The 72,089-nt window shown below is 38.5% G+C and overlaps 1 pseudogene; it reads right to left on the minus strand.

Annotated features, from left to right (window-relative positions):
* Nucleotides 1–41,287: 41,287 nt before the first annotated feature.
* LOC114284171 (COBRA-like protein 6) lies at nucleotides 41,288–49,493 on the minus strand (annotated as a pseudogene).
* Between the last annotated feature and the right edge of the window lie 22,596 nt (nucleotides 49,494–72,089).

Consider the following 72,089-nt stretch of genomic DNA (forward strand, 5'->3'; position numbering starts at 1 on the left):
TAAATTCTCACAATTACAAATTTTAAGAAACCACTTAGGAACTCAAAATTTGAATTTAGAATTAAATTGAATTCCCACCATAATTTTTTATTGAAAAAATTCAAATGAACTTAATCTAAAAAATTAAAGTTAAATCCGAAAACGACGTCAACTTCTCATTCACTCATAAATGGTTTTGACGTTCCGTCTTCACTGTGTGACTTGCCACGCGGCAAGGAACACATCACCTCTTCGGACCCACCCCAAAAGACGTTTGAGGCCCACTCAAAATTGAGCTAAAAAATATGCCTATATAAAACCATTTTCCAACAATCCCTCACATGAATGGAATTAGACGGAGAGAAAATGCAACAACATGATCTAATTACAGAGAGTACAAAAATTGAAAATATTCTGCAAAGGATAGGTAGCTTTTGGCTTTGAACCTTCCCTTGTGAGATACTATCGGATTTACTAACTAACCAGTGAACATGATGTCTTGAACTGTTCAGCCGTTTGTGTAAACCAAGACAATAGAACTCACACAGTATATTCCTAGACACAGTTTAGTTCTCACTATTGTGTTCATTTTGGCCCTGAACAACCTGGTCTGTCATGAGTGCTCTAAAGACTTGTAGCCCTTCACAAATTTTATAGAACCGGCCCAGTTCACACTCACATAGGTGATTCTTATGAAAAGTATCCTGCCATGCTCCACTAGGTTTACCTAGATATAAGAATCATTAAAAGTATTACTTAACCTAAATCGCTGCAGACATTACTTATTTCATTATAGAAATGGGTAGGAGTTGGACTCCACAGTGATCCTTCTGAGTCAATCACAACTCGGTTGTCCCTTAGAACCTAGATCTTGGGATCTCCAGTCAACTAGGTTGGGTTGCCGTTGTGGTAACTCTTATTTCATAGGCTTAAGTCCCATTCCCCTCGATGAATTTTCAACTAACTCTCTTGCTAACCCTTTGGTTAGTGGATTCGCTATGTTGTCTTTAGACTTAACATATTCTATAGAAATAATTCCATTAGAGAGTAGTTGTCTGACGGTATTATGTCGACGACGAATGTGTCGAGACTTACCGTTATACATATGACTCTGTGCTCTACCTATTGTTGATTGACTATCGCAATGTATGCATATAGCAGGCACCGGTTTTGGCCAAATTAGAATATCTTCAAGGAAATGGCGAAGCCATTCTACCTCTTCCCCAGCTTTGTCTAAAGCTATGAATTCAGATTCCATAGTAGACCTAGCAATACAAGTCTGTTTGGAAGATTTCCAAGATACAGCCGCCCCACCAAGAGTAAAGACATACCTACTGGTGGACTTCGAGTCTCTTGTATCCGATATCCAATTTGCATCACAGTATCCTTCAAGTACTGCTGGATATCTAGTATAATTCAGCCCAATGTTACGAGTAAATCGGAGATATCTTAGAATCCTTATAATTGCTTTCCAGTGTTCTACTCCCGGATTACTCGTATATCTACTTAATTTACTTACTGCATAAGCTATATCTGGGCGGGTGCAGTTCATCAAGTACATTAAGCTTCCAATAATTTGGGCATACTCTAATTGAGAAATACTTTCCTGTACATTTTTAGAAAGATACAAATTAACATCTACAGGAGTTCTAGCAAGATGATCATCATCTTTGCTGAATTTGTCAAGTATTTTCTCAATGTAATGAGATTGTGACAAAGTATATCTTTCTGATGTTTTGGTAATTTTCATACCAAGAATTACATCAGCAATGCCCATGTCCTTCATGTCAAAATGTTTATTCAACATTTTCTTGGTAGTTTTAATCATGTCATTATTACTACCAATGATGAGCATATCATCTACATAAAGACATACAATGACATAACCTTTATCTGTGTTTTTAATATAAACACATTTGTCACACTCATTAATTTTAAATCCATTTGACATCATTGCCTTGTCAAATTTCTCATGCCATTGCTTTGGCGCTTGTTTTAAACCATATAATGATTTAACCAATTTACACACTTTCTTTTCTTTCCCTGGAACAGAAAACCCTTCTGGTTGTTCCATGTAAATTTCTTTATTTAACTCACCATTTAAGAAAGCGGTTTTAACATTCATTTGATGAATTTCTAGATTGTATAGAGATGCAATGGCAATTAGCATTCTAATGGATGTGATTCTAGTAACCAGTGAGTATGTGTCAAAGTAATCTAAACCTTCTTTCTGTCTAAAACCTTTGACTACAAGTCTTGCCTTGTATTTGTCAATTGATCCATCCGCTTTTAATTTTCTTTTGAAAATCCACTTGTACCCAAGAGGTTTACAACCTGGTGGCAAGTCCACTAATTCCCAAGTGTGATTTTGCAAGATGGATTCAACTTCACTATTGATAGCTTCTTTCCATAAAGGAGTTTTAGGACTGGACATAGCCTCCTTAAAAGTTAAAAGCTCATTTTCTAATAAATATGTTAGAAAATCTGGACCAAAAGATTTTGAAGTTCTAGCACGTTTACTACGCCTAGGTTCCTCTTCCTCATTTTGATCTAACTCTTGCTCTTGATCATGTTCTTGATCATTACTAGTAATAGCATCAAAAGATCTCTTATTATTACTAGTCTCTTGTCCAGTCTTATTTGGAAATACATGTTCAAAGAATGATGCATTTCGAGACTCAATAATAGTATTTACATGCATTTCGGAATGTTCTGATTTATGAATCAAAAACCGATATGCACTACTATTCTTGGCATAACCAATGAAAATGCAATCAATGGTCTTAGGACCTATTTTAGTCTTTTTAGGACTAGGAATAGCCACTTTAGCCAAACACCCCCACACTTTTAAGTATTTGTAAGATGGTACTCTTCCATGCCACAATTCATAAGGTGTTTGATTTATTTTCTTTCGGGGTACTTTATTTAAAATATAATTAGCAGAAAGTATTGTTTCCCCCCACAAGTTCTGAGGTAATCCAGAACTAATTAACATGGAATTCATCATTTCTTTTAAAGTCATATTTTTCCTTTCAGCAATTCCATTTTGCTGAGGTGAGTAAGGAGCGGTGGTTTGATGAATAATTCCATGTTCTTTACAAAATTCACCAAAAGATGATTCATATTCACCACCTCTATCACTTCTAAGTTTCTTGATTTTCTTACCAAGTTGATTTTCAACTTCATTCTTATATTGAATGAAAGTTTCCAAAGCTTCATCCTTGGTTCGAATTAAATAAACATAACTATATCTAGTATAGTCATCTATAAAACTGATAAAATACTTTTTCCCACCTCTAGTTTGAATTGATTTAAAATCACAAATGTCACTATGAATTAATTCAAGTGGTTCCGTACTTCTTTCAATTGAATGAAAATGAGTTTTAGATAATTTTGCCTCAACGCAAATTTCACATTTATGATTTGAATCAATGTTAAATTTAGGTAAACATTCCATATTAATTAATCTACGCAAAGATCCATAATTAACATGTCCTAGTCTACCATGCCATAAATTTGAAGACTCAAGCAAGTAAGAAGAAGATGTAGTATTATTAATAACTGAGGGTACAAAGGTCATTACATTTAACTTGAAAAGGCCATCAGACATGTAACATTTTCCTACATATATCTCATTCTTAGTAAATACAAATTTATCACTCTCAAATACTAGCCTAAATCCATTCTTACTCAACAAAGATCCGGAAACAAAATTCTTGCGAATGTCCGGTACATGTAACACATTGTTGAGAGTGAGTTCCTTTCCAGATGTCATCTTGAGTATAATCTTTCCTTGTCCTTCAACTTTGGAAGTTGAGGAGTTGCCCATAAACAGTTGTTCACCATTGTCCACTATAGAATAAGATGTGAACATCTTTTTGTCGGCACAAATATGGCGAGTAGCACTAGTGTCCACCCACCATTCTTTAGGATTTTCGACAAGATTTGCCTCGGAAACAACTGCAGAAAGATTTATGACATCTACACCATTGGAAATTATATCCATTTCGGTTATATCGGCTTTAGTAACCTTCTTACTTGTTCTTCTTTTGCCTTTGCAAAATTCAGTTCTTGAGAACTTCTCTGGTTTTCCACCATGATTCACCGGCACAGTCCCAACATAAGGAAAGGTTGGCGTAATGGCAAACACCATACCAGTACTGGTTTGAACATTAGATTGACCAGTTTTAGTAGCCATCAATTCTAATTTATAAAACAAAATTATAATTAGAATTTACACTACACAGAAAATTAAACCAAATGCACAGAATTAAATTCTGTAAAAATAAAAGAAACAAGAATGTAACTTTTTTTTTCCAATTAATTTGAAAATAAAATAAAATTTTATTTAAACAAATTAATTTCACACAGAAAATAAAAGAAATAAAAACTATAACTTTTATTTTTCAATTAATTTCGAAATAAAATAAAATTTTATTTAACCAAAATAATTCCACACAAAAAATAAAATTCTGTAAAATAAAAGAAATAAGAATATAACTTTTATTTTTCAATTAATTTGGAAATAAAATAAAATTTTATTTAACCAAATTAATTCCACACAAAAAATTAAATTCTGTAAAATAAAAGAAATAAAAACTATAACTTTTATTTTTCAATTAATTTGGAAATAAAATAAAATTTTATTTAACCAAATTAATTCCACACAAGAAAATTTATTTCAGTAACACTTCAATAATTAAAATACTGAAACAGAATTTTAATTAATGAAAACTCACAAAATAATTTCTAAAACCCAAAATTAATTTCTGAAAAAATTCTACAAAAATATATTCTGAATTGTTAATGACACCAGTATCGTACTACTAGTTGTTGTCAAAGAAAAGAAACAGTATATTACTACTATCTGTCAAATAACATATAATCACTACTTGTTTTTCCAACCAGAATATTATTTTGTAAATCCACAGAAAATAACTTTCTTCTGAAATTATTTACGAAGAATGAAAAAAGAAAACAAACGAAAAATTCTGTAAACAGAATAATTCGAGTCTGTCTTAAGATTGTTGGAACAATCTTCTGTGTAAATAAAATAACTTGAAATAAATTCAAACAAAATAAATAAATAATATACCAGATTTATTTTGTCGAACCAAATAAAAATTACAAGACCAAGTCGAGTGTGTGACATTCTGTCCTTAAGACAGATTCGCCCCGCTACGGTTCTTACGGTTGAGTGGCGTCTATCTCCCAGGATACAATGATCTTCACAAATTGTAGTAGTACTCCAAACAATTTGTTCGGCGAACTAGAACCTTGTGTTCTTACTCTCTAAATTTTATTCTAAAACTAAAATGAAGAAAAAATGCACACAATAAAATCTGGACAGCAATAAGACAGTTTCAGACTGAATTTTCGGGGATTAAGACTGCAGAAAACATGGCAGTATATATAGGCAAAATCACACATCCCGAATAGGCGCTATAAGGCTAAACAGGTGCAATAAGTGTAACGGATACTATTTTGAAAATTTCAAACAGATTCATAGTAGTTTAAGAAAACCGAATCTGACCGTTAGCAACTTTTGGAATCAGCTTTACCACACGAATTTGGAAAAACAACCCTTGGTTTGACCAAGTCAAATAAACTTAACAAAAACAAAGAAACAAAAGGTACTTATTATGTAAACTATTTGAAATATATATAAAATTATATAAATCAAATTAAATAGTTTAATAAATAAATAAAAAGAGGTACGAATTTTAGGAAACCACTTAGGAACCTAAAATTTGAATTTAGAATTAAATTAAATTCTCACAATTACAAATTTTAAGAAACCACTTAGGAACTCAAAATTTGAATTTAGAATTAAATTGAATTCCCACCATAATTTTTTATTGAAAAAATTCAAATGAATTTAATCTAAAAAATTAAAGTTAAATCCGAAAACGACGTTAACTTCCCATTCACTCATAAATGGTTTTGACGTTCCGTCTTCACTGTGTGACTTGCCACGCGGCAAGGAACACATCACCTCTTCGGACCCACCCCAAAAGGCGTTTGGGCCCACTCAAAATTGAGCTAAAAAATATGCCTATATAAAGCCATTTTCCAACCGACAATACTAAGTAAACTTTGTGCATAGAAGTGATAAACCTAGTGTTATAGATGAGGGATAATTTGTTCTTAAATTTCCATGTCTTACTATGTCTTGATGCATTCAAACAGTACAATCATGAGAGAATTTCCAAATATGAAAATTTTGAGACGTGATTTTATACTATTGAGAGTGTATTAGGACAGAGGAATAGAGAATCTTATATCGTGTCGTAAAAGTAATTATCTTATTTTTTTCCGAAATACCATGTTCGCTACATGTCTACCCAATAACAAGCGTTTATGTGCTTAGATGGTTCAAAAAATAATTTTAAAATGTGATATTCTAAGCCCATGTGATGATCTCTAGTGTCATAGTGAAGTGCAGTAATATTACAAATCCAAAAATTTTACTTAGAAAATTATTCAAAAATATCAATATGTAATTCAAATTTAATCTACACATAGATTTCACAATATACATATTCAATCTCCACCACGAGCATGGGAAGAATGCTAGCACAGCACGCTATTGTAAGGGTCCATTGGGCCTTGTCCTAAGCCTATGTCGTTGATCCAAACCATTAATATTGTAAGTTTCGTCAAACATATCATCCATAAAAAAAAAAAAAAAAAAAACATTCAAGTTAATCTAACATGTATAGCTCTATGATTAAGTTCTAATTGTTTTAAAATATATCATCAAAATTATTCTAACCATTTATTTTTTAAAAAACAAATGTGCTCTCATTTTGAAGTTACAAATATCTAATTAATTTAATTTTTTATTTATTTATGAATGATCTACTCGACGAATTCTACAATATAAATGATTCGGATTAATGACATAAACTCGAGACAAGAGACTTTAAAGGCACACCACGCTCCCCAATCCCCTCCACCACACACTTTAATTATTGACACAAATCTGAGATTAAATTCTGAATTTCTTAATTTAATCTAGTGTGGTGTGACACAGAATTTGAAATGGTCAATGTTAAAAACTAGTGCAAAGAAAACTCTAAAAAAAAAAAAAAAAAAAAAAAAAAATCTCTCTTTCTCTAAGATGGGGATCAAACCTAAGCTGGCCCAACAAGTCCACAAGAATACAAATGATGTGAAAATTTAGAAAATGAGGACGAAAAATTATTCATTTTCTTAATTTGTCTTCCCTAATTTCACTTATAATGATGTGAAATTAAATGGCTAAAAGCATGAAACCACTTTATAGAGGTCTTAGCTGTATCATTAAAAATAAAATTGAAAAGCTGCACAATTAGAGGATGTAATGGGACTGAATATGGAGTCACACTATGTGGAAAATTTTGCAAAGAGCCTCTTTTGTTGAATGGTAATGAAATGGGTGTCAAGACGTGAACTGATGAGACATAAAATACAAAACATAGGGTTGAATTAGGAAACGGCTATTATGGTCTTGTTCGAGAGATTTTAAATTGAAAAATTTGATGTACTTAGGGATTAGAAGTTAGTTTTTTTTTTTTAAAAAAAATAAAATTAAATATCTAATTTTTTTAAATTTAAAAAATATTTTGACATCGTAAGTTATAAGTGAAAATTGTAATAAATACTTTGTTATAAATTATTTACAAAAAAATTATAAATAGCTTCAATAATTTGTATCAAATAGGGCTTATATTTTTTTTAATTCTTTAATGATTCAACTATGGTTTTTATAGAGAGAGAAGTTTTGATGCTTGTGAGGTTAAGGTTCCAAAAAATTTATATAAAATTCTAAAATTTTCCACGGAATTAAGGAGAAAATATCTTGTTCTATTTTAGTTTTTTTTTGGAAAAACGAAAATGATACCAATTGTCCTAAGTTTTGAAAAAGAAAATCCAATTTAGGCAGCCATAGAAAATCCAAGGAGAAAATGCTAACCCATCCATCATCTTGGGAACTGCTATGGCCCAAGCCCAATTTTACTTCACTCAAGTTTGTTTAGCAATCAAACAACCCAATATGGGAAAATTAGCAGCAGATCCTATGGACCAAACTTGTTTACTAGTAAGTTTTAAGTTATTTTTTTCTTTTTAAATGCATTTGAGATTTTGGAGACGTATATTTTGTGTTTGTGAAATAATCATTTGGTACGGGTAAGTGTACTGAGAAATTTATCAAACTGATAACTTTTGTTTTTGAGTTTTGATTTATTTTAATTTGTTGTGTTATTCTAGTAAAATATGATGTAGAAAAAGTAAATGATTAAATTATATTTTTAAAGATATTTTTGTAATGATAAATTTATCATTGAAAAATTAAACGGGAGTTGTTGAATAGTCTCATCAAACATTGCTTAAGAAGATCCATTGTTGGATTCAGAAACTTTAGTATGAGCCCAAACTTTAACCCAGAAGAATCCTCAACATAAGGGGAAAAACACAGCTCATTTACTGATTGATGAAAAAATTTATCATTAATGTTGATAAAATTTATCATTAATCTGTAAATATTTTTCCAAATCTACATTGACATGTACGTTCCCCTAATATAAAAGCCAGGAAACCAAGTAGAAAGTGTTACTTATTAACAGGTTGACAACAGAAAAAATTATATTTTAATGAATTTCTTACCAAATTTTTAGTTATTATACACAGGTTATGGGAAGTTTTCAGTTCTTTTGTTGCACTATTATTGGTGTTTTATTTATTTTGAGCTAAGTTTAGATGACATTAATTAAATTTAAAAAAAAAATTTATTACTAATAATAAGATTCTTATGTATTGGTATTATTATGAGGCGTCATATATTTACTGTGTTAGAAATTGGGCGCCCATGTGGCATGACCCTTAGAACCTTTTGAACCTCATCCAAATGGGTTTTGAATTTAAATTCAAACCTATTTGGATGAGCCACTCAGGATTAGGGCTGAGCAAGGAATCCGTGAAATCCGTAATCCGATCCAGTCTAGTCCAATCCGATAGGTTTGGATTGATTTTTTGAATCCGCGGTTCAGTTCCGGATTGAAGAATTAAAAATCCGTAATCCACGGATTGGTTCTGGATTGAACCCCACGGTTTTGGATTGGAACCGATCCGGACCGTATACAAATAGTCTATATTTTTATTATACATCCTCCCCCATAGTATCTTCTCTTATTCTATATAAAATCTAAACTCAAACCTAAAACCGTATAATATCTTCTTTTATTATTTTTGTTTGTTAGTTTTTAGTTTTAATTTGTAATGGTCTAAATACTTATGGTGAAACCAATTTTCTTATGATTATTTAAATTCTAGAATAGTATGTCGCTATTATAGAAAAACATGCCGCCATTATGGAACTAATATAGCGCTATGTTTATATTTTTATGAAATTAAAGTGTTATATATATATATATTTTTTTGTTATTTAATTATGTGAATCCGTGGTCCTAAACCGATCCAATCCGTATTTAAATGGATTGGTTCGGATTGGTTCCATGATTTAAACGGATTGGATTGGTTCCAATTTTTCAGAAACCGTAAATAATGGATTGGTCCTAGTTTTACCCTAATCCGGTCCAATCCGGACCATGCTCACCCCTACTCAGGATATATATCTATCATATCATGATATGGATAGATGATATAGATATAAGATATTATCTCATTTAACCAATGGATAAATGAGATAAATATAATATATATCTGATATATGGTTATGGGTAACCAAGAGAGAAACAACGTATGTTTTGTTTCTACCCATGATACTGACTCTCTCCAAAAAATAATGATCAAAGTCATTTTGCACTGTGGTTTGTGTGGGTGATATTCACCATTGTAATATCACCCCACTGCTGGGATTGATTGATTGAGTATGGAAGCACGTGATTTATCCACGAGGTTTTAGATCAAACGAGGTATGATCTAAACACTTTATTCCGCTGCATGTTTTGTGTTTTGATTTACATTGGTATCAGAGCCATTAATGGATATTTTCGTGCTTTCTTTTATCATATGTATATTTATAAAAGATAGTGAGATGCAAAATATTTCATTTTTATGATCATTAATGTCATTTTTAAGAGCATAAATGATTTTATTTTGGAAAAAGGAGTCCGAAAGTACAAAAATCGGACCAGTCAGTACCCTGTAAGGCGGCGCGTGGCATTCACGCGCCACCACGCCCCAGCCACGCGCGTCCACGCGCTGTCACGCGCCCCGCACGCGCTGTCACGCGCCATCACGCGCGCGTCGGCGGCGCTGTCCACGCACGCGCGCCGTCCGCGCCCGCACGCGCGCCGCGTGCTGGAGCCGAGCGCCGAGCGCCGAGCCGCGGCTGAGCCGCGCGACGAGCCGCTCCTTGAGCCGAGTTGCGCTGAGCCGCGAGCCGAGCCGAGCCGTTTTTCCCGCCTGGCTTGGCTCTAAGGCTCTGTTTGTTTGTTTTTTAATTCTGAATTGCGTTAATTGGCCATAATTTATTCGTTATAGCTTTGTTTTAAGCATGGTTGGTACCCTTAGACTCAGAATTAATTTTTCTACATTCTGTAAAATTTTGAAAATTTTCAGAAAATATAAATTATTTTTCCTGTGTTAATAATTCATGTTTTATGCTTTAAACTACTTCTGGTATTGCATAAATAATTTTCTGGGACTGAAATATTTATTGTAGACTTCTGAAAGGTTTTATTATTTACTGGTAATATTGTCTCATTTTATCAGTTTCTGGATTTTTTTATTTCTAATTTTATGTGTATTTATTAGTCATTTAAAATTCCAGAATATTTCAGAAAAATTTCAGAATATTTCAGAACAATGTACATTTTAATTATGGCATAATCTGAATATTGTTTCTGTTTACTAGTTTCTGGATTTTTTATTTCTAATTTTATGTGTGTTTAATTAGTTATTTAAAATTCCAGAAAATACCAGAAAATTCCAGAAAATTTCAGGATGATGTACTTTCTGTTATGGCATAATTTAAATATTTAATACAGCATATTTTTTTTTGGATTTATAATATGTTGTAATTAGAAGAGCATGATTATTTATTTATTTATTAGAATTCCATTATTAAATAAATATAGCATGAGTTATTTGTAGATTTACATTAAAATGCTATTGTATGGAATTTATCATGCTTTGTATATGCCATAGTCAGTGGGAGGTTATTCGGTTGAGAGAAATCTTTGTAGATTAACTCCCGAAAACCAATATTTTGCGCATAAATTAAACTAAATTTTGGATAATTGTCACTTGTGGCGCAAGAGATGATTACGAGCATAGCAGATTTTCGATCTTGCGACTTGTGTAATATTGTCACTATTTAATTTAGATTTTTGCGGCAAAATTATATTATGCTAATCAAATTAATCCCAATGCGAATTTCTCTCTAAATTGATTTAGCTTATGGAAGTTAATTTGGTTGACCTAAACTTAGTAGAGATGTTCAAATGTGAACAAACTAATCCCATTCTTTAGATGAGAAAAAGTCTTGGAGACTTTAGGTCAAACCTTAATTGAGCCAAAGTAAGGAAACATGACTCAAAGTCGCCATGTTTTTGTTGCCTTGTTTGGCACAATAAAAACTAATGTGTGCGCTATAGTTAGCGGCACGCTACATAGTTTTGGTTGGCGAGTTTTGGAGTTATGAAATTAGTAAGCCCTCAATAGATCTGTATATGATCTTGACTAATGAGCTGCGCGGATTGACTTTGTAATTTGACTTGTAAATAATGTTACATCATTGGATGAAGTAACATTCAAGAGTCACGTCATCCAAGAAATGCGAGCTTAAATAAATTAGTCATTAAGTGTAAGACGAGTAGCCAGTACGAGCAGTGTTTTGCTCTCTACCCAATTATTGGGAGTGGATTGAGCGAAATTTCATGCACTATAATAGTGTGCGTTGAAATATCACGTGAAGTTAAAAGATTAGCGCTTAGAAGCTGCAAAATCTATTAACACTGAGTGAAAAGATTAGCGCTTAGTGGCTGCAAAATCTATTAGCATTGCCAACTTGTCTAAGTGTGGACACTTACTGTTTCCACACTTGAGTGTGAAACATGGATGAGGTGCTTCTTTGTGTGATTCCTTTACTAGGCTAACGTTTTGAATAACATTTACCACTAAGCGCAAACGTTGCAGCATAGTAATGAAAAGGTTAAGGCTGACAAGGTTGTTATGACTCTAAGAATTTAACGCATTGCTTGTAAGAGCATTGTGTTGAATTAGACTCTTTAGCCTAATTCACGCTTAAGTTACTTCAGGAGCTGTCATAGTTGATAGCTTATTCTCTCCTTCTTGTGGATAGTAGAATTAATTGCAAGTAACTATGAAGCGAGAAATAGAGATGGCAAGAGGAGTATCGTCATCTTTCAACTAGATGTATTAAAGTGTATGGAGAATAAAATTGACTTGAAGGTGCAGGGGATTAGCACTTACTAGTTAAATTTGCGACTTAGGCGCAGTTGATATCTCCATGACATCCTTTTTATGATCTAGTGAATATGACTTAGTCGTGAGTCATTACCTAGTTGGGCCTAAACCTTTAAAACTTGTCTTCGAGAACTCACACATTAAGATGATTGGAATTAGTTTATGACATTGGTCATGAACCAGTGGCTTATTATACTTAATCACATTAATGAGATGATGACACGATGGTTTGAGTAGGCCTTCTCGGGCCCACTCGCTTATGACATCCTGCTCTCATGTGAATGTGTAACTTTGTTCGCAATGGGTGCGCACAAGTAAGTAGGAAAGCCGCAGAAGGTCATTTGTTTTGGCGCATTTAGTCCACTATGATATTTTGTGACTAGATATGTGTGAGGGTACAATAGCTAAGCCTCAATCTCGACACATTTATAGATTACGATACGCATCTGAGTCAAGACTATTTGATCTCCCATAAGTCAAAAGTTTTGAGATGATTTTTTGACATTGCACATATGAGGTCGAGATCAAATAGATAAGAGTTTTTTGCTTTTAGTTTTGACCAAGGTGGCGAGTATCTATTTGAGTTATTTTTTCAGAAAAACTCTGTGAAGAGAGATGGATGCTTAGAACATTGATTATTCCTAGTACTCAACAACACACTGGTGTAGTAGAGATAAGGAATTAAATATTGTTAATGTTAGGTAGATAATGGCGCAAAATGTTTCCCAATTGGGAATTGCACTAGTTTGTTGCCTATATCCCTAACTAAGTGCCCTCCATATCAGTTTTTACACTCCATTTTGAGTAATGGGTTAGCAGAGAGCCATCTATGGGCGATCTGTAACCATTAAGCAGCTTATCTTTATTCTACTTCTCATAAGATTGCGAAGTTAAGACCTAGGGTTCTATAGCGCATTATTGTATGCTGTCTTGTAAACACAAAGGGTCGTGTGGCGCATTATTGTATGCGGTCATGCAAACCCTCCGGGTCATGTGCATATAGGTAAGCAGCTTTGTGGTAGTGTAACTAAGTCACATAAAGTTTTATTAGTAAAGGTGACGTGAATAGAGTTTTCGGAACTCTATAAGATGGAAAATTCCAAGCATAGCGCTCTATGTAGCCTAGCTGAGAATGGAAAGAAATTTCCAATATCCTAGGGACAGTGGGAGCGATGTGTCTACTAATGGATTACTCCATTAGAGCAGAATACTCTACATTCTTAGTTGCGTGGTAGCAAATGTGAAAATTTTCCACGTCATCACTGGGTGATTGAGAGGGAAACATTCATGATTGCTCCGCAAGATGATAAAGAGCCTAGGATAATGCCAAAGGCTCTAGTCTCCTGTTTTTAGAAAGTGGATCAATGTTGCGCAGTTTAAGACAAAGTCTTTGAGGATTAACCATTTTTTATAATTTGGTTGACTTTCCATTATGACGCAAAACTGTTATAAAGTTATGCGTAATTTGGATAGTCATTTTTGAGGCATAAGGCTCGCTAGATACCGAATGGTCGCACCATTGAGGAAAGTGTAGACCATGAGAAGACTTCCTCCTGGGGAGTGAGGTTATTTTGACTTAGGCTATAATTGACATAAGTTCGGAACATTGATTTGTGGACATTGTGACCCGATTTCTCATTAGAGAATTGGATAAGTAGATCCGTAGGGATTTACCTTCTGCTTTTATGGTGAAAAGTTAGGAGCGCAAAAAGGTTGCTAGTTCCAATAAATCTTTTACAGCCTAAAGCAGTTATCCAAACAGTGGTTCTTAGATTTCGTCAAGCCATGATAGGGCAACGATGATCGATGAAGACCACTGAGGCATGATCAATGGTCCAAAAGAAGTTTTTCCTTACTTAGTCATTATGAGCCAGGAATTTATAAGGTTGTCGCCACCTAGGGTGGGCAGTCCTCCATTTTAGATATGATGGACATGGGTGATGTAATTCATATGCTCGGATGTACGATCCTTAGGGATTGTTTTAGGAAAATTCTCGGTTTGTCTTCGATGACTTACATAAGGAATATCCTAGAACGATTCTAGATGCAAAATTGCAAACCCATTGACTTACCTATCGGTAAAAGCCAGAGCCTTAGCTATTGAGTGAATCCTCAGATTGTCTTTGGGAGAAACAGATGACCTATATTCCTTGATTTTTTCTTTGTTGTGGGAGCCTAAAGTACGCTATGTGGGCGTATTCGGCATGATAAGTTTTATCTTTGATAAATGGTTAACTGAGTTGTTTAGACATTGACCTTGCTCATTAGACTGTGGATAAAATGCTTTATTAGAAGCATATTAATTTGCTCCTTGTAAAATTCAATGCGCTAGTTGGGCGCATCTGCGCTAGTTGGGCGCATTAAGAATGAACGCAAATTGGTCACCAAAAATATCTTTAGAGAGGTTATTGCGCAAGAGGTAGTGATCTTAAATCATTTCATGTGAGGCGCACATGGTGGATTCCGTTGTATATACTTATCGCAAGAGGTGCTGATAAGGCTTATGTTTGGAATCTATAATTGCGCAAGCTGTGGTCAATTTTTTTTAAATCGATCACTTATTTTGAGATGATGGGATGTTGACACTATTATGGTTTGTGTCATAATGATTAGCAAATGATGATGTCAGCAGGCAAGATTGGCTCACTCACACGAGCAATCGCCCTTGGCGCTTGGGAGCGAGCAAGGATGAGACTGGTGGTTTATTTTTATTCGGAGCCAAGAGAGGCTTAAATCATCCACTATGTATGTCGCCTTGGTTATAACCAAGATGAGGTCGTGTTAAGGACCAAACATGGATGTTAGTACCCACTTTCCATGTTGTGCCTGTTATGATTAGCCAGATTCGAGATCTCATTTGGCGCCTAGAAGGCGAGCAAATAGAGAATTCGGGTTAGGCGCTAGAAAACGACTAGACTAATATCTGTACGGTGTATCGAGTATGACGTCACTCTTTATGGAAGAGTTACTCCACCGTAACATATATTCATACTATATGTGCTTAGCGACCGAGTAATGAGGTGAGAGAATGGATCCCTGCTTCCTCACCGTGTGAGTCTTACGAGTCATTATTGATATGACTTTCATTTATGTACCCTTTTGTGACTTTTGACTATGTCATAAGGTAAGGGGTTGATGTTCTGCTACTTTGGTATGTTGCCTGCGGTCATGCATGATTCGGCCTTAAGGGACATCACTGGGAAAGCGGTCAATCCTAAACTAAATGGCATGAGTGCAAAGGGAAGATCATCTAGTATTACACCACTGTTGTATATTCACTGCCGGCAACTCACATCGCTCTGTATGAGAGGCGAATTGAGTGTGAATATATTGCAAGAATTGAGAGGGTCAAACATGCTCTTTTTGAGGGATTAGAGATGTTTTTTGGACCGGTGTAATTAGATGGGTCTGGGGTATATGAGACACTATTTCTATTCTTTTTGGGTTGATGTCTCTATGCTGGCTCATTTTGAGTTTCTAGTATAGAGCTCCCACATGCAGGTGTTCTCAGCAGTCGCACGGTGCAGTGGCTAGTATGAGATTGTTTATTTTTTGGGGAGATTGAGATTGAGACGTGGTAGTGTCATGCCAACTCATGTCCGAGTGGGAGATGTTAGAAATTGGGCGCCCATGTGGCATGACCCTTAGAACCTTTTGAACCTCATCCAAATGGGTTTTGAATTTAAATTCAAACCTATTTGGATGAGCCACTCAGGATATATATCTATCATATCATGATATGGATAGATGATATAGATATCAGATATTATCTCATTTAACCAATGGATAAATGAGATAAATATAATATATATCTGATATATGGTTATGGGTAACCAAGAGAGAAACAACGTATGTTTTGTTTCTACCCATGCTACTGACTCTCTCCCAAAAATAACGATCAAAGTCATTTTGCACTGTGGTTTGCGTGGGTGATATTCACCATTGTAATATCACCCCACTGCTGGGATTGATTGATTGAGTATGGAAGCACGTGATTTATCCACGAGGTTTTAGATCAAACGAGGTATGATCTAAACACTTTATTCCGCTGCATGTTTTGTGTTTTGATTTACATACTGTATAGAGGTTGTGGTATATATTGTAATTGTCAGTTAAGGTTTTTAAGAGTGTTATAGAAGGGAGAATGTATTTAGAGCCTAGTAGTTCTTGAATATAGTGGACTGTTCCCCTTCTAGTAGTAAGAACTTTTCAAGCTAGTTGATAGTTGTTCCCTGGTTGCACCACAAAACGGATTATAAATTACTAAATCACATGTAGAGTTTTTTGGAAGAGAAATGCTGAAAAACGTGTAATGATGCAAGAGCTCTTTTCCACTTATATGCTCCCAAGAAAAAGGGTATGTTGGGTTTTTGGCCCCTATATTGCGTACGTGTTCCAAATCTTTTGTGTTAGTAAGTACTACTATACTATTAAATACATTTGGTAGTTCGATGCACGATGTCTGCTATTCTTAAAAAATGATTGGTGTAATCTGAAATGGTTAAGAGATGATTAATTTGATATAAGAGTTGTTGTATGGTAAATCTGAAATGCTATTATGCAGGCAATTTGCTCAACGTTCATGGGTCCGGCAGCTTCAATACATTGCTGAGTTGGAAAAGAATGTGCATGCTTTACAGGCAAGTATTATAAACTATGAAATTTTGAGCTCGAATTTTCGTGGATAGGTTAGACTGTGATGATACAGCATGTTTCAGATGGAACAGGTCGGATTTGATCCACGCTTCTCAAACCGGTGCCCGAGGTATCAAGCCCACAGAGAGACCTGCACAAGAGTTCAACGGGGAATAGGGAGTCCCCCAGCGAACCCTCCGACGAGCAAGTTAGAAAGAGAGATGGAATGTAGAGAGAGATTAGTGATAGAAAAGCTTAACCCTTTCCTTATCTTCGATGCCTGCTTATATCATCTGCTAATCATTTCGTTGTTCCTTCCGACCTGTCACCTTGGCCGAAAGTCTATGCTCTAACTTACTTTGTTCATGGTGAGGCCGTTCTGTCCCGACGGGGAAGGGTCATCGTAATAAATGCTGCAGGAAAACTCATTAATGACTGAAGTGTGGTGCAATAACTTTGCAGGATCTTTGTTTGCTGATATGGGTGATTCTCTACTTGCCAAGTATTTAGATGTCATTGGTGTTTGGTGTAATGCTGGGTTTCACGAGTGTTGGCCTTTAGTATTTGAATCATAGATTGGACCTTAGGTGGTGGGCCATATCCTTTATGGGCTTACCCATGTCAGTAGTCCCCTATTCCCAATTGCAGCTTTAGTCCAACGAAGGGAATAATGAAGAAAACGAGGGTTGTGAGAGACCGTCGGCGAGGGGTGACCGAGCGGAGGAACCGATCGTGAGGAGGGCCGACTGCGAAGGGTGATCGAGTGAAGGGACCGACCGTAAGGAGGGCCAACCGCGAAGGGTGACCGAGTGGAGAGACCGACCGTGAGGAGGGCCAACCGCGAAGGGTGACCGAGTGGAGGGACTAACCGTGAGGAGGGCCGACCGCAAAGGGTGACCGAGTGGAGGGAGAAGTGGCGGTGCGCGGGGCTCGAGGAGTGGCAAGGCACGTGGTGATTTGAAGTGGAAAAGACAGGGTAGGGGAAGGGGGCAGTGGATCGTGGTCGTACACGTGGCGGAATCCCGTAATGGGGAAGGTTAGGCGTTGAGCAAGAAACGAAGGGATAAGTCAATATAGAGTGTTTGAAAAGGCGGTTTTGAAAAATTTTTGAAAATTTTCAAACTGGCAAAATTTGACCTTGACCCTTGGAATAGAGGCAAGCCTTGGGCGTTTGGTTTTATCTGTTTTACTTATCTTTGTTCAAAAAACCAGCACGTCCCAAAAATAAACTCGTTTGTTTCCAGTGATACACCTCTGCAACATTTTGTGAACTTTCTTGTGCCCGCGTCCGAAGCCATTCGCCGACACACAAGAGAAATGGCCCAAGAGGAAGTAGTAACCGCAAGGCTTGATTCGTTAGGCAACGACGATGCGGTGGAGTTGGGGGAACAGTACCGTGCAGAGCGAAGGGATGGGGGGTAGTTAGTCAGGCAGTGCGGGCTCGTCCTATGACGATGATTGCGGCCGCGAAACCTATTAGTCAAGTGGGGCTGAACGACTGGCACAAGAAAGCCGATAAATCGACATGTATGGCAGAGGAGTTGGAGGAGATGCACGAGAGGTATCAGATTCCCGCGAAGATAGAGTTAAAATTGCCGACGTCGAAGGAGAGGCCATCCGACGCCCGACCGGGGGAGTTTGCCCTCTACGAAGAGGCGCTAAAGGTGGGGTTAAGGTTGCTGCTTCCCCGGATAGTAGTGGAAGTGTTGAATTAGTTGGAGGTGGCTCCAGGCCAACTAATGCCCAATGCGTAGAAGATTTTATTTGCCTATGCAAGCGCGTGGCCGCAGGCGAACGAGGGGGCTACAATGACGGTGGATGAGTTTTTTGCATGCTACAAGGCTTCGAGCCAGCAAGAGACTTGGGTCACTTTACAAACGACGGTAGGAAAGGGTCTGGTGGCGGGGTTGCCGTCGTCAGTGAAAGGGTGGAGACCGCGGTGGTTCTACGTGTCTGCCAACGGGGGAGTAGGAGTGCGCATGGTGTGGAAGGTGCCAACCAAGTCGGTTAAGCCAAGGTTGGAGGCAGAAGCAGAGGAGAGGGTGAAAAAGGTGAAGGCATGGAGGGAGAAGGAGTGCGCCAAGTGGAACGACCTCGTTCAGCTCTCAGCCTTGTTTGCCTCAAGGCTGGGCCCTCAGCCGACCAGTGGAGATCTTGTGCCGGCAGAACTAGAGGCGAGGAAGAAGAGGTAAGAGGCGGAAGACAGAACCACCTTCGCCAAGGCTGAACAGTACAAAGAGGCGAAGTTAGGCCGCCCGCCCAAACCGATCGTCAGGGAATGAGTCCGACCGCGCCCCAAGCCATTAGGGGAGAAGGACCTGAGCGGTTTTGAGCCACGACCACCTCCAATGGATCTTCTGAAGGAAAAGAGCAAAAAGGAGTTGGAGGTTGTGCTGAAGAAGAAGAAAAGAGTAATGGAAAGAGAGGAGGGGCCAGCCTTGAAGAGAATGAAGGAGGGGATGGCAGAGGGGACCCCCGGAATGGAGTTGGAGGGAACAGTGAAGGGGATGGAGAGTGCCCTGGCCCCCGAAACACAAGTGGAAGGTCGAGCGACTGGCCCTGAGCAGGGAACAGAGCAACAGCCCAAGGTTAGTCCTATGCCCCAAGGAGAATGAGAGAGGGCCAGGTTGAAGACCGCCATTTACCACGCTCCAGCAGTGTCCGGGCGACTGGAGGGAGAAAGAGGTGAAGCTAGGACTACTGCAGATCGGCTCTTGGAAGTAGTGACAGACACGGTCGTGCGTTTGATGACAAGTTTCACAGAGGCCGAACTGCTAAGGGGCCTGTGCTCGGCCCAGATAGAGGCAACGGCCTTAGCAGGAGCCTTACTGAACAAAGTGGCGCGCGCAAAAAGCGAAGTTGGGCCACTGAAGGCAAAGCTGGAGGAGGTGAAGGCCTAGCTTGAAAGTTTAAGGAGGGAGATCGGGGGCTGGAGGAAAGCAGCGCGGAGTGTGTGTGTGGGGGCTAGAGTATGCCCAAAACGCCAAACAAATAGAGGTGCTAGTGATGGTGCAGGGCTATTCAGCAGACCGTGCTAATGCTGAGCTGCTCGCGACCAAGTTAGAGCTGAAGATGGAACGCCGTAAGGTGGTGTCGCTCGAGTTCCAATTGGCTGGCGAGCAGAAGAAGCTGGAAGAGGCCCAGAAAGCCTGCACCGTCGCCAAAGAAAGGTGGGATGAGGCCATGGTCTGTAATGAAGATCTACGCGCTCAGTCGATCAAAGAAAAAGAAGAAGCAGATCAGAAGATCGCTGAGTTGGAGAGGGCACTGGCGAACGAGCGGGCTAGACTGGCGGTTGAGAGGGCAGAGATAGAGAAGGCCCTGGCCAGCGAGAGGGCCAAGTCAGTGGCTGAGAAGGCAGGGTTGGAGAAAACCTTGGAAGAGGAGAGGACCAAGTTGACATCTGAGAGGACGGCGTACCCCGACCTATGTGTTGCAGCGGTAGAGCAGTTCAAGCGGTCCACCGACTTCAAGATGGCTATTGATGCCGCCATCGCCAGCAGCTTGGCGAGAGAGGGGGATAGGGGGGTTGGTCCGTCGAGAGCGACCGCTGGAAGTAGGAGTGAAGAGGAAGTGATCTAGAGCTTCCAACGGTAGGACTTCTACAAGCATGAGATGGCTGAGTTTTGGGACAGCGGTTGAAAGACTTTTAAACGTAAAGCAGAAGAGTTGTTCCCAGACTTGGACTTCAGCAATGTGGGAATAGATGAAGACGATGTGGCCCAGACCCCCCTAGATGAGGGGGTTGACGAAGAAGACCTGGCCTGGAGCGAGGATGAATGATTGATGTCAAATTTTTGCGTTTTGCGTGTTGTTGTTTGTAAATAAAATTTTTGTTGTTGTTTTTTTTTTTTTTTTTTGGTCGTGTAATTTCTGTAGTGAATTTATGTGTAAGTTTGTAAATAAAATAATGAGTTGTGCTTTTTCGTACTGTTGTCTTTATTTCTTGTAGATCTGAAAAGAATGAGAATGGGCATTTAAATAAGACTTGCGTATAAATCGTAGTAAAAGTTGAGAAGTAGGGAGCCAGTCTAACTTGTGAGAAAACCATGACGCAAAGAATGTTAACAATAAAAACGTTGAAATGTAAAGGTCTTAAAGTGTGAAGTTTTAAATCATGTTGTAAGAGTGTTGAGAAATGAAAGATTGGGTTGGGTGACGAGACGTGTGGATTGTAACGGAATTAAAAATGAAAGTTAAAAATGTAAAGAATGTTAAGAGACGTAAAAGCATGGACCTGGATTTTGACTACGTATGGAAACTATGCTACAATCATGAAGTTGCAAGAATGGCCTTGGCCGAACTCTTCATTCGCGCTTAGTCTGGCTGAGGCTTTAAGTAACTCAGTCTTGCTGAGGCCTTCATGCTCAGTCTGGCTAAGGCTTTAAGTAACTCAGTCTGGCTGAGGCTTTAAGTAACTCAGTCTAACTGAGCCCTTCATGCTCAGTCTGGCTAAGGCTTTAAGTTACTCAGTCTAGCTGAGGCTGCAAGTAGGGTATTATTGAAATACCACGCAGATAACTGAAATATAAGATCGCATTGATCACAAATTTACACCATGTGAGAAAAGGACAAAAGCATCCAAGTGTGTAGATTGTCAAAAAGAACATACAGCAATTGATCAATACAAAAATAGGGCTTTATTGAAAATAACGCTTCAAGTGCTCGGCGTTCCATGAATGGGGGAGATCTCGACCTTCTATGTCCTGAAGTCGGTAAGTGCCTGGACGAGGTCTGGCCTTAACAACGTAAGGTCCCTCCTACTTGGCTGCCAACTTGCCCTCAACCGGATTTTTTGTGGCAAGAGTTGCTTCGCGCAAAACAAGGTCCCCCACGGCGAACTCCCTCGGTCGGACTTTGCAGTTGTAGTGTGTTCTCATTTTCTATTAATATGAGGCCCGTCTAACGGCAGTGGTCCCTCGGAGCTCCTCAATTAGGTCTAAGTCTGCCCGACGCAGTTCTTCAATTAGTTCTGGATTCGGGTGCAGAACCCTCGGGATAGGCAGACCGATTTCCACTGGGATGACTGCCTCAACGCCATATGTTAACCGAAAGGGGGTCTCCCCAGTGGGGGTTCGGGTAATAGTGCGGTAGGCCCAAAGTACGTTTGGTAATTCCTCAGCCCAGAGTCCCTTAGCAGCTTCCAACTTAGTTTTGATGATCTTCAGAAGAGAACGGTTGGTAACCTCAACTTGACCATTGGCTTGGGGATGACCTGGGGAAGAGAAACATGGCTGGATTTGAAGTTCTGCACAGAATTTCCTAAACTTGGCATTGTCGAATTGTTTGCCGCTGTTAGAGACGATGGCTTGAGGGATGCCAAATCGGCACACGATCGACTGCCAGATGAATCTGGTTGTGTTTCGCTCGATAATTATGGCGAGGGGTTCCGCCTCCACCCATTTAGTGAAGTAATCAATGGCGACGATTGTGAATTTGGTTTGGCCTCGGCCGGTGGGCAATAGGCCAACTAAGTCGATCCCCCATTTGGCGAATGGGTAAAGACTGCAAAGTGTGATCAGTTCTGTAGGAGGAGCATGAGGGATGTTGGCAAAGCATTGGCACTTATCACATTTAAGCACGAATTCGGTGGCATCTTGATTGAGAGTAGGCCAAAAATAACCGGTGCGAAGTATTTTGTGGGCCAGTGACCTGGCACTCGAATGATTACCACATACACCCTCGTGGACTTCCCTCATCACGTAGGTCGCTTAAGCAGGATTGAGGCATCTCAGATATGGGCGTAAAAAGCCACGTTTGTACAAGAGGCCGCTAATAAGAATGTAGTTGGATGACCGGGCCCTAACTTTGGCGGCCTAGTGTTTGTCGACAAGCAATTCCCCATTTGTCAAAAATAGCAGGATATCTGCCGCCCATGGAATAGGTTCATTTTGGAGGAAGTGGACTTGCTGCTGTTGTGGGGAAATGGCAAGGTGGGCCAGGTATTTAAGGCGGACGCCATGGCTGAGGTCTGACTGGTTGGTAGAAGCTAATTGAGCCATTTCATCTGCGTTGGATTTTTCCGTCCGAGGGATGTGCTTGATATGGAAAGTGTTGAAGAGGCGAGCAAGGGGGAGTGCAATATCTCTGTAAGCCCGCATTGTGTCTTCCTTGGCATCGAATTCCCCCGTAATTTGTCCAATAATGAGCTGGGAATCACTGAACACCTGGATATGGCTGACACCAATGTCTCTGGCTAGGCTGACACCAATGTCTCTGGCAAGGCGGAGACCTGCTATCAATGCCTCATATTCAGCCTCATTATTGCTTGCGTCGAACAAGAAACGGAGAGCACACTTGAAATAACCACCCTCGAGGGCAGTGAGGATGAGACCAGCCCCACTGCCTTCTTTGCGGAATGATCCATCGACATTGAGGGTCCAAGAGTGGAGGTCTTCTGCCTCAATGTGGGATTGCGGAGGCGGGGGGGCCGTGGTTGGAGTGGGATTAGTGAATTCCAGGATAAAATCGGCAACAGCCTGCCCTTTGATCGCCGTTCGAGGTTGGTAGAAGATGTCAAATTGGCTGAGCTCGACTGACCATTGCATAAGTCTGCCAGACAGCTCTGGTTGTTGCATTATCTTCTTCAAAGGTTGGTTAGTGAGGACCACTATGGAGTGGGCTTGGAAGTAAGGACGGAGTCATCTTAAGGCGGTGACCAAGGCCAAGGACATTTTTTCTAGCAATGGGTAGTTCTGTTCTGCGCCCCTGAAAGCCCGGCTAATGTAATAAACTGGGTGCTGTACTGAACCGTCCTCCCTGATGAGGACCGCACTAACTATAGTGCTTGATACGGCTAAATAGAGAAAAAAGGGCTCACCCGTGAGCGCCTGGGAGAGTAAGGGGGGTTGGCCATGCACTACTTCAATTGTTGGAAAGCCTCTTCGGATTCGGTCGTCCACTCGAAAGCTTACTGAAGAACTTTGAAGAAGGGAAGGCACTTGTCCGTTGCGCGGGAAATGAAGCGGTTGAGGACGGCGACTCTGCCAGTAAGCCTCTGAACCTCCTTAACCATTCTAGGTGACTGCATTTCTATCAAAGCCTTGATCTTTTCGGGGTTAGCCTCGATGCCCCGCTGACTAACCATGAAACCCAAGAACTTACCAAATCCTACGCCGAAGGCACATTTCTCCGGATTGAGCTTCATTTGATACTTTCGTAGGGTGCTGAAGGTCTCTCGCAGGTCGGCCAGATGATCGGAGAAGAGTTTGCTCTTGACTAGCATGTCATCGATGTATACTTCCATGTTCCGGCCTATCTGATGATGAAAGACGGCGTTGACTAACTGTTGGTAAGTTGCTCCGGCATTTTTCAACCCAAATGGCATGACATGATAATGATAGGTTCCCCGGTCGGTGATGAAGGAGGTGTGTTCCTAGTCAGAGGGGTGCATCAAACTTTGGTTGTACCCAGAGAAGGTGTCCATGAAGCTGAGCATTTGATGACCGGCCGTGGCGTCAACAAGCAGATCTATGCGAGGAAGGGGATAACTATCTTTGGGGCAAGCTCGATTGAGGTCGGAGTAATCGACGCAGAGTCGCCATTTACCGTTGTTTTTACGGACCAAGACCACATTCGACAGCCACCTGGGGTAGTCCACGTTCTTGACAAACTGTGCCTCCAGTAGCTTATCTACCTCAAAGGCAATAAGAGCGTTGTGTTCCGGGTGGAAGATGCGCTGTTTCTGGCGGAAGGGTCGGAAATGGGGTTCGATACTCAAATGATGAGTGATGAAGGAATGATCGATACCCGGCATGTCGGAATGGGTCCAGGCAAACACATCATTGTGTTCAGTCAGGAGGGTTGTAAGATCGGCCTTGGCTTGAAGGGATAGTTGGCTGCCAATCTTGGTTGTTTTTGTTGGGTTGGTGGGATCGATGAGGACCTCGACAAGCTCTTCCACTGGTTCCCTCTGACTAGCTCGTCTTCGTCTCTAACGTCGAGTCATTCAATGATCATAGCCTCCTTTAGCTTGACCTCTTTAAGTGAAGCGACGTAACATTCTCTGGCCATGGTCTGCTCTCCCCTCACCGTGCTGACGCCAAGGTCGGTAGGGAATTTGACAACAAGATGGAAAGTGGATGTGACATCTTGGAAAGCATTTAGGGCGGTGCGGCCGAGGATAATGTTGTAAGCAGAGGGACAGTCGACGACAAGAAAAGTGAGCAACTTTGTGGTCTATCGCGGGTATTCTCCGATTGTGATGGGAAGATCGATGGAGCCTATGGAGGTCACTCGATCTCCAGTAAAACCGACCAATGGGGTTTGGAGAGGGGACAGACTTTCTTCCCTAACCTTGAGCTGGCAAAAGGCATTTAGGATGATGATGTCTGAAGAACTGCCGTTGTCGACGAGAACCCATCTGACTTTATAATTGGAGAGGAGGGTAGAGATGACGAGGGGGTCGTCATGGGGGTAACGGATGCCTGTGCAGTCGGCCTCCGTAAAGGTGATGGGCTCCATCCACTGCTTGAACTGTTTGGAAGGGCGGTCCAATGTGGAAACTTCTTTATCTGAGCCCTGCCTTATTTTTCTGAGTTCTGCCCGCTGAGTCAAGCGGGATGGTCCTCCACAAGCAAGCCCGCCAGCAATAACTCTGATCTCTCCAACAAGAGGGGCAGGGTTGCATTGTGCCCGGGGTTACTGTGGAGGCTTATCATGACCTTGGTTAGGTTGTACGAGTTGTCGATGAGTGGTGCGCCGGTGGTTGTTTCTGATAGGTTTAGTCCTTTGCCTTTGCTGAGGGCGGGCTACCGTGAACCGACTAAGACGTCCCTGACGTATCAAGCCCTCGACCTGGTCTTTGAGGTTAACACACTCCTCCGTATTATGGCCGTGGTCCTGATGAAAGCGGTAGTATTTGGACTGGTCTCGCCGGTTGGAAGGAGACCGTGACGGTTGGGGCCATTTTAGGGGATAATCTCGTTGGATCTGGTTCAGGAGTTGTTCTATAGGGGAATTAAGGGATGTGAATCATTCGAACTGGCCGGGCCGTCGGGTTGGCGCCGATTGGTCGGCTCAGGCTGGTCGGTCGGTATACTGAGGTGTTTGGTGAGTGTACTGTTTCTGGTTTCGGAGTCTTCTCTCTTCTCTCTGGGGGTTGGGTTTTTGGCTGTAGGATCTTGTCAGGCGGCTAGGGAATCTTCGGCGTTCATGTATTTTTGGGCTTTGGAAAGTAGGGTTGCCATAGAGGTCGGGGGTTTTTGGAGAGGGAAAAAAGGAAATCAGATGATCGTAGACCGGCCATAAAAGCCGTGAGGATGACCTTGTCGTCGTTTTCCGCTACTTGCAGGGCTTCGGTGTTGAAGCGGGTGACGAAGCTGCGCAACGACTCCCCCTCAGTCTGACGGATGTTAAGGAGCTAGGTTGTCGGACGCCGCTGGCACTGGGCACCAATGAAATGGCTGAGAAATGAGTCACTTAGGTGCTGGAAAGTGGAGACAGAGTCTGTTGGCAGTTGACTAAACTAGAGTCAAGCCGACCCCTTAAGTGTTACGGGGAAAGCCCGACACATGATCTTGTCATGGAATGCATGGAGGACCATGAGGGTCCTGTAAGTTTCCAAATGGTCGACCGGGTCCGTTGTGCCGTCGAAAAAGTCGAGCGAGGGCATTTTGAGCTTAGGAGGTAAGGGTTTGTCCCTGATGGAGGCAACGAACGGTGAGTTGGCTGTGGTAGATGGTTTATTCTGTATGTTCTGCATGACTCCTTGGAGCTGGAGCTTCATGGCTCGGAGTTCTACATCCCAGAGAGGAACGTTGTCACCATCGGAATGCAGTGGAGGCTGGACACTACTGGCCTCTCCCTCGGGGTTGGGTACCTGGACTGATGGATGTGGGGCCCGGGGTGGCAGGTTCATATCTGGGGGAGGGGGTCGCAAGCCTTCCAAGTTGGGTGGGTAAGGCTGTTGGATAGGATGGCTTGGGGCTCGTTCTTGGTTGGGTGGGATATCTTGAAGTGGAGGAGGGGGGATGGGAAGGTCTCTTTGAAGCAAAGCATTGATCAGGGCTTGGTTTTGCTCTGCTAAGCGGTTGATGCTGTTGGTAAGTTCTGTGAAGTACTGCGGCGGGTTGTTTGGATTGGGAGGGTCGGCTTGGTGGTCGGCAACATTGTGGTGAGAAGCCATGGATCTAGTTGTGACCATCCACCTTGGTAGGTGGCAAGAAGGGCTTATTGGGAAGGGGCCTCCGTGGACAATGAGCACAACTAGCGCGCGGAGCAAAAGGTTTCCCACAGATGGCGCCAACTGATGATACAACGTGTTCCAGATGGAACGGGTCGGATTGATCCACGCTTCCCAAACCGGTGCCCAAGGTATCAAGTTCACAGAGAGACCTGCACAAGAGTTCAACAAGGAACGGGGAGTCCCCCAGCGAACCCTCCGACGAGCAAGTTAGAAAGATGGATGGAATGTAAAGATAGATTAGTGATAGAAAAGCTTAACCCTTTCCTTGTCTTCGATGCCTACTTATATCCTCTGCTAATCATTTCATTGTCCCTTCCGACCTGTCACCTTGGCCGAAAGTCTATGCTCTAGCTTACATTGTTCATGGTGAGGCCGTTCTGTCCCGACGGGGAAGGGTTATCACAATAAATGCTGAAGGAAAACTCATTAATGGCTGATGTGCGGTGCAATAACTTTGTAGGATCTTTGTCTGCCGATGTGGGTGATTCTCTACTTGCCAAGTGTTTAGATGTCATTGGTGTTTGGTGTAACGCTGGGTTTCACGAGTGTTGGGCTTTAGTATTTGAATCATGGATTGGATCTTAGGTGGGGGGCCATATCCTTTATGGGCTTACCCATGTCAGACTGTATTTTGTTATAATAAGCTGATGTTACTCATTATGATTACAGTCAAAAGGATCTGAAGTTTCTGCTGAGCTTGAATTTGTCAACCAGCAAAATCTTATTCTGAGCATGGAGAACAAAGCTCTGAAGCAACGTTTAGAAAATTTAGCCCAGAAGCAGCTTATCAAGTACCGTAAGTTTTCATACTTCTTGAACTTTTGTAAGTCATGTTTGCTTCTGTTGCTTGAAAGTCTAAATCAGTTTTTATAACCCTCATTAGTTCACATTCATCAGGTGCTGGTTTACTATAGTGACAAGTTAAAATTATATTTACTTATCACAAAAGAAAAGAAAATGTGGCATGTTAGAACAAGTTGGTGACTTTGTATATCATTGTTTCTAGTTTGTGAAATGGAAACAATAGACAGCATTGGAAATTCCCAAAAATATGGGAACTTTGATAATGGATGCAGTTTAAGGGTAATTGGAAATTAGGAATTCCTAAATGGCAATTGAAGAGAAACTGTGTTGAAATGAGCAGAAAGGAACATGGAGGCATCTTCAGGAGCTTTTTGCTGGCATTTTGGACACTAGTACTACTGGAACTGCTGTAGAGGTTTTATATTTGGAGTGAGAGCTTATGGTAGCTTATCTGTCAGTAACATAACATCTTTTACTATTTTCAGTTCTCATATGGACTTTGTTCTTTTGTAGCATAAAGAAGCATTGCTAGACAGAGCTTTGCACTATTTAGCTTGAGCTCATTAATATAGTTTTTTTTTTTTTTTTTTTTGAAGGGGGTGCCTTTGAAGCACGAAGGTGGATATGTGACACAACATGGATATGACACACACATGCCGACACGTCAATTTTAAAAAAATGTAGGACACATATCACGACCCCAAACCGCCCCTAGTAGTTTAGTGCCGTGATGGCCAGTAATCTGAGATTACCGAAGGCCATCTTTCTAAATTCACACACCAACAGAGTATAATTATATATATGGGGCTCACAAGTGTGGAAGCAATAATCTTAAAATACAGGTGGTCCATAAGAGCAGTGCGTAAGTTACATGGAATGGCATACAACTTTATATAATATTACAACTTGGATACAAAAATACAATAAAGTACAAATACATTTTACATCTTGATCAAAAGGCTTCTCCAGCCGACATGTGTACATAACAAGAATTATAAGCCGAGAAGCATGATTTTCAAGACTGCCGACGTGAATACAAGTTAAGCCGACATAACAAAACCCAAAACAAGCTTGCGAGTCACACCTAGGCGACACCGCCTTCCTGCTCATCACCTACATATATATAGAGAGGGTGAGCTTGGATACTCAGTTAATGGTATAAGAAATAAAGGGGTTTGCATGATTGGTATTCAAGATCTTTGCTAAACAATACATAACATAATTAGTGCAAGTCAAAGGATGAACCAAGTCCATCTAGCAAATCTGTCAAGTTTCAAAGGATGCTTACTAACATCATTATAATACAAGTGATGACATCTTGGCAAAGAAAACCCACTCGGTAATCCGTCAGTGGCAAGCAAGGCAAGACAAGGGAGATATCTCAATTCAATGGTGTCGTTGCATTATAGTCCCCGGACACTAAGGACTTGTGCTACTAATGCTTAGAGTCCCCTAGCACGTACGAACTTGCAAACTTTGTGCTACGAGTGCTTATAGCCCCTTAGCACGTACGGACTTTCAAACTTTGTGCTACAAGTGCTTATAGTCCCTTAGCACGTACGGACTTTCAAACTTTGTGCTACAAGTGCTTATAGTCCCTTAGCACGTACGGACTTTCCAAGGATGTCATCAAAACAAGATATATGTATATTTCCAATTAGGAATAACCATTCATGCTTACAAATATTTTCCAAAGCGAAGCAAAACAAGACTTTATCAAAGCATTAGAACATAGCTTTATTAAAAATACCACTCACTTAGTTCTTCAAACGTCGGGGTCGAGGCAAGTCCAAACCCTACAAACACATGGCAAAGTCTATTGGATGCACTTTCAAGCAAGTTACACATGCATGCAAATGATCTCAGTATTCCCCGAGACTAAGTCAAATCAAGACAAACACCATTCTTTATTTCGGAAAACAGGCTGAGCGACTACCAGGTCTAGGCCGAGGTTCTACATCCTCTGGCCAAGGTGTGGCCCCGATGGTCACATTCAAAGGAGTGAAGTCGGAAAAGTTTGGGTTTTCCCTTTCTTGAAGAACATAAAGAATATGCACATGAGGGAGATGAATGCAAAGATCGTGATTTGCTATTACAAAATCTGAGATTTCATGCTATGAGTTCAAAAACATGGACCTGGGTATCTACATTCCAGGATCTAATGAGGACAAACACAAAAACACGAAGCTTAATGCAAGGTTTCAGATCAAACAAGGCTTTTCTTTCAAGGACACATGGACACCATTTTTCTCTTTCCGAAACCAACTTTAAATCGATGCATGACATGCAAAACGGGTTTGATCATGCAATGCAGCTAGATGATCAATAAGAATGACAAGAGTAGATCAAGAATCTAACCTCAATACGCGAATCTAATGGTTTGATCTCTAGGAATCAAGCTCAAACTCACTCTCTCACTCTAAACTTCTTCTAGAGCTTCTCTCTCTTCACCAACAAAGATGTATAGCAAATGATACATTTCTAAGTCTGCTGGCTGACTTAACCTTTTACAGAGGCACGTGGCAGCAGCTGGTTGGTGCTACATAGAAAGGTGGCTGAGTGACAAGACAAAACTATGACAAAGTGTGTTCAACAAGCAAGACGGCATGGGCACTCTGGCGAGTAATGATCTCGGCTAAGAACAAGACATCGGCAAGCAGAGAACAATGACCTTGACTAGGAAGGACAACACTTGACTAAGCTGTGCCACACCTTGGCCTAGATGTGCCACACCTCGGTCTAGGTCATACCACTCCGAGATAGGATCACTTGGGTGTAAAGGTAACATCTCGGCCCAGATAATTCACAGCTCGGCCTTGGTGATGAACACCTCGGCCTATAATGACATCTCGGCCAGTATGTCAAGGCGAAGTTAGAGATTAAACAAAGTGGTTCCAAGGAAGTTCTAGACTAAAGACGACCTCGGCTAAACTCACACCAAGCAAGGTTCAAAACGTGTTGTAACACTTAAACGAGCAAGGACATGACTCGAAATACAAGTTTACAAGACAGAATCTCATAAATGCATATAAGTATGGTGAGGATAGCGTGAGGGTCATTACATCCTACCCCCCTTAAAGAAGTTTGGTCCACAAACTTGAGTTACCTTGGTTCGAGAATAACTCCGGGTATCGGACTTTCATTTCCTCTTCCATTTCCCATGTAGCATCCTTGCCGTAATGCTCTTTCCATTCAATCTTCACCATCGGTATTACCTTATTTCTCAATCGCCTCACTTGTCTATCGATGATGCGTATCGGCTCTTCTTCATAGCTTAAGCCTTCATCAATCACAATCCCAAAATGATCGATCACGTGTAGTGGATCCCGTATATACTTTCTCAACATCGAGATATGAAACACATTATGAACTTGACTTAATCTCGGTGGTAAAGCAAGTCTGTAGGCAACCGGCTTAACTTTCTCAAGAATTTCAAACGGTCCAATGTAACAGGGTGCCAATTTACCCTTCTTCCCAAATCTTGAAACTCCTTTCATTGGTGAAACCTTCAGGAATACATGATCCCTAATTTCAAATTCCAACTCCCTTCTTCTCTGGTCAGCATAACTTTTCTGTCGACTCTGAGCAGTCTTGATCCTTTGTTGAATGAGCTTAATCTTCTCGGTTGTAACCTAAACTAACTCAGGACCAATCAAAGCTTTATCTCCCACTTCAGTCCAACATATCGGTGATCTGCACTTCCTTCCATACAAAGCTTCGTACGGCGCCATGCCAATGCTAGCTTGGTGGCTGTTGTTGTAAGCGAACTCCACTAATGGAAAATGCTCTTCCCAACTTCCCTTGAAGCCCAATACACACAGTCTAAGCATATCTTCAAGTGTTTGAATTGTTCTCTCTGTTTGACCGTCGGTCTGCGGATGAAAAGCTGTACTAAACCTCAATTCGGTCCCCAAAGCCCTTTGTAAGCTCTGCCAAAATCTAGAAACAAATTTTGGATCTCGGTCTGACACGATGGACATCGGCACACCATGAAGTCTAATGATTTCATTCAAATACAACATAGCAAGTCGATCGGCACTGAACAAGGTCCTAACCGGCAAGAAGTACGCTGATTTAGTTAACCTGTCGATTATAACCCAGATCGAATCCATTCCTTTCTGTGTCTTTGGCAAACCAATCACAAAGTCCATGGAGATGTCTTCCCATTTCCACTCAGGAATCGGCAAAGGTTGGAGAAGTCCTGCCGGCCTTTGATGTTCCGCTTTCACCTGTTGACAATACAAACACAGAGACACGAACTCGGCTATCTCTCTTTTCATATTCGGCCACCAAAAGGTTTGCCTTACATCTTGATACATCTTGGTGTTTCCTGGATGAACTGCAAATCTGGATCCATGAGAGTCTTGCAAAATCTTCTTTTCAATTCTGGGACGTCGGCCACGCACAATCTTCCTTCAAATTTAAGCACTCCATTCTCAAGGGTGTAGCCCGACCTTGGCTTGGTGGTAATCTCGTCGGCTACTTTCTTTAGGAATCCATCCTCCATTTGCCTTGTCTTTACTTCTCCAATAGTAGTCGGCTCCGCTGAAACCATGGTTAGGCACGCCAAACTTCCCGCTGACTTCTTACTCAAGGCGTCGGCCACCGAGTTTGCTTTACCTGGGTGATACTGAATCTGCATGTCGTAATCCTTCAATAATTCAAGCCATCTTCTCTGCCTCAAGTTCAGTTCCTTCTGGGTGAACAAATATTTCAAACTCTTATGATCTGTAAAAACTTGGCAAGAGGCTCCATACAAGTAGTGGCGCCAAATCTTCAAAGCGAACACCACGGCTGCTTGCTCTAGATCATGGGTTGGATAGTTCTTCTCATAAAGTTTCAACTGACGAGATGCATATGCTATGACTCTGCCCCCTTGCATTAATACACAGCCTAAACCCTTATGTGAAGCATCACTGAAAATCTAAAATTCCTCATTACCTGACGGGAGTACAAGGACTGGTGCCGTAACTAACCTCGTCTTCAACTCTTGGAAGGCTGACTCTCTATCATCGGTCCATTCATATGTTGTTCCTTTCTTAGTTAGTTGTGTCAATGGTACTGCTATCCTTGAGAAGTCCTTCACAAACTTTCTGTAATAACCTGCCAAGCCCAGAAAACTACGAACCTCGGACACGTTGGTCGTCGGCCAACTCACAATGGCCTCAATCTTGCTTGGATCAACTGATATGCCCTCTTCATTAATCACATGCCCTAAAAATGAGATGTTGGAAAGCCAGAACTCGCACTTGCTCAACTTGGCGTACAGCTTCTTGTCTCTTAAGATTTGCAGGGCAAGCCTCAGATGATTCTCGTGCTCAATCGCACTCTTGGAATAGATCAGTATGTCGTCAATAAAAACAACCACGAACTCATCTAGATACGGCTTGAAAACTCTGTTCATCAAGTCCATGAACGTTGCAGGAGCATTGGTCACTCTGAAAGGCATTACCAAAAATTCGTAGTGGCCATACCTTGTCCGAAAAGCAGTCTTCTCAATGTCATCGGCTTTAACCTTCAGTTGGTGGTAGCCCGACCTAAGGTCAATCTTGGAGAAGACTCGTGCCCCTTGTAACTGATCAAGCAAGTCGTCAATCCTAGGCAATGGGTACTTGTTCTTGATGGTCACCTTATTAAGTTCTCTGTAATCAATGCAAAGGCGAAGGGTGCCATCCTTCTTCTTAACAAACAAAACGGGTGCTCTCCACGGTGAAGTGCTCGGCCTAATGAATCCCTTATCCAACAATTCTTGTAACTGTAATTTCAGTTCTCTAAGTTCAGCAGGGGCCATCCTATAGGGTGTTTTGGAGATAGGTTGCGTTCCCGACATGAGGTTCACGGTAAACTCTATTTCTCTATCGACTAAGTGGCCAGGCAGCTCATTTGGAAAGACGTCGGGAAATTCCTTAACAACTGGTATGTCGGCTAACTCGACACCTCCATTCAAGTCACTTAGTATACTGCACAAATAACCCTGACACCCTTTTTGGATCAACTTATAGGCTTTCATGGATGAGATCAAGTAGGGTGGGGGTACTACTCCTTTACCCTGGAAAAAGACCTCGGCTCTCTTCGGGGTCTTCAACGTAACGCTCTTAGTGACACAATTAATGGATGCATGATGCGCTACTAACCAATCCATCCCCAATATGACATCGAAGTGAGTCATGCTTAATGGCATCAAATCAACTAATAATCCTACATCCTCAATCACCACAACACATGCCCTATATATGGATGCAATAATTATAGCTCCCCCAGATGGAGTAGATACAGATAGTACATAATCAAGGGGTTTTAACGGTCTGTTCAACTTCTCGACAAATTTAACAGATACAAAAGAATGTGTAGAGCCCGAATCAATCAAGACATATGCAACTTGAGAGCAAATTGAGAGTGTACCTGACACTACCGTTTCAGTATTCTGGGTGTCTCCTGGCACTAGAGCAAAAACTCTGCCCTGTCTCATCTGTGTCCTTCCGACGTTGCTTCCTTGTGCAGAGCCCGAGGTGCTCCCATTTTTCTTACCATCACCAGCTCTTGCCTTTGGACAGTCCTTCACGCGGTGGCCCATCTCGCCACATTCAAAGCAAGCTCCTGTCGCCCAGCGACAAACCCCGAGATACGGCTTCCCACAACTCGCACACGTCGGCTTAGTATTTCCATCCCGATCTGAGTTGCTGGAACCACCCACATTCGCTTTCTTCTTGGCATTAAACGGCATCCGACGACCTTCATAGTTCTGTCTCTTCCTCTGGCTCTCTCCTGAACTTTGATATCGGTTTAAGTTGGCTTCCACCAAGATGGCCTTGTCTAACACCTCGGCGTAAGTCGGCATGTTGAGCATGTTGACCCGATCCTGAATTGGTCCACGTAGTCCACTTTCAAACTTCCTAGCTTTCCTATACTCATCATTGACCATATGAGGCGCATATCTCGCCAATTCGGTGAAGGCACGGTCGTACTCTGCCACTATTCTATTGCCTTGTGTCAAAGTCTGGAACTCTGTGGTCTTGCGATCTCGAACGCTAAGCGGAAAATGCTTGTTATAAAACAGTTCTAAAAATCTGGCCCAAGTTAAACCAGGATTAGCCTCCCGGATCATCATCCACCACCTTCGAGTGTCGTCGTCTAATGTGAATGCTGCTAATGTCACCTTCTGAGGGTCGGTGGTAGGAAAGATTTCGAACAACTTTTCCATTTCTAAAACCGACGCCTCGGCCTTCATCGGTTCTATGCCCCCCGCGAATCTTGGTGGGTTCATCTTCCTGAACTCTTTGATTAAAGTCATCGTCCCCTCCCCATACAAGGCTGGCTGTGGAGGCACTTGGGGCACTGGAAGAGGTGGAGCTGCATGTCGGCCATCCGTCTGTTCGGCCGGGGTAGATATAGCGCTTGCATTCTGTTGCCTCATCTGCCTCAATTCATGGGTTAAACCTTCAACCAGTCTTTCCAGGCTGTCCAATCTATCCTCTGATTGATCTCGGCCAACTGATGGTCTACCTCTCCTCATGATGCTATGAGTAGGCAAAATACAACCTTAAAACAAACTGAACCAAGAACCATGTATGCAAATAACAAATGGTTATGCCGAAATGATGTACACCTTGTCAAGTAGCAAGCAACATGATGCAATCCTAACATCCTTCTAAGGGACATCCTATGCTCTTTAGGACTCACAGTGTGTGAATATCGTACTATAAGGAACGCGTTCTCTGATACCAATCTATCACGACCCCAAACCGCCCCTAGTAGTTTAGTGCCGTGATGGCCAGTAATTTGAGATTACCGAAGGCCATCTTTCTAAATTCACACACCAACAGAGTATAATTATATATATGGGGCTCACAAGTGCGGAAGCAATAATCTTAAAATAAAGGTGGTCCATAAGAGCAGTGCGTAAGTTACATGGAATGGCATACAACTTTATATAATATTACAACTTGGATACAAAAATACAATAAAGTACAAATACATTTTACATCTTGATCAAAAGACTTCTCCAGCCGACATGTGTACATAACAAGCATTATAAGCCGAGAAGCATGATTTTCAAGACTACCGACGTGAATACAAGTTAAGCCGACATAACAAAACCCAAAACAAGCTTGCGAGTCACACCTAGGCGTCACTGCCTTCCTGCTCATCACCTACATATATATAGAGAGGGTGAGCTTGGATACTCAGTGAATGGTATAAGAAATAAAGGGGTTTGCATGACTGGTATTCAAGATCTTTGCTAAACAATGCATAACATAATTAGTGTAAGTCAAAGAATGAACCAAGTCCATCAGCAAATCTGTCAAGTTTCAAAGGATGCTTACTAACATCATTATAATACAAGTGATGACATCTCGGCAAACAAAACCCACTCGATAATCCGTCAGTGGCAAGCAAGGCAAGACAAGGCAAGACAAGGGAGATATCTCAATTCAATGGTGTCGTTGCATTATAGTCCCCGGACACTAAGGACTTGTGCTACTAATGCTTAGAGTCCCCTAGCACGTACGGACTTGCAAACTTTGTGCTACGAGTGCTTATAGTCCCTTAGCACGTACGGACTTTCAAACTTTGTGCTACAAGTGCTTATAGTCCCTTAGCACGTACAGACTTTGAAACTTTGTGCTACAAGTGCTTATAGTCCCTTAGCACGTACGGACTTTCAAACTTTGTGCTACAAGTGCTTATAGTCCCTTAGCACGTACGGACTTTCCAAGGATGTCATCAAAACAAGATATATGTATATTTCCAATTAGGAATAACCATTCATGCTTACAAATACTTTCCAAAGCGAAGCAAAACAAGACTTTATCAAAGCATTAGAACATAGCTTTATTAAAAATACCACTCACTTAGTTCTTCAAACGTTGGGGTCGAGGCAAGTCCAAACCCTGCAAACACATGGCAAAGTCTATTGGATGCACTTTCAAGCAAGTTACACATGCATGCAAATGATCTCGGTATTCCCCGAGACTAAGTCAAATCAAGACAAACACCATTCTTTATTTCGAAAAATAGGCTGAGCGACTACCAGGTCTAGGCTGAGGTTCTACATCCTCTGGCCGAGGTGTGGCCCGATGGTCACATTCAAAGGAGTGAAGTCGGAAAAGTCTAGGTTTCTCCTTTCTTGAAGAACATGAAGAATATGCACATGAGGGAGATGAATGCAAAGATCGTGATTTGCTATTACAAAATCTGAGATTTCATGCTATGAGTTCAAAAACATGGACCTGGGTATCTACATTCCAGGATCTAATGAGGACAAACACAAAAACACGAAGCTTAATGCAAGGTTTCAGATCAAACAAGGCTTTTCTTTCAAGGACACATGGACACCATTTTTCTCTTTCCGAAACCAACTTTAAATCGATGCATGACATGCAAAACGGGTTTGATCATGCAATGCAGCTAGATGATCAATAAGAATGACAAGAGTAGATCAAGAATCTAACCTCAATACGCGAATCTAATGGTTTGATCTCTAGGAATCAAGCTTGAACTCACTCTCTCACTCTAAACTTCTTCTAGAGCTTCTCTCTCTTCACCAACAAAGATGTATAGCAAATGATACATTTCTAAGTCTGCTGGCTGACTTAACCTTCTACAGAGGCACGTGGCAGCGGCTGGTTGGTGCTACACAGAAAGGTGGCTGAGTGACAAGACAAAACTATGACAAAGTGTGTTCAACAAGCAAGACGACATGGGCACTCTGGCGAGTAATGATCTCGGCTAAGAACAAGACATCGGCAAGCAGAGAACAATGACCTCGGCTAGGAAGGACAACACTTGACTAAGCTGTGCCACACCTTGGCCTAGATGTGCCACACCTCGGTCTAGGTCATACCACTCCGAGATAGGATCACTTGGGTGTAAAGGTAACATCTCGGCCCAGATAATTCACAGCTCGGCCTTGGTGATGAATACCTCGGCCTAGATAATGACATCTCGGCCTGTATGTCAAGGCGAAGTTAGAGATTAAACAAAGTGGTTCCAAGGAAGTTCTAGACTAAAGACGACCTCAGCTAAACTCACACCAAGCAAGGTTCAAAACGTGTTGTAACACTTAAACGAGCAAGGACAAGACTCGAAATGCAAGTTTACAAGACAGAATCTCATGAATGTATATAAGTATGGTGAGGATAGCATGAGGGTCATTACAACACGACATGTGAGGGGACATGCACCAAATGTATAATTTTATATGCTTATCATATGTCATATATATGAATATATATAACACTAATTTCTATAAATTGACATGATTTTTCTTTTATCATTGTATTCTATGTTATTTTATTCAAATTATAATTAGTTGCATGGACACGTGTGTCCAAGTGTTCGAACAATTTCCAACTCTAATTTTTTTTTTTAAATGACACACATTTTTGGATGAGTGTCGGACACGTGTCGGTGTCCGACACGGACATGCCACATTTTTAGAAGTATCCCTGCTTCTTAGGTCCTTGCTAAGTCTGGTACACTTGTTTGGCTTGTTGCAGCCCAAGGGCAGTAACGTTTTTCCAAAGGTTCAGGATCAAGGAGTCTTTTCTATTGAACTTCTTGCTTGGGTGATTGTAGCTACGCTTGTTTGTAACCATGTTGGCACATCGAAGAGCTGGTTGAACAGAAAGTTGTATCTGGATCAGTATGTAATTAGCCTTCTTTTGTTGGTTACTTTTGATAGAATTAATATTTAGTGCAAGGAGGTTTTTGGGAAGTTAAAAGAACTCCAAAAATTATATCTTAAGAAGGATTGATGAGTTGGATCGTATTGAGTCTAGTGGAGGACTTAGTGGTGTCTCCTTGAGTTATAGAACCATTAATTGAGTGTGGACTGTTCATTCATCTGGTCTGTGGCTATTATGCCTCTTAAAGTTAAAGTGTTTGCATGGTCTGTGGCTCGCAAGCAGCTTAATACCAATGGCATGATTTAGGAAATGAGGCCTAATTGCCTTTTGCTTCCACCATGATGTGTCATATGTAAAAGGGCAGGGAGACTATTGATCTCTTGCTCTTGCATTGTGTAGTAGCCATGACTTTATGGCACAAATTCATTTTAGTCTAAGAACCACATTCATTTTTAGGAAGGTGGCGTGCCCATATCAGACACACAATCGGGGGACCCACGCATCCATCGTTTATATTTTAGTAGTTTATATGTCAAGTATTGTATACATTTATATATTGGTTGGTTTGTTGCAAGAAATGCTTATCATCGGCCTGGAAATCATTTGCTTTGCAATAAACTGAGACTATAAAACTTAGTAGTGTAGAATTACACACAAGACATTGACACAATTGGACTCTCAACACAAATACAATGCACAATGAATCCTTTAGAAGGACAATATATGGAGAGGATACAACATAATGTAAATATAAGACTACTACATATATTACTAGTGTCTGTTGCACACTTGACTGGTGGTCACCCTATGTACGATGCAAAACTTTTCAAATTGAGAAGAAAAGGCTGGACACTTCTCTGGGTGTATTTTTTGTCCCTTTCTCCCCATCCACTAAGAAATGAAGAAAAAATTTAGCTTATATTTCATTAACATTTTCATTTACATTTTCCTTTCCAAATCCATGATATTAACACTGCCCAAGGGTGGACACATTTTGAGGAGTTACCAAGAATTTTGGTGTCCAAAATTGACCCTGTTCTTTTGTAGGATGTTTATGCTACTTAGCTTTGGATGAACAGTTTCCTGTTTGCTTGGAGAGATTATTAGTTTCCTGTTGGGATATATTGGCTTTCCCTTGCATGTTCTGCATTAATTTTAAATTAGTGTTTCAATAATATATGACACTTGAATTCAAAGAAAGAATGAGAGGCTAATATTTCCTTTTCATTTCTAAATCTCTATCCAAATTCATAATCCAAACACAACCTTAGAAGAGATATTAGGTTGTGCTATACAGGCAAGCTGGGAATTCATTTCCACATATTCATTGAGAAACTAAGACAATTTAGGCTTTGTGTAATGGAACATGATGTATTGGAGAGAGAGATTGGAAGGCTGCGAGCGCTGTATCTGCAACAACAACAGCCACCGTAACAACAGCAACCATCTTCTAGCCATCGACGCACCAAAAATAGGGACCTTGATTTCCAATTTGCAAACCTTTCTTTGAAACACAAGGATGCTAGTTCTGGTCATGATCTTATTTCAGGCCCTTTAACATTTGAACCACGTGGCGTAGCTAGCAAGCCGTTTGTGCTGTGTCGTTCCGTGACTTTGCCTCAACTGATGTTTCCATGCCATTGACAAATATTTGCAGTTTCCACTCATGGTGCCTGCCCTCTTTGCTGAAGCTTTGCTTGTTTGACATCTTGCCTTTCATGTTTTTGCTTTTAATTTTTGTTTTTGGGTTTTTAATTTAGTACGCATGTGCACCTGGTAGTCATGCCAAGAACTTATGTTTTTGGCAGGTTTACTCACCGGAGGTGGTGACTCAAACAGCTTGATCATTGTTCATCTCCCCCTGTATGTTCCAGCTATTAAAATTCATAAATTTTTATTTTTTACTTTTCTTGGAATCTAGTTATGCTGCACAAATTGTTGAGGCTGTACTTCTAAATGCATTATGACTATTAACTATTGTAAAATGTGTAATAAAAAGCTATGCTTCAGGAATTCTGTTTTATTCATGTCATGATTGATGCCTTGAGTTTCAAGGTTGCTTGCTCTATTTGTTATGAGCCTTTATTTATTTATTTTATTTCCCTTTTGGCTCAGAAATGGTGGGTAGACTTAAAACATTTACTGTATCATTTTGTTATTTTGGTATTTATGCACATGTCCTCAAGAAATATGATTAAATGTTGTCATACTAAGTGCACAAGGCTTCTATTTACAATTTAACATCGAAACAAGGTAATTGACTACTAAGTCGGACGTTGATAATTCTCTTCCCTTTCTTGATTTTGGAACTTGTTCACCATTTGGAGGTCGGTATTGATAAATGCATTGTATGCCGATTCATAGGATTAATCTGTCCTTTTGAACCCCTTTTGTTTCCCTTAGATCTCTCTAGTTCTGTCTCTTGGTTGATTTTTCATTATCATTCTGTTCCTGAAGAACTATGTTTTGGAGTGAAATGTTTAGGGGTTTTCTGGACAAATATCTATCTACACAATCTAATCTAGTTCAAAACTTTAGAAAACATTACAAGTAAAATGCTAAAAAAATAAAATAAAATGTGTACTTAAAACTAGAATCAAAATATATATTTTTTAATTTTTCAAAACAATACTACAATTAACAATAATGAGGAAACAATTATGCTGAATGTAAATGGTGCACTGAGGTGGCCATTGTTTGGGAGCCTTGGGTAGTCATCTGGAGAGGGCATGACACAGTCATCACCATTGAAGGAAATTTTTCTCGGAAAAGCCCATCCTTCCCTAAAAGTGAAAATCCTTGTGTCTTTGTATAGTACCATCTCCGTTTGTATGTTTCTGTCATACCCTGATTGGAGTAACATGTCATTGCAGTACCAAATTCCATAAAACATCCCCGTATCGTCTAGAAAAATGAAGTTAGAAAGTGGAAGAACATGTAAGAAATGAGGTTAGAAAGTGGAGGAACGTGTAAGATTCTTTCTCACCAAACGCAAACATTCTTACAAAATAAAGGAAATAATCTTTAATCTTGATGCATTTCATAACCATCCGTAGAACTTGAATGATCATCAAAATAAGTGAAACTATCAAAAAATGTGATAAATATCAACCAATTTACTTAGGTCACCATATTGATTGAGTGCCTTATATGTAGCACTTTATGCTTCCTATTATAATGGAACTATATTTGACTCTTTGTTTACCTTGATTGAGAACCTTCTTAGTTGATATTTGAGACTTAGTTGAGGTGTTACCATAGTGGTTGGGTAAGATTGAATCAGAAACTCCAAATTTGAATAATTGTTATTGAGTAGTTTTTACTCTTTCATCAATTTCTCTCTCCATACTCTGAATCTTGATGTGAGGCTACAACCATTGGAAAGCTTACTTCTGGGGCTTCAATTTGGACATAAGACCGACCCTAAACGGAGTCCAGACAAGAGAGTTATACCTATTTGAATTTTGCGTTTCTGTGCTGGAAGCATGCTTGCTCGAGCAAGCTTTTCTTCGCTCGAGCGAACTGCGTGATTTTCAGAGATTCTGGGAGCTTCTTTTGTACGCTCGTGCCAAGCTTCCTTTGCTCGAGCGACCATGTCGCTAACAGACATTATAAAGTGATTTTTTGGCCCTAAAACTCTATTTTTCTCTCTCTCTTCTCCTCCCATCCTCCAAACCCGAACCCCTAACCTTCCAAACTCTTGATTTCTCTTCTATTTACCTAAGATTCACCCCAAAATATTTCAAGAATGTTGAAGAGCAAGCATAGATCAAGACTTCTATCGATTGTTTTGCCATCAAGTTGGGTCTTCATCTTTAGCTTCAAATCTTGAGGTAGGGATTTCTGTGAGACCCCTAACTTTTGTAAACCTTATTAGGTCCCTAAATTTTGAGTTATTATAATAAAGCCCTTAATTCGTTGATTATTCGCAAATTAAACCCTAGAACCGAAAACGCATCACGGACGAACCCATACAAACCCTAATCAACCCTAGAAGCTTAGAAATCATTTCTAACACTCTAATATTAATTATTTAACTCTCAAATTTTAGATTAATCGCTCTAAACCTGAACTTTCGGTTTTCACAGTTTTCGTTCGGTTATTTACCTTTAAATTCAAAGCAAGATAATACAAACCGAATTATTTTTCCTAACACTAATTTATTAACTCTACATTTGAAATAGATACTTTAATTGAGCCCAAGCCCTCACATTTTTATTAAATCACAAATTGACCCCAAACAAGTATCATTATATATTTATATATACACTTGTATCCTAAAATCTTTTTTAAAAACATTTTATTTTACAAATTTCAACAATTGTACACAAAAAAAAAATATAAAACAAGTCCATCAATTCACCATCACATGGCTAGCCATCACCATTGTAGGTGTAATGAATGTACTATAAGACAATTTTCCATGATTTAAGGAAGAAAAATCATTGACTTGGTACAAACTTTTATATACATGTATATAAGCAACTAGGTTGGTTTGAATAGGAGGAAAGCTCTAACTAGATCATATTTAGGAACCTAATTAAGACCTTTAATCCTCCACTATTCCATTGAATTCAAACTAAATCCAAACTATCCAATCAAATTCCAACCAATGGGCATTTAAGACCTTTTGTACCAAATTCATTATATAAACAACCCCTCCCCTAGCATTTTACATACAAGAACAACAGTTATACACACTATATTCAACTGAGAGAGAAGAAACGCTGGAGGGTGAGCTTGGTAGAAGAGAGGAGAGGAAGAAAAAGTTTGCTAGCAATTCCAACAACCCTCAAGTAAGCCACAACACAACTCTCTCTTCCATTTTCCTTTTTCAAATACATGTTATTAGAAGTTTAAAATGGTATTTTCAGATGTGTTATAATGGTATTCTTGTGTTAAAAATGAAAGGAGTTGGGCCTTGATTCTACCCTTCTTCTATTTCTCTTAATCGGTATAAGACTACATTTTTTCCTATCAATCTCTCAAAATTTTCAAAGGCACACCTTCACCTTAAATTTTTGAGTTTAATACATATTATTTAGCATGTTTTTATCACAAGATAAGTGGAAAATTTCCCCTAGTTGACCTCTTTTCTCACCAACTTTCTATTTTCAAGAACTGTGCCAGAAAAATCTGTTTTACAGCCACCTTACGAAAATTGTAGAAAAATGTATAAAAATATGCTGGGCCTCCATGTTATGTCAAAATCTTTCTTAAGGAGTTATCTTTCAATGAAAATTGGTTTCATTAAAAACGAGTGAGCGGTTTGTGAGAAAATCTGATTTTCGTAACGGTCGATGAATCTGGACAGAGCTGGAGTATTTCTAAAATAACTACAAATCTGGAATAGCTATTTCATTTCTGAAAAATGTTCTAAAAACTAGATAAAATTCCCTACGAACCATACAAAGGCCGGGCTCTGGAAAAATCTGAAATAGCCCTTTTGAATATAATCTTTAGGCAGTACCGAATCTAAAAATTCTGTTTTCATTAGTGTTTTATACTCTTGTGTTCATGAATATGCTTATTAATTTATGATCATGTCTCGATATGATATTTTACATGTCATAGGTTTATGTATTTTATTTTAATCCTTCGATGGTGCTCACACTTATGCAAATCTGGAAATTATATTCATGTGCGAATTTATTTCCTTAACTACTTGAATATGCCTAGAGCTACTTGTGCCTATCTTCATATGTGAATCTCATATGCTGTAACCTTATTTCCTTTTATTTGTACTATTTAGTTGTTCAAACTTGTGCAATAGATGTTGTTTCAAGAGCATGTCCTAACTCTGACTTAAATTATCTAACTGAAACAGGAAACTTAATGGGTGGTAATGGGTTGCGAATTTTTGGACAAGATTACTAAGATATTGATTGGTTGAAGGGACACATTCCCTATTTGGAAGTTAAAATCTTGCGCAAGTGGTTTTCAGAACCCTTGAACGGAGCGGTTATATTCGGACCCTAGGTATTTGGTGTAAGAAAGGATTTGGGCAAGGCCCATTATTACCGTCTCTTTTGAGGCCCTGCGGTTGGCGCTACGCAGTATATAACCGTTGGTAGGCATCCGAGGTTAGTTCTGCAACAAAGCAGCAAAAGAAAGGGCATACCGAATAATCCGCGTCCGATTCTTGTGGTTGGGAGGATGACGTCTCTTTGGGGGATTTCTAGATTTCTAACATCTAACCTTGTAATCCTTTATTATTGAATGATTATCATGCTTCATTACTTGCTTGTTATAATTGTGATGGTGCATTGGATTGTAAAAAATGGATGGGGTCTGTGTGCGTTTACTAGACATTCAAAACTCACGGCGTTTTATGCCAGGTATCAAAGAAACGTACAAAGCCAACAAAGAGTCAAGGACATTTGAAGACTTAAGTTTTCCTTAGAGAAAGTTTGGAACCATTTCGTTCATTAGTCTAATTGTGTTTTTATTTATTCTTTTTGGATTGTAATAGTAATGGAACTCGTTTTGTAAATTTAAAATTTGAGACACTGTAATTATTATTTGCTTTGTAATCCTATGCCTATCTCTACGTTACTTATGAGACCTTGCGTCAATGCCTTTTAAGATCTGTCAAACGGGTGGTGCGCCACCTAAGAAAGCTAGACATAAAAGGGAGGCTAACTTGACTCCTCCGACGATCTGGGATCTTACTTGGTTATTGGCCATAGGACTCATTAGTGCCATTTCCTAGACTCCTAACCTTAGATAAACCCCGTATTTAATTGATGATATATTCTCTGAAGTTTGCGATTTTTTGGTTGTCACAATTTCTTTGCTCCTTTTCAATACCTTATCTACAGACAGATATGTGGTAAATTTTATTACATAAAAATCATATCTATTATGGAATTTTTTTGAAAATCATGAAAAGGGGATCTAGGGTTTGTCATTTGGGAATGAGATTGTTAAATTGATTGTTGTTTGGATTAATTGAGGAGTAATCTAGCATGTTTATGTTGAAAGAAGAAAAAGCTCTAATTTAATGTTTTGACTTGGTAAATTAAAAAGGGGTAAAGTTGAATAATGTTTTTAAATTGTCATTATGGTTTGTGTAAATGTGTTAATAGCTAAAAGGGAGAATTAACTATAGCATTGGAATTATTTTGGATCGATTATATTAAGTTGAGTTGGGTTGTGGCTTTGATATCCATGGATTTAATTTTGTGAAATGAAAAGAATGGATTGGGATAAAGGGTGGAGTATGTTAACTTGGAAAATAAGAGAATTGATTTTTGAAATGGAAGAATGAAATGGTAACACTATGTGAATTTCAGAAATTAACTTGAGGTTTGATTATGAATATTTTATTTTACTATTGTTGTTGTTGGATTTAAAATCTCATGAGAGTTGGATTATTATAATATGTGTGTTGAATACATACATTTAGAGGTTTTGTCCTTGGTCATTGGTGAAGGATGACATTGTTGTGTTGAATAGTTTATGTGTAGGCATTACACTTGTTGGTTGTACTTTGTCATGTTGTGATGATTGGTAATGTATACTGCGCTGAGAATGAGAGATACCATTACCTTCCAGCTAGCGCCTGGAGAATTGGCTCCGCTTAGAATGAGAGGTACCAGTACCTTCCAGCTAGCGTCTGGAGAACTTGGTAGAGGTACCATTACCTTTTAGCCGGTGTCTGGTAAATTGGCATTTCGTTATGGAAATGTGTATCCTTGGTTTACCGTGCTTAAGGTAGGTAGAGCAAAACTTATTTATCACTATTGTCTCAGTGTATCTGGGTATATTATGGGTTATGATGGTTTTGGTTCCAGAAGGCTGAGTTGCCTCATTTGTTGAGTAGATAGTTGTTGGTTGTTTGTTGTCTCCTTTTGTACTAAAGCTATACATGTATAGATATAAATGTGTTGGAAACGGACGTAAGTACTGTATTGAGATTATGAATAATGTGAAGGACATCGGATGCTTGTGAACATGATTTGAAAAGGCAAATCAGGTGTAAGTCTGGAAAGTATGAGAAAACATAATGGGCTTGATGAAATTGTTTTCAAGAATTTGTTATTGTCATATGAATTTTGGAAAAAGGTAACAAGAAAAAAGAAAGATGAATTGCTTACATTATTAAATGAAATGAATGATTTTCAGAAAAGTTTTTATATACGTATATTTCTGTATAAATCGTCACATTATTTATGTAATTTGAGACTAGCATTCATGATCATAGCTATCTGTATGTTGTTATTGTTTAGGATCATGTTGAGATCCCTACTGGATTTTATGTTCATCCCATGTTGCAAATCATTTTTCAGGTGAACGTCGAGAAGTGTTTCAAGGTCATGGATCTTCTTTACTTGTTGGCCACAGGGGCTTTTTATTTGTGAGCGGAATGACATCGATGTAAAAGGGTTAAACCCTTTCTCTTAATTTAAAAGATGTAAGCTTACGGGTAATTTATTTAATTATAACTCCTGTTGCATTCATGTTGTACTCCGATGAGAGAATATTTATTCATGTGTTCTTGTAAATATAAAGAGTTTCCGTATGTTTTCTCTGAAATTGAATCTATAATAATGGTTTGGTAATGGAATCCGAGTAATAAAAATGTGGGGCATTACGTTATAGTTGAAGCTAAAAACTTCTGTCACATTTCGCATGTTGGGATGTAACACCACCAAGTTCCATTAGTTATAATTCTTTACATAATTCAAGTTTGTCACCGTGATTTTGACCCGCCAGTACTGCGTGTAACTTACTTTAACATGCCAGTGCACTTTTATTTGGCACTTGTGTTGTGTACACTGCACTATTGGCTGTGGAGCTTCATTAGGCAATTGTAACACCGATGGCGAGTTACCGGGCCTGCGGTTATCAGTAAAAATAGTGAAATGAAAATTAAGACAATTTTCAAAAACTGTATGAAATCAATTGTTTTTAGATTAGAATCTCACTGTGATGTTGTTCCTTTTTTCTTTTGTTCATACTAGAACCATTAAACTTGTTAGATACTGATTCCTATCTCGAAAGTGTTTTCTCCTTGATTTGTTTTCATGGGAAAATGGCCAGATAAAATGGGAACATGATTTAGAAAGCTCAGAAAGTTCTTTACAAGAATAAGGGGATTTACCTTACACATTTTGTTTCAGGTTGTCCTTGGCAGCGACAACTACAGAGAGGGCATGAAACGATGGTTTCATTGTAGAATTGAGACAAAGAAACACAACAAGTTGGAGTTGGTGATGCGCAAAATTGAGAGTATGAACAAGTCACATTATATGTGGCTACAACAAACCGAAACAATAGAAGAACATAAGAAAGATAACGAAAGAGAAGAGTGTGTAAAATAGAAGCTAAATTATGTTCACTTCTTCTAGTCAATGAAGGGGCAAAATTGGTAAACCCAGCTTTTGCTCTTCCCAACTAGACCTTTCTTATAGCATTAGAAATTACCAACTTAGTGTGAATGCTAGTGGACTTACCAAGAGCTTGAATTTGTCGCCGGCCATTATCCTCAATAAACTTGCTCAGCGCAACCTCAACTGGATCTCCACAAGTATAACCAACAAGCTCCAGAGTGAAATTTCCCAGCATTGAAATATTTGTAGAGGTAGTGGAAGCACCAACATTCATCTAAAAAGCGGTGCCAAACAAGTTCGGGCCTTGTTTAATGGACGATAATACCCCTCCTTTGCAACAATTAGCAACTTGCTTATTGTAAGAAGCTCCAGGCAAAAGGTCAATAATTACTGGTTTCTTTTCACAACAATGAGGAAGTTGCTTTCCCCTGAAAGTAGAACAATTGCCTTGTTCAGTAGTTTCAGCACCTCACATATTCCAAATTACCTCAGTAGATGATATAAATTTAAATTTAATGTGGGGATTGTAATAAAGTCTCTTGGATTCTAGGAATAAGGTTTTCAAAATATATTTGTTATTAAATATTATCTAAATATTTTGTAAAATCACTTCACTTTCTATATATATAAATTTTCATGCGTCATTTTGGATCTTATTATTATTTTTAAAATGTAATCAAACTTGAATTACTTGGAAAAAAAAAAAAAAATGAATACGGGTGCATCACATACATATAAATTATAACAAACAATAACTTACATCTTGTGTATCCTCATTCATTTGCATAACATCCCATTGTTGTTCCAACCCACATGCATGAAAAACATGGGAATGCAACTAACCAAGTCAAGCTTGGCAGCCACCAACCATAGCAAGGGTCAAGAATGGAGGCTACCCAAGTCAAGAATGAAGGCTCTCCCACCTACTCCTTTTGTGTATAAATAGAGACGGGAGGGAGAGGATGAGAGATATCAGAAATTGGAGAGTAAGAGCTGTGAGTTGAGTGAGTTTCATCTCCTCCTCTGTATTTTGTATTTTGCTCCATTTTAGTGAAAATTCTCATTTCTGTCCGTGGATGTAGGCATTAGGCCGAACCACGTAAATATTGTGTTCTCTGTGTGTGTGTGATATTTTTCTGGGTGTGTGTTTGATCCTAACAAAGTGGTATCAGAGCCAAGTTGTACGTTTTTCGGAAAAACAGAGTATTGTTTCGAAACTGCCCAGAAATCGTATTGCTTGAAATCCGATTTTGAGCATACCAGGAGCAAGGACTCGACGAGAGGAGTCCAGAAATATAAAACAGACACCAAACGGAGGCCGCACGCGCTCCCACGCGCCCCTGGAAGTTGGCGCGTGAATCCCACTCTCATCACGCGCCCCCACGCGCCGTTCAGGCACCCGGCGCGTGATCCCACTCTCAGACACGCGCTCCACGCGCGGTTCAAGGAGGAAGACGACTGAGGAACCAGCGCGTGCCTTACAAGCGCCATCAGTACGCACGCCCCAAGCCGAGCCGGAGCCGAGTTGACCAAGCCGCTGACCAAGCCGCTGACTGAGCCGCTGACGTCAGCAGAACCGGAGGAATAATCTGGTGCTTCGCAGGCGCACCAGATTCTGCCGATCTGAACCATTCAATCTGTTTTGGCTTGATCTAAGCCATTTGAGATCCGATTTGGGTGATCCAATAGTGGTTTCCAACTATTTGGAGTATTCCGGACACATCCGTACGGTCAGATTTTGCAAATAAGTTTTGAAAAATTTGAAGTTTTTATTTTGGCAATCCGAAGTGCTTTTCCGGCTAATTTGACCAGTCCGGACTCCACAGCAAAACTTGTTTTTCAGCCAACGATCATTATTGTATGATGGAGGAATCAACGTCGACTTCAGGTTCTATGATAAAGTTAAATGCTTCCAATTATGCCATTTGGAAGCCTAGAATGGAAGATGTCTTGTATTGCCGAGATTTGTTTGACCCCATTGAGCTTAATGGAGTTAAACCACCAACGGAAAAAGACGAAGACTGGAAGCGGAAGAACCGAAAGACCATTGGCCAGATCAGACAATGGATTGATCACAGTGTCTTCCACCATGTCGCCCAGGAGACTGATGCCTATGCTCTCTGGATAAAGTTAGAAGGCATGTACCAGTCGAAGACTGCTCGGAACAAAGCCCTCCTGATGAGGAGACTTGTGAATTTGAAGTTGAAAGGCGGTATCTCTGTTGCTGAACATACCAGTGAGTTTCAAAATTTGGTGAACCAACTAACAACTGTCAAAATGGAGTTAGATGATGAAATGCAGGCCCTATTGCTGCTCAGTTCTTTGCCAGACAGTTGGGAGACATTGGTGGTGTCTCTCAGCAACTCTGCCCCAGAAGGGAAACTGACCATGAGCATGGTTACAGATGCCTTATTTAGTGAAGAGGCAAGAAAGAAAGAAATGGGTGGAGATCAATCCCATGCCCTCGTCACAGAAAATAAAAGCAGAGGCAGGGGCAGGGGAAGAAGCAAAAGTAGAGGACGCAGCAGAGGAAGATCTCAAGACAGAGGGAAATTCAAAGAAGGAACGAGCCGGCCAAGGTTCAAATGTTACCATTGTGGCCAGGAGGGTCACATAAAGAAGTATTGCTATGCCTTGAAGGGAGAACAACAACAAGGCAATAGACAGCCAAAGACCGAAGATGGGACCACTGCAGTTTCTGTCTCAGAGGATATTGCATTATTCTCTGTTGAAGAAGAAGAATGCCTCCATATGTCAGACAACGACACCGAGTGGGTGGTAGATACAGCAGCTTCCTACCACGCTACATCCCAGAAGGAGTTCTTCAGTACGTACCAAGCTGGAGATTTTGGTACAGTGAAAATGGGTAACTCCAGTTTTTCAAAAATTGTGGGAATTGGTGATGTTCATATCCAAACCAAAGTTGGGTGCACGATGGTGTTGAAAGATGTCAGGCATGTTCCCGATTTACGCCTGAATCTTATTTTAGGGATAGCCTTAGATCGACAAGGCTATGAGAACTACTTTGGCAAAGGCATATGGAAGTTGAAAAAGGGATCTCTCGTGGTAGCCAAAGGACAGGCAATTGGCACACTATACAAGACTCATGTGGAGGTGAATTCAAATAGTCTCAACGCAGCAGAAGATGAGACGTCACCAAATTTGTGGCACAAAAGGCTGGGTCACATGAGTGAGAAAGGGTTACAGATTTTGGCAAAGAAGTCACTTATTCCCTTTGCCAAAGATGCAAAATTAAATCCTTGTGACAACTGCTTGTTTGGGAAGCATCATAGAGTAGCTTTCCATTCATCATCCAGAAGACAATCAGAGTTGTTGAGCAGAGTATAGTCTGATGTTTGCGGTCCCATTGAAGTGGAATCTTTGGGTGGTAGAAAATACTTTCTGACATTCATTGATGATGCATCACGGAAGGTATGGGTTTATGTCTTAAAGACCAAAGCTGAGGTGTTCCAGCATTTTCAGACATTCCATGCTATGGTGGAAAGGGAGACTGAAAAGAAGCTGAAATGTCTCCGAACAGACAATGGAGGCGAGTACACGTCAAAGGAATTTAAAGCCTACTGTGCTACTCACGGCATCCGGTATGAGAAGACTGTTCCTGGAACCCCACAACACAATGGTATAGCCGAGAGAATGAACCGAACCATTGTGGAGAATGTCAGATGTATGCTTAAAATGGCAAAGCTACCAAAGCCATTTTGGGGAGAAGCTGTTCGTGTTGCTTGCTATTTGATCAACAGATCGCCATCAGTTCCACTGAATTTTCAGATTCCAGAAGAAGTATGGTCTGGAAGGGAGATCTTTTACTCTCACTTGAGAGTGTTTGGGTGCAAAGCATTTGCACATGTATCCAAGGAGCACAGACAGAAGCTGGATGACAAAGCCACTCCATGCATCTTTATTGGCTATGGAGATGAAGAATTTGGATACAGATTGTGGGATCCGAAACACAAAAAGGTCATTCGAAGCCGAGATGTGGTGTTTCAAGAAGGCCAGACCTTTGAAGACTTTGGGCAACCAGCCAAACCCAAAGTTGATGATGTTTCAGAAATTATTCCAAACCCTGCACCATCACAGCATGCCACTGATGAAGAAGAGTTACCGCAGCATGCAGTCAATAATGTAGAGTTGCAGGATGGATTTCTAGAAGAAGAAGATCCAGAAGCAGAGGGTGTTGAGCAGGGGGAGCCACAACCCCCTCTACCAGAGACTGTTGGTCCACAGTTACGAAGATCAACAAGAGAATTTAAGCCGTCAACCAAATACCCTGCTTCTGAGTATATTTTGCTTACCGATGAGGGGGAGCCAGAAAGTTTTCAAGAAGCTCAAAATCATAAGGAGAAGAGTAGCTGGCAGCAATCTATGCAAGAAGAGATGCAATCCTTGCAGAAGAATCAGACTTATGATTTGGTGAAACTTCCCCAGGGTCGAAAAGCATTGCAGAACAAATGGGTGTTCAAGTTGAAGAAAGATGGCAGCGGAAAGCTAGTCAAGTATAAGGCTCGATTGGTTGTCAAAGGTTTTGGGCAGAAGAAAGGTATTGATTTTGATGAAATCTTCTCGCCAGTTGTGAAAATGACATCCATTCGAGTAGTTTTGGGACTAGCAGCTAGTTTGAATTTGGAACTTGAACAAATGGATGTGAAGACAACATTTCTCCATGGTGATCTGAAGGAAGAAATTTACATGGAGCAGCCAGAAGGTTTTGAAGTCAAAGGGAAAGAAAACTTAGTCTGCAGATTGAAGAAGAGTCTCTACGGCCTCAAACAAGCGCCGAGACAGTGGTACAAGAAGTTTGACTCATTCATGGTAGGTCATGAGTACAAGAGAACTGTTGCAGACCAGTGTGTTTATGTCAGGACATTTCCCGGTGGAAACTTTATCATACTTCTGCTCTATGTTGATGACATGTTGATCGTTGGACAAGATGCCACAACAATCAGATCACTGAAGAAGGAGTTATTACAGTCCTTTGACATGAAGGACCTAGGCCCTGCACAGCAAATTTTGGGCATGAATATTGTGCGTGACAGGAAAGCCAAGAAGTTGTGGCTGTCACAGGAGAAGTACATTGAACGAGTAATTGAGAAGTTCAACATGAAAGATGCCAAGCCAGTCAGTACTCCGCTGGCTAATCATTTCAAGCTGAGCAAGAATTCTTGTCCCTCCTCTACGAAGGAAAGACAAGAGATGGAGGCGATTCCCTACTCATCCGCTGTAGGGAGTTTGATGTATGCAATGGTGTCCACCCGACCAGATATTGCTCATGCGGTTGGAGTTGTAAGCAGATTCCTTTCCAATCCAGGAAAAGAGCATTGGGAAGCAGTCAAGTGGATTCTGAGGTACCTCAAGGGTACAGCAAAAATGTGTTTGTGCTTTAGAGATGCTAAACCAGTCTTGGAAGGCTATACTGATTCAGATATGGCAGGCGATCTTGATGGTAGGAAATCTACATCAGGATTGCTGTTTACTTTCGCAGGGGGAGCTGTGTCTTGGCAGTCCAAGCTGCAAAAGTGTGTTGCTTTATCCACAACTGAGGCTGAGTATATTGCCGCAGCGGAAGCCGGGAAAGAAATGTTGTGGTTGAAACGGTTTCTCCAAGAATTGGGATTAAAGCAAGAAAAGTTCACGGTACATTGTGATAGTCAGAGTGCCATAGACCTGAGCAAGAATTCAATGTACCATTCTCGCACAAAGCACATTGATGTTCGGTATCATTGGATACGCGAAGTGATGGACAAGCAGTTATTGGAACTGACCAAGATCCACACAGATAAGAATCCAGCTGACATGCTTACAAAGGTGGTCTCGAGAGACAAACTCGAAATTTGCAGAGACATTGCCGGGATGGACTTCAAGTGAGAAGTCAGTCATGCATATGGGTATGGAGGGGGAGAATTGTTGTTCCAACCCACATGCATGAAAAACATGGGAAGGCAACTAACCAAGTCAAGCTTGGCAGCCACCAACCATAGCAAGGGTCAAGAATGGAGGCTACCCAAGTCAAGAATGAAGGCTCTCCCACCTACTCCTTTTGTGTATAAATAGAGACGGGAGGGAGAGGATGAGAGATATCAGAAATTGGAGAGTAAGAGCTGTGAGTTGAGTGAGTTTCATCTCCTCCTCTGTATTTTGTATTTTGCTCCATTTTAGTGAAAATTCTCATTTCTGTCCGTGGATGTAGGCATTAGGCCGAACCACGTAAATATTGTGTTCTCTGTGTGTGTGTGATATTTTTCTGGGTGTGTGTTTGATCCTAACACCCATTTGATAGTGATGTTTCCATTAGGATCCAATGGATCATACCCATCTGCATTTCCCACAATCAAATGCAAAAAGTCTCAAAGATTTTATAAGAAAATGCAAATTTAAATCTATGATGTCTCAAACAATTCTAATTTGCTCCAACAAAAACTAAAGTATTTGAAGAATACTCACAAGTTAGTGAAAGAGAACCGATGAGAGAGAAGGAAAACACAGTCAATACCAAGCAGATTGGCCTTTGATCCATAAACAAAAATGGGGTCCAATCCATTTCTCTAACTCTCATTCTCTCTCCTCAATCTTAAGCTCTACTATTTTGTGTCACTTCTTATATATAGAGAGAGATATACAAGAGGAGAGAGAGAGAGAGAGAGACCATGCATTGCACAGTTACATGTATGGGTATGGCTGTATGTATAATCTCGTCTCTCTCTTTCATTTTCTCTCTCCCTCTCTCTATATACAAAGTATGGGAAAATTGCACTTTTACCCTATAGTTTAACTTAAATTTCACATCCTATCATTTCAATTTAAGCAATTTTGTGACTACATTATAAGTTTAGTTTTTATTTGGTCATTCTGTCCAAACAATCGTCAATTTTTTTTATATGTGCATCGTAAAAGATTGACATTTGTAATAAAATCGTTAATTTTAACATTGAATTTGAATAAAAAGACCAAATTGAGGTTACACTTAAAAGGGCGAGCTCAAATTATTCAAATTAAAATTAATAAGATTAAAATAAAATTTGAAACAAATTGCAATGATAAAAAGTGTAATTTACCGATATAAAATGTATAAAAATGTAGATGTTTCTCTCTCTAAAACAAATAATTAAAGCTTCATTTTTGCCATATGTAGGTGATGAGAATGCGTCTTTGCGGGGATTGAGATCATTTTTTTGACCTCTTGCTACTAACATTTCAATGAAAAAATAATAAAAATTTTATATACAAAATTAATCACAATAATGTGATAATAATATTTTTAAAATAAAAAATGTTATATAAACTAAACATATTTTATAACGTTTTAATTTTTGAACTAACAAATATTATGTGAGTTTGTAGGGAAGAAATTTTGAAATTTATAATAGGGCATATTTAAATAATATGATAGGGATAACTCATGCAAGTAAAAATTATTTGTAAAATTTGTTAGTTTGTATAGTATTACTTATTTATTTATTTATAAATAATAAGCTATTTTAATGAGTTTTTGATTTGAAGTAAATAGGTAAAAAATTTGTGTATATAGGTCTAGTATAATAATTTTGTTTGTATATTATTACTCTAAAAAAATATTTAAAATTTAAAATATATGAATAGATTATTCTAAGTATAACTCACACTATGACTAATTTGATTATTTTTGTGTATTAATTTGTGAAATATGATTACTGTAGCTAACCCAAATCCAATCTTAAAAAAAATAAAAAAATAAAAAAAAATCTAAAATTTAAGCCTGCTTACATAACTCTATATAAACTAATATTATTATTATTATTTTTTAAGACTTTTAAATGAATTGGACCATCCTAATAATTATTTGAATTTCGGTTACCAAAATCTAATAGTAATATAAGTTTGGATCTTCTAATAACTTTTTCACTTTTTTTTTTTTTTTTTTGGATCAAATAACTGTTTCACTTTAAGACATGAATATTTATACTTGTCTTATATATATATATATATATATAAAGTTTATTACTAATTACAGAATATAAAATTAATATTAACATTTTTAAATGGCTGGGCTGGGCTGGGCTGGGCGGAGATGTTAGGAGATGTGACAGAGATCCTTGTTTGAATGGGCTAAAAAACTCAATTCATCTTGCTTTTATGGGCCGAATACTTTTTTAAAACAGTAAAGATGTCAACTGGATTGTGTTTTTGATTTTATGGGCTAAATTCATCTAAAACTCTAAAAATATTGAACTGGACTGGGTGAATTAAACGGCCCATCAGGTACAGGGTTCAAGAATTGGGCTAATGAAAGATGTGTGTTTGCTTGAATAGTGGCTAAAATTTTTATGACACGAACATGATACGAATAAAAATACAAAATTAAGGTGGAGAGACGATTAATATATAATAAAAAAAAAATTAATTAGATTGACGATTAATTTTATGTTTTCAAAATAAGAAATCGCTAAAATTATCAAACAATAGCTTAGAATTCATATTACAAAAAAAAAAAAAAAATGCCATCATTAGTTGAAGGTTAAAAATAAAAGAAATTTATTGACTTGGTAAATAAAATGCAACGCTTTAAGTACAATTTGAGTTTTATTTGACTTGCATTTTGAGTTCATATATTCACAAAATACAAATTCAAAATGAATCCAACCTCAATATGCCACATCATGAACAAAAACATTAAGTGATTAGGTGAATAGTAGATCTAATTTAATGATTATTACTATTACATTACCTGTAAATTTTGGCTTTTATCAAACAAAGTAAATTTGCATTTAGTGTAGATGCCGAGTATGAATTAGGCTATTCCAATGTAGTAGCTAGTTAGAGATGAATTGGATTTTGTCGCTTTGTTTATGAGATAAGGATTGTGGAGCGTTACACTTGAATTTGAGTTTTATTTTGATACTTGGGATTGTGGGGATTTAGTTTACCAATCCCATTCCCTATCCCACTCCCAAAATAATAATAATAATAATGATGATGATGATTTTTTGGGGGAGAAATATAGTTGAAAAAAAAAATCAGATTCATAGTTAAAGTTTATAAACTTTAATTATTAAAGTCATATGAGTATTTAATTATTTTTAAAAATTACACTTGATTTATAATTGGTTATTTTAAGCACCAAATCAAGGTAAAGATGGGTGCTCTTATCACTTGACATAAAGAGCCTGCTTGGTGTAATTTATTATAAGTTCAAAATTGATAATTAAAAAGTATAAATTAAAAGTACTCGTCCCTCAACTTTTGGATAATTAGTTTTTATTTAATTTATTTAAATTATTTCTCTCTAATAAATTGTAAGCATAAGTTATACCAAATAATCTAATACAATCTCTTAAAATAAATAAATAAATAAAAGTAGTTTAGATAAACTATACCAAGCAACTCAAGAGAAATGTTGTCAATAGTGCTTTTTCCCTTTGGGCCATTTCAGATTTCAACACGGAGACAAGTTGACACTTCGGGCCTTATTTGGTGTAATTTATGGTGTTTTTTTTTTATTATTTATTTTTTAAAGATGTAAGCCAAATTATTTGGTGTATATTTTACTATAATTTATAGGATAATGATATACAAGCCTATTTTTTAAATCCATTTTTGTAGGCGCAATGATATGTAAGTGATATGATTAGTTAATGATTAGAGAAGATATGAGAGGGAATGATGTCTTAGATGAATCCGGATCCTCGGTCGCCTTTGCCTGTGGCCTTTTCCTGTAGCGCCCCAAAACGACGTCGTTTTGGGGTAACTTTTCAAGAAAAAAAAAGAAAAGAAAAGAAAGAAAATGGAAAAAAGTAGAACAGAGGGGAGAACCCCTTAATGGCGTCGAACACGGGAGGAAAATTTTTTATTGAAATTTTAAGGGCGATGAACACAGGAGGAAAATGGATTTGATTGGGTTTGAAATTTTTGATTGAAATTTTGGGTAGGTATATATTATCTTACATACAAATCCAAGAAAAAAACCCAAAAAATTAGATCATACTCTGTGTTCACTTTTAAACCCAAGAAGAAGATGATGGAAAGGAACAAGAAGAAGATGGAAAAAAACCCAGAACATGAACACGGAGAGAGAAAGGGAGAGAGAGAGAGAGAGAGAGATTGATTGTGGTACATTTCTAGATGTATACATACATCTCAGATTTTTGAACAACAATACAAACACTTGAACATTAGATCAAAAAAAAAAAAAATTAATAAAAAAAAAATTAGATCAATACAGAATAACACTTGAACATGAGGTTCAAAAAAAATAAAATAAAATAAAAAATCTGAGGTTCAAAAATTATACAAAACTTGAACATTATATCAAAAAAAAAATAATAATAATAATAATAAAATAAAATAGATCAATACAGAATATGTATTGAACATGAAATGTACAGAATATGTATTGAATATATAATAAAAAAATTAGATCAATAACACTTGAACATGAGGTAAAAAAAAAAAAAAAAAAAAAAAAAATTCTGAGGTTCAAAAATCGGAGATGTATATGTATATATTATCTTACATACAAATCCAAGAAAAAAACCCAAAAAACTACTTTGAATTAAGGAGATGGTTGCTGGGTTGGTATTTTTTTTTTTTTTTCCTTTTTTTCTGGGTTGTTTTGGGGCAATTTTTCATGAAAAAAAAAAAAAAAAAAAAAAAAAAAAAAACAACTCAGAAACAGAGAGAAAGAGGGAAGAAGATGGCTATCACAGGAGGGAAGTTTTTTTTCCTTTTTTTCTGGATCGTTTTGGGGCAACTTTTCATGGAAAAAAAAAAAAAAAAAACAAACTCAGAAACAGAAAGGAAGAGGGAAGAAGATGGCAGGCAAACTAGGAAGAAGAAGAAGAAGAATAAGAAAGAAGAAGAGGAAAAAGAAAACTAGCAAACCCGGCCTCATGTCCTTCTTCATCCGCTTCATCCGTGCTCCTCTCCGCTGCTTTCTTTCTTCACAGTGAATCCCATTAATGGGTTCTTCCTTCTGTTCTTCTTTTTTCCATTTTTTTTTTTTCTTGAAAAGTTGCCCCAAAACGACGTCGTTTTGGGGCGCTACAGGAAAAGACCCCAGACAAAGGCGACCGAGGATCCGGATTCGTCTTAGATATCCTAATTAATTGTCACATCACTAGGTTTGAAAATTGAGTCTAATTTTTGGAATTGTAAAGTAATGCTCTAATTTATAAGACAAAAATGATTTATATAAACATAAGAAAACTAATTATTGAAAAGCAAGAAAAATGATGCTTAACTTCTGGTTTTTGGTTTTTGGTTTTTAATTTTTAACTTTCAAAACTTAAACAAAATAAATCCATAATTTAGAATCCATAAAAATATATATATATATATATATTAAAAAACATTTCAGATGTATGAAGTCCTAGTTGCTCGAAGGCCCTTAAATTGGGTTAGTCAGTTTCAAAGTAATCCTCAAATCAAGAAAAAAAAAAAAAAAAAAGTTCCAAAGTAATCCAATTGTGAAAGAAATTAATTACCATACATATGTATGTAATCCATAAAAAATTTTGACAATCTCCCTCACAACTCAAGTATTTTAAAAGCCACTACACAACTTAGAAATTTAATGAGCAAAAGATTTACTCGAATCCCAAATTGATGTCAAAAAAACAAAATAAGAAATAGAAAATATAAGAAGGTAAATTTCACTAATCTCTATAAGAAAATTTAAATAAAAACATGAGAAAATTGTTGATAAATCCAATCTAGAAGAGTATAAGGCATTTGGTTCAGTAGGTATTTTTTATTGGTGAGAAGTACACATTTTGTAAAATAATTTAGTGAGAAGTCCTCTAATTTTACCTCTTAACTTTTTTTATTTGTTTGACTTTTCATTGACTATCGATTCAAATATTTTGTCTATCGATTCAAATTTATATCTATCTGTTCAATGTTTTTCATAAATTTTATCCATTTATTAAATTTTTTCCCTAAATTTTATCTATCTGTTCAAATTTTCTTATCTGTTAAAATAACAATTTTTTATCTGTTACTTAAACTTGAAAGCCCATTTTCCATATCTGTTTGAAGTTCACAAACTAATTTTTCCATCTATTGGAATTTTCTGCCACCAGCAATCAAATATTTCACAAAAATTCACAAACTAATTTTTCTATCTGTAGGAATTATCCACCACTAGCAATAAAATATTATACAAAAATTCACAAATTATTATTATTTGTTCAAATTTTGAACAACTTTGTCCTATATCTGTTCAAAATTTCAACCAAATCTCACTTATATGTTCAAAATTTGTCCTATACCTGTTTCATTATTATTATCATCGTCATCATCATCATCGTCATCATCATCATCAACAACAACAACTAAGAAAATAATAATCAACAACTAAAAAAAACAAACAAAAAGTAGAGATCTGTTCTATTGAACAAATCGGTGGCCTTCTCCACAGATTCAGATCTATCACACAAATACGCACCATCACAATTCAAACAAAAAATAATCAATCAAAACACATAAATAAAAAAAAACCACAGATCTAGATCGACATTTATGTAGCTTTAAGATATGCGAAAATAATAATCGATCTATATATATATTGAGACAGAGAGAGAGAGAGAGAGAGAGAGAGAGATGAGAGACAACTCTAAATCTGATGTTAGCAGCGACATATGAGGTGGTGCTAAAGAGGGTAGCAATGGAGGAGAGGCAACACTGCCGACGATAACGAGGAAAGATGGTGGTGGCGGAACTCACAGGTATAGAGAATGTTTAAAAAACCACGTCATCAACATCGACAGATACGCGGTAGATGGTTACGGTAAGTTCATGGTTGCCGGTGAAGACAGAACCCTAGATGCCTTGAGCAGTGGTGGTTCGCGATGGCGTGACGATAGTGGCGCGGGTGAGGTAGAAAAGGGGCGGCGATTTAGGGAGGGTACCGGGAAACGGGGAGAGAGAGAGAGAGAGAGAGAGAGAGTGTGTGTGTGTGTGTGTGTGTGTGTGTGACAACCCTCACCTCTGATTAGTGCTAATCTATGATTAAGCATGATAAGTAACTGATTAGAGTGAAATCCTGATCTGTTTATATGAATGTGTTGCATTAGTTGCATTTCTACCTGTTTGCCGTTAAATAATATGTTCATGTTTTAATTTCGAACCGCAAATTGAAGGTCTTATCGGCGGCCGAATCAGAAATTGATTAGTGTTATATGCTAGTTAGAATTTATGTGATTTTATGGTAGGTTCAATTAAAATTTGACTTGGAATGATTAAATTAGATTAAATAATGTTAGAATACATTGGTTTGAGATATTTGCACTTTTGCCACTAAGTGGCTTGATTCTAGGCCACCTATCCTCCACTTTACATCATTTTAATACATCATTTTCTCATCTTCTTGAGACCAAACCGAGAGAGAAAGGGAGAGTGAGAGAAATTGAGTTCTTCAATAAGGATTTTGCTTGAACTTAGAAGAATTGAAGGGAATTTGCATGTTTGAGCTTCCACACCTAGAATTCAAGGCCTAAGGTAGGAAAATCATCTTCGTAATTGTGTATTTAAGTTATTCTTTGCATGGTTCATGGTAAATTAGTGATTATGAGTCATGAATTAATTTAAAGAGTTGAATTGAGAATAGATTCATGCATGCATGTACATACTCTAGCATTTTGAGGTTGTTTTCATAAGAATTTCCACATGCATGTCCACATTTTGGTTGTAGTCCATGAATTCACTATAGTTTTGAGCTCAATCTTGCATTTGGTCATGTTTTGGAGCATTGGAATTCATTAGAACACTTGCATGTAATGTTCTTGCATTGTTCTTCAAGTTTCTTTGAAAGTGGTGTTCAATTGGCTTACCTTTGGGCTTGATCTTACAAAATTGATCTTCAAAACATGTTATATTGTTGGTTTTCAAGTGTTTTCCAGAAAATGGGCCCAAAAGGTTGAGTTTTGATGTGTTGAATGCATGGTTTGAGCTTGGGAGGCAAATCTGAAAATTCCAGATTTTGGCTTCCACGCTCGAGCGAAGGATTCCACGCTCGAGCAACCATCTTTTGTTCGGAGCTCCGCTCAAGTGGAGGAATTCTAGCTCGAGCATAGATTGCAAGCTCTCAGGTTTTTGGTGCACGCAGACGCAAGCTCGAGCGACGAGACCTATGCTCGAGCGAATAGCTGTGTCTCACGCTCGAGCGAGCATCGAGCGAGCGTCAAGCGGGGATTTTCAACATCCAGCACTTTTTGCATTTTTATAGACCGCTCTAGCGAGGAAGTCCACGCTTGAGCGACCCCTCTGTTTTGGCACGCTCACTCGAGCGTAGAAAGCCATGCTCGAGCGAAACCCCTGTTTCAGCAAAAAATTGAAAAGTGTTTTAAAGTGCATTTTCGCATCCTCATTACATCCTAGGCATTCTTAAGCCAAGTTTAAGGCATCTTAATAAGGATAATGTTATAGAACCACACCAAGTATAGTTAGGGGCTAAGTTATTAATCCCGAGTGTGTGTTTGTTCTGTTACTCTGTAGGGTTGGCATCCGAGGACGCTCGTTAGCTTGTCTATAGTACAGTGCTCTGTGAGTGACAATGTTGTAAAGATATGTTCAATTATAATTATTTTCTGAATGATCAACTGTTTTGCTTACTGAAACGTTATTGTTTAATGAATGAATGTTTGTCCAATTTGTAAACTATATTCGTGGCATCCATAGCAATTTACTGTTACTGTACTGTTACTGCTACTGTCACAGAGATCTCTCTCGGTTCCCATGTTTGGAACTACTATTGTTTACTATTATGATGGCCATCAACCGACTGTTCGGTCTGTTAAGACCTACTGTACTACTTTGCTATTAGATGTACCACATATGACTATTATGTTTTCTAAATGACTGTTATGGCATGAAATATGAGCCACTGGATGAATAACTGATTTACTGATACAATGGACTGTTTTGATTACTGAAAGGACATTCATTCTTAACCTTTTTACGCATATGTTATTCACTTAGATTTAGTTCACTGTTTATATTTAAATGTAGGTGTCCAGGCACCGGATCGAAGCTAGGAGCGTCAGGCTAAGCTCCCGTTTTGTCAAAGCCAACCATTGTGCCTCACCTCGAGGTTCCGAATGCGTTAAAGCCAAGGCTGTTTTGGGGTGTTTTAGATTCTCCTTTTTGCCTCTGTTCTGTAATAAATGGTTAAGACTTGACCGTACGGTTATAGTTAGGGATTTGGTCCCTGACATGGATGTTTGTGTATATGTCGCATGTACATATGTTTTGGTTACCAATGTGGCATGTTTATAAAAAGTCTTTTTGCATTCAGATTGTCACAGCTCATTGGACATCTTTTATTTACTGTTTTGGCTTCCGCCAGCCTTTTTACTCTGTATTACTGTCATTACTGTTAAGCAGGCCTTCGGTAATCACAGATTACTAGCCGGTTGCGATGCTAACCCATAGGGGCGGGTTTGGGTCGTGACAGTGTATGTGCGCGTGCGCATGTGTGTGTTTGTGTGAGGGTTAAGGTTAGGGTTTGGTTCTAGAATGAGGTTAAACAATATATATATATATATATATAGGATAGTTTGGTCATTTTGTTAGAAGTTGTTCTTATGAACAAAGAAAATCAGCAATAGAGATTTGGACAATAGAAAAAAAAAAAAAATTTAGACTTTTGACCTGAATGCCCTAAAAACAACCACCACCTTAGTTAGTAATCTCTTGTTAAATAAGATAAATTTTCTACAAGAATATTTTTTATATAAAAAAAGTCATCAATAATGATGTAACAATAGCATTTTTAAAATTTATGAGTTACAATATATTTAGCAAGTGTTTTAAGTAAAAATGAAATGGCCATAAAATATTATACTCGAGAATTCTGTGCAAACAAAAAATAATTATTTGTATACATTACACCAAGAAGTATGGACATGGACAAGTGACACGACATAGATACGATACCGACACATCTTTTTAAAAAATGTAAGACACGGCACGTAAGAAGCACGTCCGAAACATATAATTTTATATATTTTGTTAGGCTTATTTATTTTGATGATTTATTTAATTATGTTTTAATTTATTTGAAAGAGAAAAATAGAATCCAAAATTTATTTTGATGATTTATTTAATTATATTTTAACCAAAATTTATTTTGTCCCATAATTTTTCACCTAAACCTTTATCCTAAATGTTGTTAGAATGTATTTAATATTTGATTAAATCAGGAGTTCAAACAGCCCAAAAACAAAGGTTCAAACAGCCAAAAGGTTCAAAAGGTTCAAGTAGAAGATATTCAAATTAATAATGATGGAAGTACAACAGCTATAAACGGTTATAAATGTTCAAAAGGCCAAAAGGTTCAAAAGGTTCAAGTGGAAGATATTCAAATTTGTAATGATGAAGTGGAAGATATTCAAATTGGTAATGATGGAACTACAACAGTTATGAACGGCTATAAATTCAAATGACTGCAACGACTATAAACGGCTATAAATTCAAATGAATACAATGGCTATAAACGGCTATAATTTTCATTATATATACCAAAGCCTCTAATGCAAACAAGTTACAAAAAATCTGAAAATATTCTTTGATCTATAATCACTCACATCTATTCTCAGAAATCATACACTGAGCCTTATAGCTTTAAGTCCATCTTTCCTGTGTGAGATTTACAGAAAAATCAAAACTTCATTTTATATATCTATCTTTGAGAGATATTTATTGTAAGCTTTTTTTAAAAGCAAAAATACCATTTCATCTTGTAAAAGTGTTGCAAACACTGTGTACTTGAAATCTTGAGAGTGATTGTGAATCACCTAAGATTTGCGAGGGTTTGGGCTTGTGAAGTCTGTGTAAAATCCGTGGAGGATTGCTTTATTTATAAAGAGGTTGCTAGCACCCCTGTAAAGCTAGAAGATAGTGGAAAATCTCAAGTGAAGCTTGAGGAGTGGACGTAGGCCGAGTTGAAGCCAAACCACTATAAATTTGTTTGCCTCTCTCTCTCTTATCTCTTTATTTTATTTTAAATTGCCATAGCTATATTTTACATTTTTACTGTGCTAAAATCATTAACTGACATAGTTGTTAAGACACTTGTTTTAATTATTTTTATTTCATTAATTATATTTATCTATTGTGCTAGTCATAATTTTTATTAGGGTATTATTAATTTTAATTGTAAAAACCTAATTCACCCCCCCTCTTAGGTTGTCTTTTGGGTAACATATTTATTATATAATATATATATGAATAGATCATTCAAAGATAATAAAAAATATATAATAGAACACTTATTTTATAAATTTACATTATTTTCTCTTTCATTATTGTATCCTAAGTTATCTAGTTTAAACTTATAATTAGTTTCATATGTGTCTAATTAGTGAATACATGTGTTTAATCAAAGGATAGAAGTGTCTTAAAATTGTTGGATCTAAAAAACTTTTTAAAAAACTAGGATGTGTTTTGACGCGTGTTAGACACATATTATGAAGTGTCCAATGAATGCTGGTGTTCGACACGGACACAATATGAACACGACACAGATATACGAACACGACACGGCCTCTTTATCAAATGGATGTTAAGAATGCTTTTCTTAATGGCCATCTCATTGAGGAGGTTTATATGCGTTTCCCTCTGGCCTTCTTCATTCCACTAGACAGGTTTGTCGGCTTCGGCGTGCTCTGTATAGTTTGAAGCAATCTCCTCTTACTTGGTATAATCATTTTCAGACAGTTGTTACTGAGCTTGGGTTTCATCCTTGTGCCCAAGACTCCGCTTTGTTTCTCCTTCACAAATCTACTGGTTTTGTTGCCTTATTACTATATGTGGATGATATTATCATCACTGGCTTTGACTATTCTGTTATCTCTGAGGTCAAGTAATATCTCTTCCACACCTTTGAAATGAAGAATCTGGGCCCATTACGGTATTTTCTTAATAATGAAGTAGTTTATTCTCCCAAGGGCTACTTTTTATCTCAGGCCAAGTATGCGAATGAGGTTACTCATCGTGCCAGTCTTACTGACGCTTAGACTTCTAATACCCCCATTGAGCTTAATGTAAAGCTCAACACTACTGATGGTATTCCTCTGGATGATTCTACTTTATATCAAGATCTTGTGGGCTGCTTAGTCTATCTAATGATTACTCATACTGATCATGTCTATGTTGTTCATGTGATAGCCAGTTTGTTTCTGCTTTTCGCTCCACAAATTGGGCTGCATTGGTTCGGATTCTTCGCTATCTCCGAGGTACTATATTTTAGGGTTTATTATTGTCCTCTACTTTCTCTTTAGACTTGGTGGCCTATACTGATTCTGATTAGACTGATAATGTTACTAATCGCAAGTCCACGTCTGGTTTTTGTACATTTCTTGGCGATTCCTTAATCTCTTGGAAAAGCAAGAAACAAATTGTTGTTGCTAGCTCTACTGCCAAAGCTGAGTATCGTGCTATGCCTCATGCTACTGCTGAGATTGTTTGGTTTCGTTGTCTTTTATCTGATTTGGGTGTCCCTTGATCTTCTCCAATCTCTTTTTACTGTGACAACCGTAGTGCTATTCAGATTGCCCATAACACTGTCTACCATGAGCGGCCGAAGCACATTGAGATTGATTGTCACTTGTCCACTAGCATCTACAGTCTGACTCTATCTCGCTTCCTTTCATTTATTCAGCTCTACAACTTGCTGACTTCTTTACCAAGACTCACACTACTACTCAGTTTTAGTTTCTTCTTGACAAACTCTCAGTGTTTTTTGCTAAAACACCTTGAGTTTGAGCAGGGGTAAGAGAATGTTAGATTTTATGATATATGGTAGTATAGATATTCTATATATATATATATATATATATATTGGGGATTAAGTGAATATTTGTGTTTCCTTTTCAGTTCTAGGTTTAGATTGTTATATAAACTGATGTATTCTTGTATTACAAACACACAATTGAATATACAGATTCTTCAAAAATCTTACAACTACCCCCACCCCCACCTCTATTTCCGTCGCTTGCCCCCACTCCCAACCTAACCCTCATGGAGCTCTTTCCCACCCCGACCTTACATGATCCGCAACACAATAAGAAATTTAATAATTAAAACTAGAAAATGCTATTTATAATTAAATATATATATATATATATATATTATATTGTACATATAATCCACCCTAACTTTGTAACACACCTAGCCAATAAAACAAAATATCACATCAAACTCATAATCATTTTTCTCTCACAAACATCACATCGAATTACAAACAAATCTAACCATCTTTCCAAATATAAAAATTTTAGCCTACTAAAATAGTCAAAAACTAAAATAGCTTACTAAAATAGCCAACTTCCCTAACGAGGCCATTATATATGTAACATTTTTTTTTTGGGGGATAAATGATCAAACTTTATTAAAAAGCATCAAGACGATGCAAAGAACACAAAAAGTCAACCCATAAAGGGCCCAAACAATACTAACTAATCAAATTCTCCACAAAATCTACAAAAACCAAAACATTCAGATCAACCGAACCCATAACCCAACTATGCAACACCATCAACAACCTACTCTCTAACCATGATACAGAATGACACACATCCTGAAAAATTTGCCTATTTTGCTCCAACCACACCAACCAAAATAAACAATGGGATGCAAGTACCCAAGCCTTCCGACTCCTCTTCCCCATCCCAACTTTGTAACACACCTAGCACAGACCCCAGTTGCACCCAAACCAAACCAAACAAAGCAACAATGAAACTCCAAAGTCGAGACGCAACTAGGCAATGAAGAAGCAAGTGATCCACCGTTTCCGCATCCTTACAGCACATTCAACATCAGTTAACCTGAACATGCCTCTGCCAGATTAAATTGTCAATAGTCAAAATATGTCCCAAAGCAGCCGTCCAAACAAAAAAAGCACCTTAGATGGTGATCTCATCGCCCAAATACGCTTCTATGGAAACAAAACAGCACTACCCCCCCTACCAACACACCATAAAAAGAAGATACTGAAAAAATCCCTTTAGATCTCGGACAATCCCACACCAAAGAATCCACCACATCGCCCCCATACCTCAAACCATACTAACCCTAGAAGGTCCACCAACTGATCCAACTCTCAATCCTGCACATCGCTGCGAAGATGAACATTCCAAACAAACGACTGCCCCTACCTAACTCTAACAACTCTAACCGAAGCAACCACCTCCTCCCCATCAGCTGCAATAGCATAAATCAAAGGGAACATACTTGCCAAAGATACCTCACTACACCACCTACATTATATATATATATATATATATATATATATTTTTTATAAAAATTCAACAATATATTATACACATATTACTTATATATGTAATATTATTATTTATTTATTACTATATTTACAAGTCGAGTAGGGTTCTGGTAGAAAAATACTCTCTCCCATCCTGGACCCAAACCCAATCAAGTTTTTCAAAAGTTTTCCCAAATCCGATCTACCCTATTCAACCGACCCCAAACCTATCCCATTAGGGTCGGGGGAGTCGGGGACTCGACGGATTGGGGCATTTTGCAATCCCTACCTGTATCTTAGTTTTAAGATATTTTCATATTACCGTATCTGTCATGCCCCAAACCCGCCCCTAAAGGTTTGGGCATGACCACTTCAGAAACGGACACTTAACGTGACATACATAAGATATGGGGCCTGAACGAAAGCATTAATATCAAAAATGAACATAAAACAATGTCCATTGAGCTACCATTACTATGCCAGGATCACAAACATTGCATAAGGTAGGTGAAGATACAGTGGCGTGCGTCTGAGAATTTAGCTATGTACCTATACATATATAGACCCAGCCCCCAAGATTGGGCGTATAACAAAAACATTGGAAAGTAAAAGGATTATATACACTTCAACCTTAGCCAGACATTCAGGGTACAAAACCAAAAGCTTAGCAAAATCCCATAAAATGAGCGGCCTTCATATGAGACCCCTAACTTTTGTAAACCTTATTAGGTCCCTAAATTTTGAGTTACTATAACAAAGCCCTTAACTCATTGATTGCTCGCAAATTAAACCCTAGAGTCGAAAACGCATCACGGACGAACCCATACAAACCCTAATCGACCCTGGAAGCTTAGAATCATAACACTCTAATATTAATTATTTAACTCTCAAATTTTAGATTAATTTCGCTAAACCCTAACTTTCGGTTTTTACAGTCTTCATTCAGTTATTTACCTTTAAATTCAAAGCAAGATAATACAAACCGAATTATTTTTCCTAAACACTAATTTATTAACTCTTCACTTGAAATAGATATTTTAATTGAGCCCAAGCCCTCACATTTTTATTAAATCACAATTGACCTCAAACAAGTACCATTATATATTTATATATACACTTGTACCCTAAAATCTTTTTTTAACATTATGTTTTACAATTTCCAAGATTTGTACACAAAATAAATAGGAAAATCTCCCCAAATCTCGAGGACATGACTGGCCATCATCATTATACTTTAGTACAAAGAAATCCCTTAAATCTTGGAGCAATAATGACTTTGGTACCAATAAAGATTTGCTATGAGTTTTTAAATTAGCCCTAAACCTAACTAGATCATAAGTAAATACATAAATAAGGTTCCAATACATGAGTTTAATTCCAAGCCCTCATTTCTTTTATTAATTTCAAGAATTACCCCAAAAATAGTACATGTACCCTAATACTATTAGTACCATCAATCAATTGAAATCTATATATATGCATACATTGAGAAGTGTGCCCCTAATACCTAAAATGATTAAAATAATAACCCCATCACCCTTCCCAAGGCCAGCCACCATAGGGAAAAGAGAAGAGCCAATTTTCAAGGTTTATGATCATGATATTCTAGGAAACTCAAGACCTAGTACCCTAGACCTAGGGTGATGTTTTCAAAACTAGTTTTCTTCCAACTAAGCATCAACCAATTGTTGCCTAATCCTATGATTTAACTCCCAAACCACCCCTATCCCATTTGATTCCAAGCAAAATCCTAACCTTTCCATCCATTTCCAACTAGAGGGCTTTTATGTCCTTTTACACCAAATTCTCTATAAATACCAACCTCCCCTAGCTTGGCAAGCACATATAACACACCACACCCACACACACATTTCAGCTAGAGAGAGGGAGGAGAGCAAGAGAGAGAAGTCTAGAGAACAAGAGGGAGGAAGAAGAGAGGCTTCTTGTGCAAGCTTAGTAGGTAAGCCACCAACACAACCTTCTCTTCATTTCCTTTTCTAATGCATGTTCTAAAGTTTCTGAATAATGTTCCAGATCTGTTATTATCAAGTTCTTATGTCAAAAAAATGCTAAGGGTTGTGTATTGATTTCATCCCTCTTGTATTTTTCCCATTTTGGCACAAACCATCTTCTTTTTGTACAAATCTCTCAACTTTTCAAGGGCATTCTTTCAAACAAATTTTCTGAGTTAAACATGTGATAGTTAGCGTATTTTCTTCACAAAAAAAATGAAACTTTCCTATGGTGGAACCCCCTTTTTATAAATTTTCTTGTTTTGGGCATTCTACCTTAAAACCTGTTTTTGCAGTCAACTTTCAAAAATTCCAAAAAAATGTACAAAAATATTATGAACCTCTATTTTATGTCAAAAACTTCCTCAAACAGTTATCTTTCAACTAAAATTGGTTTCATCAAAAAACATTAAGCGGTTTGCAAGAAAATCAAATTTTCGTAATGGTCGACGGGTCTGGACAGAATCTGGACAGCGCCGGAATGTTTTTTAAATAACTTGAAATCTGGAAAAGCAATCCCATTTCTGAAAAATGTTCTAGAAACTAGATCAAATTCTCTGCAAACCATAGGAAGGCCAAGTCCGGTGAGGGATCTAAAATAGTCCTTTCATTTTAATCTTTATGTGATATTAAAACTGGAAATTTTGTTATGCATGAATGTTTTATGCCTTTGTATTCATGAAAATGTTTAATTGATTATGATCATAACTTGGCATGATATTGTATGTGTTATGTTATGTTCTTCAACTTCTTTACCTTATTGATGCATGCTTGTGTGGATATTTTATCTTGTTAAGTTGTCTAACCTTGATGTAAAACATTTAACTCAATGGGAAACCTAATTGGGAGGGTATTGGGTTTTTGAACACTTGAGAAATGAAAAAGATGAGAATATGTGATATATGGATTTTTGGGATACGTTCCCTATTTGAAAGTTAAAGTCTTGCGCAAGCAGTTGTCGCATAAACCCTGGAATGGAACGGACGTATTCGGACTCCTTGCGACGGTTTGAATGGTGAGATAAGGTTGGGTCCGGATGGGACATTCAGGATGATAAAACTTTTTCTGGAAGGATGAGGTTGGATTCAGGAGATAAAACTTTTTCTTTTCGCTGTCCCTTTTGAGGCCCTGCGGTTGGCGCTACGCGGTATATAACCGTTGGTAGGCATCCGAGGTTAGTTTTGCAACAAAGCAGCAAAAGGGGGAGTTCCGAATAGTCCAGTGTCCAATTCTTGTGGTTGGGAGGATGAAATCTCTTTGGGAGATTTCTAGAATACTAACCACTAACATTATAACCTTGTTATCTATTTGAATGACATGCTCCTTTTCTCTTCTATTACTATTCTTGGCTTGGATATCATGCTCCACTACTTGTTTGCCATAAATGTGATGGTGTATTGGATTGGGAAAAAGGGACGGGGTGTGTGTGTGTTTACTGGGTATTCAAAGCTCATGGCGTGTCATGCCAGGTGCCAAAGAGGAGCTTATAACTGGAGACGACAAACCTGAAACCTTCAAAGACTTTTGGCTATCTTAGGAAAGTTAGAAATTCCTTTCGATATTTTGTATGACTCATATGAAGATTTAAGTTTTCTCTTGGGATGTAATGTAATGGATCAAGCTTTTGAAATTAATGATATTCGTGGTTGTTATGTACTTATATTTTAATATTTATACGTATACACCTTATCGTTGCTTATGAGACCTTGTGTCAATACCTTTTAAGATCTGTCAAAAGGGTAGTGCGCTGCCTAAGAAAGCCGAACTTAGAAGGGAGGCTAATTTGACTCCTCCGGCGATCTGGGATCTTACTTGGTTATTGACCAT

The sequence above is a fragment of the Camellia sinensis genome, chromosome 12 (assembly GCF_055761805.1).
Source record: "Camellia sinensis isolate YWXY chromosome 12, ASM5576180v1, whole genome shotgun sequence".
NCBI classification, from domain to species: domain Eukaryota; kingdom Viridiplantae; phylum Streptophyta; class Magnoliopsida; order Ericales; family Theaceae; genus Camellia; species Camellia sinensis.